Raw genomic sequence first — 72,089 nt, forward strand, 5'->3', positions numbered from 1 at the left:
AGAACTAATACTTTACTTACTCAATTCTATAATTAATTTTCCACTTATATGCCAAACAATAATAGAATATTGAGTCTTTACTGGGCGGGCTATTACAATTCTCCCCCACTTAGAAAATTTTGCTTCAAAAGTCATACTTGTGAAAAGCTGAGGATATTGCACTTTCATTATACTTTCTCTTTCCCAAGTAACTTCTTCTATATTATGATTCCTCCATAACACTTGCACCAGTGGAATTCTTTTATTACTTAGCTATTTCACTTCTCTTGCCAAGATACAAATAGGCTATTCTTCATAAGACAAATTTGGTTTTACTTCTAAGTCTTCGATCTGCACAACATGGTCTACATTTGATCAATACCTTCTCAATATAGACACATGGAACAGATTATGAATCTTCGATAACTCTGGTGGTAATGCCAATTTATAAGCCACTGGTCCAACTTTCTCTAAAATCTCATACGAACCTACAAAATGTGGGCTTAACTTTCCTTTCTAACCAAACCTTATAATTTTCTTCCAAGGAAAAAATTTTAAAAACACTGTCACCAACTTCAAACGAGAGCTCTTTCCTTTTTAGATCAACATAAGCTTTCTAGAGATCTTGAGTAGCTTTCAGATGATTACAAATGATATAAACTTTTTCTTCTATTTCTCAAACTAACTTAGGACCTACCAATTTCCTTTCACTTAGCTCCATCCAACATGTGGGCATTCTACACCTTCCCTATAGAGCTTCAAATGGTGACATACCCAAACTGACATGATAAATATTATTATATGCAAATTCAACCAAAGGAATATATTTTCCCAATTTAGCCCAAAGTTAATCACACAACTTCTTAACATGTCTTCCAAGACTTGAATCACTCTTTCAGACTGTCTATCTATTTGAGGATGAAAGGCAGTACTGAATTGTAGCTTAGTTTCCAAAAATTGTTGTAGTTTCTTCTAGAACCTCGATGTAAACCTCGAATCTCAGTTTCAAGCTATAGAAGATGGAATTCCATAAAGGTGTACTATTCCAAAGGCATGGAGCTCAACTAACATTTCCAGTGAATAAGTGGTGTGTACTGGCAGGAAAAGAGTTGATTTAGTGAATGGATCCACTATTACCCAAACTAAATTCTTCCTTGAAGGACTGAGGGAAGGCCTACTAACAAATTCATAGTAATCTTATCCCATTTCCACTTAGGAATTTCCAAAGGATACAACTTACCCGAAGGAACTTGATGCTTTACTTTAACTCATTAGCAAGTCAAACAAGTGGAAACATATTCTGTGATTTCTTTCTTCATTCTAGGCCACTAGTAAGGACTGCTCAAATCTTGATACATCTTGACACTTCCTAGATGAAGTGAGAAAAGTCCTTGATGATCTTTTTTTTTAACAATTCTTTCCTTAAAGCATTCCTAGAGCCACATACGTTCTTCCCATAAACCACAATTCACCATCTTTTCCCAATTTAAAGTTTTTTTACATTACCAGACATCATACGCTGCTTATACATATCACATTGCACATCTTTCTTCTGTTCTTCCAAAATTTGAAAGAGAAAGGTTGGTGTAATAGTTAACTCAACCAATTATGATCCATCATCAAGCAATCTTACTTTTGCTCAAAAGGATGCTAACGCTGTTACTGTTTTTCTACTTAAAGCAGCAACCACAACATTAGCTTTTCCAGGGTTATACTCTATGGCCAGATCATAATCTTTCAGAAGCTCTAACTAGCGTCTTTGGAATAGATTCAAATATTTTTGCATTTTTAATTACTTGAAACTCTTATGACCTGAGAATACACAACACTTTTCTCCATACAGATAGTGTCTCCAAATCTTCAATGCCAAAACCACTATTGCCAACTCTAAATCTTGAGTTGGATAATTCTTCTCATGTGGCTTGAGTTGACGCGATGCATTTGCCACAACTTTAGCTCTCTACATAAGTACACACCCAAGCCCATTCAATGATGCATTAATATAAACCGTATACTCTACCCTGAATTTTGGTTGAGCTAATACAGAAGCTTCTGTTAAAACTATTTTCAACTTTTCAAAACTTTGTTGAAAATCATCAGTCCATTCAAACTTCTCTTTCCTTTTTAACAAACGTGTAAAGGGATTTGCCAACATTGTGAAGCCTTTCATAAAACTTCTATTGTAGCCTGCTAGACCTAAGAATCTGAGAACTTAAGTGACATTGTTGGGTGGGTTCCATTCAAGCACTAGGCCTCGGGGTGATATAAATGAGGAAAAGAAAGATAGGAAGAAGGGAAGCAAAAAGCAATGAGAGGATTGGTCAAGCCAAAGACTTGTAAGCTTGTGAATTTTCCCTTAGTGTTCTATGTTATTTATAATCAAAGTAAGCTTGGGGAGAGTTATGGAAAATTTAAGTAACAGTAAGAAACTGTTCAAGTCTACCAATGCACAGTGTGAAATAGAGAGCGAGAATCCTTTAAGATCTCCATAGTGGGAATACTTGTTGACTGTTACCCATTATGATGTAGCCTTCATGAAAGTAGAACTAGTCATAAGATTGTTCAGTGACAGCTTTATTCGAGTAGGATTGATAAACCATGGTTACAGTATGAGTACAACTCTATAATCAAAGTAGTAGCTCTGGTATTTCGCGAACATAGAAATGAAAATGTTTCATAGGTGAGTTTAGCTACCCTATGTTAGGAAAGAAATTGACCCATCAGATGGGTAGGGTTAGTGTATAAATGAACCTAGAAATCGTAAGATTATTTTTCAGAATTAAAGATAAGAAGATGTTAGTTAAATGGTGTTCGCTTTAGAGTATGTCTAGCATCAGAGTAGTCAGACATTTTCCAATGAGCCAGTCTTTATGAATCGTTAAGTGTTGAGGAAATCTGGGGCGGAGAAAGAATAGCACGAATGTACAAAAGGTGTAAAAGTCCATTTTTATTAAAATTGGAATAGTGGTTTCGGGACTACTAATTCAAAGAGTAAATTATTATTTTATTTTTTATTTTAATGTCTATTGGATGTTAGTATGGTCATATAAAATTTTCACTAAGAAATTTTGATGTTTGCATGCTTAATTTAATGAAAAGGACTAAATCGTAAAAAGTACAAAAGTAGAGTTTCATTAGTTAAAGGTGTCAAATAGCTATGAAACTTTAAAATGAGAGGACTTATATTGTAATTAGACCATTAATATAATTAGTGGACAAAGATGGGCAAGAATTTGGTGTTTTAAGTAGTTAAAAAAAGGTTAATATGATAATTAAGAAATTAAACTAAAAACAAATAAAAGAAAAAAAATGCATTCATCTTCCCCAAATTTTGTTTCCATCAAAATTAGAATAAGAAAAATCCATAGCTAGGGTTCATCCATTTTGCTACAACAAGTGCTTGCATGATTTTGAGCTCGTTTTTAATGATTTTTATGTTTTCGGGATCGTTTAGGCTTAACCTAGCTAGCTCGAGGATCAATTTGTAAAATTGTCAAAGGTTTAGGGTTATGGCATGAATGATTTTTGAATGGATGTTTAATGATAGATTTGATTCATTGTTGATAAATAAATAAGTTTTGTAAATTGATTTTTGATGAAAATTGTATTTAAGGACTTCTTTGTAAAAAAGGTAGAAGTTTGTGAAACGATGATTTGTATGGATTGATTTAGGTCCCTAGAGAATTCGACTAGCATGATAAGAGGATTAAAATGTTTAAATTTCAATTTATGAGCTTAAGGATTAAAATGTAAAAAGTTAAAATGTTAAGGGCAAAATAATAATTTTAAAAAATATGAAATATGGGCTGAATTGAATAACAGAAGTATTAAATAGATTGAAGTTGTCTATTTAGGTCAAGATAAACCATGTATGGATTTAGATCGAGGAAAAGTTAAAGCCTCACATTAGTCGATCTCGTTTCTACGCGTTAATCGTCGAGGTAAGTTCGTATGTACGAATTACTATGTTTATGTTATTTAATTGTGTGTTATTATGTATTTACAATGCTCATAATCAATGTATATCCAGAGAAATGCCATGATGGCTATCGAGTCCTGGCTGGACCTTAGGAATTTGTTGGATACAAATGACATGTCATTAGGGATTTCATGTTTTGGCTGCTGGCCTTGAATGTACTATTGATGGTTGAGGTCCTACATTTGTTATGGATACTCCATAGCTCGTGTGAGCAGCATCGTGTAGCTTACATTCTGACCCATAGCTCGTGTGAGCAGGCCCATTTCACATCTCGTGTGAGCAATGATGTAAAGGAAAGGTTACGATTATATGTTTAAGCATCATTCGTATGATCTTTCCTGAGTATCTGATGATATTTTAGATGGTTAAACGGGACATGAAACAGATTGAAAAGGTAAGTTTTCATATGATAATATGTATAGGTTAATGGAAAGGTTAAATGATTCAAATGATATATGTTCACATGGAAATGAATTATCATATGTTTAATTCAAGTGAATTATGTTTGAATGCACTAACTTGTGTATTTGATGATGGTGCTTAGGCTTGTGCCAAGCTTGTGGTTGGAATACATTATGCTTATACTTAATGTTATTTAGATGAAATGACAAGTTATGTTTCATGTTCTACGAACTTAGTAAGCATTATGTGCTTACGTAGTTTTCTTTCCTCTGTTTTATAGATTATCGGAAGCTCGATCGATTTGGAAGCTCGTCGGAGAGCTATCACACTATCCAGCTTAAATTTTGGTCGTATTTGATGTTATGGCCAAGGTTATAATGTCATGTATAGGTGGACTTGTATTGGTATTTAGTTGAATGTTAGTTGGTGATTTTGACATGTATAACTTGTTTGGTTTTGGTATCTTTTGGTGCTTGCCAAATTATGTCATTTTGGGTACTTATGATGAATGAATGGTATGGATCAATTGGTATGTTTATGATGAAGCACTAATGGTTTGTGGCATAATTTGTTAGAATTTGAATTATGTTTGATAATGAAAAATGTGAACAAATATGCATGTGGCAAGCTTTGATGTTTGCTTGTGAGGTGCCTTGAAATGGCTTATTTGTTGATTGATTTAAGGCAAGTAAATTGGTCATGAAATATATGTTTTAGTAAGCTTTTGATACCTTGATTAGGTGCACAAGAAGCCTATAGTTGTATGGATGTTATGGTGTTAGAAATGGCTTGATTTTGGGAAATTTTAGGTCCACACGGCCTGAGACACGGAAGTGTGACTCAGTTGTATGTGACACATAGCCTAGCAACACGACCGTGTGTTCCCTATAGGTTTTATTACATAGAAGTCAGAAAGTTACATGGCCTAGCACACGGCTTGGCATACAGGCATGTGAGGGTATTTCGAGAGTTACACGACCTGGCACACAGGCATGTGACACGACCATGTGACCCTACTCTAGGAGTTACACAGGTGAAGACATGGGCTAGGACACTGCCATGTGTCCCTAATTTGATTGTTACACAGCCTGAGACACGGGCGTGTGTCTCAGCCGTGTGAGGCAAACGACCTGACCACAGGGCCGTGTGACCGCTGCAGTCAAAATTTTCTAACTTTTTCTTGAACTTTCAAAATGTTTCCAATTTAGTTCTGAATTGTTTCTAATGTATTTTAAGGGCCTCGAGGGCTCGATATAGGGACGATATGTATTTGGATGATTGTTATATGATATGTTTATGTTCATGTATGAGATGTATGTTTTGTTTGTTCAGTAATGTTTCGTAACCCTAATCCGATGACAGATATAGGTTAAGGGTGTTACATTTAGTGGTATCAGTGTTGAGATTTAGTTGGTTCTCAAATTGAACGTTGCATGTGTGAGTCTAGAAATACATGCCACTATATAACCTGCGATAGTGTGATAACTCCTAACTCTAATTGAATTATGTTTTCATATAGATAAGTTGTCATCCAACCGAGCCGATTCCGACGAAGTAGAAAGTAATGCACAAACCTCCGTACACGGGGTAGCTTCTAGTGGTAGTAGGCCTGTATCTGAGGGCCGAGGAGGAGAGGCTAAGGAAGCCTTCTTCCAGATGATGTTTGAATGGTTTTATGTGTTCGTGCGAAAGAAGCCAATGGCTTAACGACCTCTACCCCTACCTATACCCCAACTGATTCTCGTAGTTCCTCAGAGTTTGGAACCAGTGCGAATGAGCAAGCATCTAGTTGATAAAATACTAAAGTATGAGGTTGAAGAGTTTCGAGGTACAGCTGAAGATGACCCAGAGAAAGCCGAGTTCTGGTTAGAAAACACGGTGAGAGTTTTCAATGAATTATCATGAACTCTTGTGGAATGCTGAAAATGTGCTGTTTCATTGTTGAAAGATTCAACTTATCAATGGTGGAACACCTTAGTTGCTGTTGTATCGAGAGATCGAGTAAACTGAGAGTTTTTTTAGATTGAATTCCGAAAGAAATATGTAACAGCCTTTTTTCAGTTAAATCAGAACAGTGGTTTCGGGACCACAAATCTAAAGTCAAAATATTTATTTTATTATTATTTTAATGTCTACAACATGTTAATAGAGTCATATGAAAATTTTGTTAAGAAAGTTTATCGTTTTCATGCTTAATTTGATAAAAAGTACTAAATCGCGTAAAGTGTAAAAGTTGGGTTCTAATAGCTAAAGGTGTCTAATAGCTATAGAACTTTAAAATAAAGGTTCTTATATGGTAATTAGCCCATAAATGAGTTAGTGGAAGATGTTGGCTTTGTATAAGTGAAATTTGTAATGTTTTTAAAGGATATAAAGGTAATTGAGTAATTAATGTTAAAATAAATAAAACCAAATCATCTTTTAGTTTCTTCTTCAACCGATTGTAACTTGGAGAAACCATAGCTAGGTTCGGCCGAGCTTGCAAGCTCAATTGGTGAGTGATTTCTAATCCATTTTTAATGATTTCTATGTTTTTAGAATCGTTGTAGCTTAATCTAGAGAGCCCATGGACTAATTTGCAAAACTATTTAGTTGTTTGAATTTTTCCATTGATGTATATGTTAGGGTTTTGAAGTTTAATGGTAGAAAATGAATGGTTGTTGTTAGGTAAACAAGTTTTGTAAAGATTTTTGTTGAAAATGTCAAATAGGGATTTATTTGTAAAATGTGAAAATTATGTGGTGAAATGTGTGAATTAACGATATGTATGGGCTGCTTTAAGCTTAGATGACATTCGACTATCATGGGTGTAGACTAAATTGCATGAATTTGCATTTTTATGATAGTAGGAGTAAATTGTAAATAAGTTAAAAGTATAGAGTGGTGTTTTGGCTAATGTAGCCTATATGTTTGGTCTTGTAATTAGCCATTTGATTTGACTTATTTTGGTCTACTTGATTATGTAAATATGTGTAATTGGCCTTATGTTATGTGTTGATACATTGCTATGTGAATGCCTTGTTGTGAATTGGTATTGTGAGGACCAAATGGTTGAAATTGAGATATGATATGCATGCTATGTTATAGGCAAGATAATGCATATATGTACTCCATTTAGGTAGCTTTTGGGGGTGATATTGGCATGTTTTTAAATGGTTAATTATGATGCATATTAGCATTATGGTTGTGGGTAATGATATTGCATGATTTAGGCTTGATTTTGGTTTGTTTGAATGCCTGTTGATGATATGGTCATATGCCATTTGATGTGAGTAGGTTAAGGAAAATTTTTGGTGAGAAATATGGTTTGGAACATATCCTATTTTTGTCTATGCGGGCAGAGACATGGGCGCGTGTCTCAGCCATGTGTGACACACGGCCAGGAGATATGGTCGTGTATCCCCTGTAACTTCTAAAGAAAGCATGTAGGTAAACTCACACAGCCTAGCACACGGGCGTGTGGTTGGCCATGTGACCCAAGTTATTGAGTTACATGGGGTCAAACACAGACTGGGACACGACCATGTGATCCCATTTTGAATACCCACATGGCCTGAGACATGGGCGTGTCACTTGGCATGTGAGACACATGTTTGTCCCTTGTACTTTGAAAATTTTCAATGTTTTCCAAAAATTCCTTGAGTTCACGATTTAGTCCCGATTTATTTCAATGTATATTTTGGGCCTTTAGGGTTCGTCTTAGGGACAATGTGATTGAATTTGAATGACTTTTGTTTGGGAATGAGAAATGAACATGAAATGTATGATTGTTTAAGTGATAAGTCCAGTAATGATCCGTAACCCTATTTCGATGATAGATACGGGTTAGGGGTGTTACAAAATATGTGATTCAAAGGTTTCTAGATAAGAAACGTAAAGAGTTTCTTGAATTGAAGTAAGGTCGTATGTCAGTTGTTGAATACGAGAGGAAATTTAAACAACTTAGAAAGTATGCGCGGGAGTGTGTGCCTACAGAGGTTTCTATGTGTACTCGATTTGAAGACGGACTAAACGAAGACATTAAGTTTGTAGTCGGGATTCTTGAGTTGAAAGAATTTGCAATTTTGGTTGATAGAGCACACAAAGCCGAGGAACTTAGAAAAGAAAAGAGAAAAGCATATTCTCAGGCTCGTGATACATGAGAGTGACTTTTGGGAAAATCATACTTATCGCCATCGAAGAAATCAAAATAATATCATAGTCGTTCATCAGCTTCAGTGGGTTATTCTAGGAAAGATAAAGGAAAACAACATTCAAGCTCGAAACCTCAGGCTAGGTCTGTAACGAGTGTGAGCAGTTTCAGAAATAAGCCCGAATGTCAACAATGTAATAGACGCCACTTCGATGAATGTGGATTGAAAGATGGGTCATGTTTTAAATGTTGTTCATATGAACATTATCTTAGAGATTTCTCGGAAAGGTCAGATAAAGAAAAGGCTCAAACTACTCGACCGAGTAATACACCTGTGAGAGGGAGACCACCCCGGAACACTGGAAATATGAGTAATAGCCGTAGTGGGATGAAAGAATCTACTGTGAGATCTGAGGCATGAGCACCAGCAAGAGCTTACGTGATCTGTGCTCGAGAGGAAGCTTCAATGCCTAATGTGATCACCAGTACATTTTCTATCTTTAATACTAATGTTAATGCTTTGATTGTCCTAGGGTCAACGTATTCATATGTATGCACGACTTTAGTGTCACATAAGAAAATAACATTTGATTCTACTGAATTTGTGGTTAAAGTAATGAACCCTTTAAGTCAGTATGTGTTAGGTGATAAAGCCCGTAAAAAATTTCCTTTGATGATTCAGTGTTGTAACTTTCTGACTGATTTGATGTTACTACCATTTGATGAGTTTGATGTAATTCTAGGTATGGACTAGTTAACTCTGCATGATGCTGTTCTGAACTATAGAAGAAAGAATATTGTGTTGAAATGCCAGAACGGTGAAAAGCTTCAAATTGAATCAGATAGAATAGATAGTACATCAAATGTATGATGGCATAAAAATATGTTAGAAAAGTCTGTAAAGCGTATCTCACTTATATATTTGATTCTAGAGTTTCAGAATTGAAGTTAGAATTGGTTCTAATCGTATGTGAGTTTACAGATGTGTTTCCAGAAAAGTTACTAGGGTTACCACCAATCAGAGTGGTTGAGTTTGCTATTGAATTTACATCGGGAACATCTATGATATCGATAGCTCCATATAGAATGGCACCTATAGAATTGACAGATTTGAAAGAAAAATTGCAAAAGTTAATTGATAGGGGCTTTACTCGGCCCAGCTTTTCTCCTTGGGGTGCTCCTATTTTAATTTTCAAGAAAAAGGACGAATCTATGCGGTTATGTATAGACTATCGACAACTCAACAAAGTCATGATCAAGAATAAGTATCCTTTGCCACAAATTGATGATTTGTTTGATTAGTAGAAAAGAGTGACGGTATTTTCAAAGATTGATATTCGTTCGCGTTATTATCAATTACGGTTAAAGACTCAGATGTGCCAAAAACTGCATTCAAAACCAGATACGAACATTACGAGTTCCTTATGATGCTATTTGGTTTGACTAATGCACCTGCTTTGTTTATAGACTTGATTAATAGAATATTCAGACCGTATTTAGAAAAATTTGTTGTTGTGTTCATTGATGACATTCTGATCTATTCATGAGATGAGACAAGGCATGCTCAACATTTGAGAATTGTTTTGTAAACTTTACGGGAAAAACAACTGTTCGCTAAGTTTAGAAAATGTGATTCTGGCTCCGAGAAGTCAGACTTTTGGGACATGTGGTATCGACAGAAATTATTAGAGTTAATACGAGTAAAATATCAGTTGTAGTAGACTGGAAGCCTTTGAGTATCTGAAATAAGAAGTTTCCTCGGTTTAGCCAAATATTATCGACGATTTGTCAAGGGATTCTCGATGATTACTACACCATTGACGAGACTGTTACAAAAGGATGTTAAGTTTGAGTGGTCAGAGAAATGTCAGCAAAGTTATAATCAGTTGAAAGCTTTATTAACAGAGGCACCTGAGTTGGTTTAGCCAGAGTTTGGTAAAGAATTCATGATTTACAGCGATGCTTCATTGAATGGTTTGGGCTATATTTTGATGCAAGAGAGGAAAGTGGTAGCATATTCTTCTCGACAGTTGAAAATGCACAAAAAGAATTATTTGACTTACAATTTAGAGCTTATATCTATTGTATTTGCTTTAAAGATTTGGCGACACCATTTGTACGGAGAAAAATGTCACATCTTCAAAGATCATAAAAGCCTGAAGTATTTGATGTCACAGAAAGATTTGAATTTGAGATAGCAGAAATGGCTCGAGTTATTGAAAGACTATGACTTGATCATTGATTATCATTCGAGAAAGGTTAATGTTCTTGCTGATGCTATGAGTAGAAAATCTCTATTTGTTTTATGATCTTTGAACACGGAATTGATGTTAATTGATGATGGTTCAATTTTAGTTAAGTTAAAAGCTAGACTGACGTATTTGCAATAGATTTGTGAAGCTAAAAAATGTGGTTATGCTTTGATCACTAAACGAAAATAGATAGAATTTGTACTTCAAAGATAGAATTTTTGTTCTGAAAAGTTTCGATCTTATTCAGAAGAGTTTTTGGGAAGCTCACAGTAGTACATTGTCGATCCATCTTAGGAGTAACAAAATGTACGGTGATTTGAAATAGATGTACTGGTGGCAAGGTATGAAATGTGAGATTTCACAGTTCGTATCGAAATGTTTAGTTTGTCGGCAGGTTAAAGCCCAACATCAGTTACCTTCTGGTTTGTTATAACCTGTGATGATTCCAGAGTGGAAATGGGAATATGTTATGATGGATTTCGTATTGGGATCGCCTCTAGATGGATTTCGTATTGGGATCGCCTCTATCTCTGAGAAAGAAAGATGTTTTGTGGGTCATTGTAGATCGTTTGACGAAATCCGCGCATTTCATTCTGGTGCATACGAATTTTTCTCTCGAGAGATTGGAAGAATTGTATGTTGTTGATATTGTTAGATTGCACGATGTGCCAGTTTCTATTATTTCTGACAGAGATCCACGGTTTACGTCTTGATTCTAGAGTAAGTTACACAAAGCTTTAGGTACTCGACTACTTTTTAGTACAACATTTCATCCTTAGACTAATGGTTAGTCCGAGTGAGTAATTAAAATACTTGAAGATATGCTTTGATGTTGTGTTTTAGAGTTTGAAGGTAGTTGGGAGAGATTTTTGTTGGTTGAATTTGCATATAACAATAGTTATCAAGTGAGCATTAAAATAGCACCACACAAAGCTTTGTATGGTCGACAATGACGAACTTCGTTATACTGGACTGAGCTTAGTGAGAATAACTTCTTCGGTGTTGATTTGATTTGAGAAATCGAAGAAAAAGTTAAAGTGATATGTGATAGTTTGAAAGCAGCTTCAGATCGACAAAAATCTGACGTAGATTTCAAAAGAAAATACATTAAATTTCAAGTAGGCGACAAGGTGTTTTTGAAAGTGTCACCTTGGAAGAAAATCCTTCGATTTGGCCGGAAGGGAAAGCTTAGTCCACAATTTATCAGGCCGTATGAGATCATTGAGAGAATTGAACCAGTAGCTTACAAATTGGCTTTATCGTCAGAGTGAGAAAATATTCATAATGTCTTCCATGTATTGATGTTACGACAATATCGAGAAGATCCTTCACACGTAATTTCACCTATTGATGTTGAGATACAACCAAATATGACGTACAATGAAGAACCGATCAGAATTCTAGCTTAGGAAGTTATAGAATTGAGAAATAAAAGCATAAGAAATGTCATTGTATAGAAGAGGCCACCTAGGAATTGGAAGAAGCTATGAAAGTGCAATACCCGAACTTATTTTTTGGTAAGATTTTCAGGGATGAAAATCCTTTTAGGGGGAGAGTTGTAACAACCTGTTTTTATTAAAATCAGAATAGTAGTTTTGGGACCACAAATTTGACGAGTAAATTATTATTTTATTTTTATTTTAATGTCTATGGGATGTTAGTATGGTTATATAAAAATTTCATTAAGAAATTTTGATGTTTGCATGCTTAATTTAATGAAAAGGACTAAATTGAATAAAGTACAAAAATAAAGTTTCATTAGTTAAAGGTGTCAAATAGCTATGAAACTTTAAGATGAGAAGACTTAGATGGTAATTAACCATTTCTATAGTTAGTGGACAAAGATGGGCAAGAATTTGGTGTTTTAAGCAGTTAAAAACAAAGGTTAATATGGTAATTAAGAATTAAACTAAAAACAAATAAAAGAAAAAAAATGCATTCATTTTCCCCAAATTTTGTTTCCACCAAAATTAGAAGAAGAAAAAGCCATAGCTAGGGTTCTTTCATTCGGCTACAACAACTGCTTGCATGTAAGTAATTTTGAGCTCGTTTTCCACGATTTTTATGTTTTCGGGATCATTGTAGCTTAACCTAGCTATCCTGGGAATTAATTTGTAAAACTGTCAGAGGTTGAGGGTTATGCCACGAATGATTTTTGAATGGTTTTGATGTTTAATGATAGATTATGAGTCCTTGTTGATAAATAAACAAGTTTTGTAAAGTGATTTTTGATGAAAATTGTATTTAAGGACTTATTTGTAAAAATGATAAAATTTCATGGTAAATTTATGAAATGATGATTTTTATGGATTGATTTAGGTCCCTAGATAATTAAACTAGCATGAGAAGAGGATTAAAATGTTTAAATTTCAATTTATGAGCTTAAGGACTAAAATGTACAAAGTTAAAATGTTAGGGGTAAAATAGTAATTTTTTAAAAATATGAAATATGGACTGAATTGAAGAGCAGAAGTATTAAATAGATTGAATTTGTCTATTTAGGTCAAGATAAACCACATATGGATTTAGATCGAGGAAAAGTTAAAGCCTAGAATTAGTCGATCTCGTTTCTACTCGTTAATCATCGAGGCAGGTTCGTATGTGCAAATTACTATGTTTATGTTATTTAATTGTATGTTATTATGTATTTAAAGTGTTAATAATCAATGTATATCCAAAGGAATTCCATGACAGCTACCGAGTCCGGTTTGAACCTTAGGAATTCGTAGGATACAAATGACATGTAATTAGGGATTTCATGTTTCGGGTGTTGGTTTTGAATGCCCTACGGATGGCTGAGGTCCTACATTTGTTGCGGATACTCCAAAGTTCGTGTGACCAACATTGTGTAGCTTACATTTTGACCCACAGCTCGTGTGACCAGGCCTATTTCACAGCTCGTGTGAGCAACGATGTAAAGGAAATGTTACAATTATATGTTTAAGCACACTTTGTGTGAGCTTTCCCGAGTATCCGATGATATTCTAGATGGTTTAACAAGAAATGAAAGGGATTGAAAAGGTAAGTTTTCTATGATAATATACATAGGTTCTTGGAAAGGTTAAACGATTCAAATGATATATGTTCACATGGAAATGAATCGTCATATGTTTAATTCAAGTGAATTGTGTTTGAATGCACTAACTTGTGTATTTGATGATGGTACTTAGGCTTGTGCCAAGCTTGTGGTTGGAATACATTATGCTTATACTTAATGTTATTTAGATGAAATGACAAGTTATGTTTCATGTTCTACGAACTTAGTAAGCATTATGTGCTTACGTAGTTTTCTTTCCTCTGTTTTATAGATTATCGGAAGCTCGATCGATTTGGAAGCTCGTCGGAGAGCTATCACACTATCCAGCTTAAATTTTGGTCGTATTTGATGTTATGGCCAAGGTTAGAATGGCATGCATAGGTGGACTTGTATTGGTATTTAGTTCAATATTAGTTGATGATTTTGGCATGTATAAGTTGTTTGATTTTGGTAACTTTTGGTGCTTGCTAAATTATGTCATTTTGGGTACTTATGATGCATGAATGGTATGGCTCAATTGGTATGTTTATGATGAAGCATTAATGGCATATTTGTGGCATAATTTGTTAGAAGTTGAATTATTTTTTATGATAGAAATGTGAACAAATATGCATGTGTAAGTAAGTTTTGATGTTTGCTTGTGAGGTGCCTTGTAATGGCATATTGGTTGATTGATTTAAGGCTAGTAAAATGGTCATAAAATGTATGTTTTTGTAAGGTTTTGATGCCTTGATTAGGTGCACAAGAGGCCTATAGGTGTATGCATGTTATGGTGTTGGAAATGGCTTGGTTTTTGGCAATTTTATGTCCACACAGCCTGAGACACGGGCATGTGACTCAGCCGTGTGTGACACACGGGCTGGCGACACGGTTTTGTGTCCCTTGTAAGTTTGATTGCATAGAAGTAAAGTAGTTGCACATCCTAGCACAAGGCCTAGCACACGGGCTTGTGGGGGCTATTTCGAGAGTTACACGGCCTGGCACATGGGTGTGTGACACTACTGTGTGACCCTACTCAGTGAGTTACACAAGTGTGGACATGGGCTAGGACATAGCCTAGCCACAGGGCCATGTGACCACTGCAGTTCAAGCTTTCTAACTTTTTCTTAAAATTTCCAAATGTTCCCAATTTAGTCCCAAATTGTTTCTAATGTATATTTAGGGTCTTGAGGGCTCAATTTAGGGACGATATGTAATTGTATGATTGTATTATGATATGTTTATGTTCATGTATGAGATGTATGTTTAAATGTTCTATTTGTTTGGTAATACTCCGTAACCCTAATCTGACGACGAACACAGGTTAGGGGTGTTACAAAAAGGGCACTGAGTTTAAAAGTTCTGATAAGAATGAAGGGTGATCACTTCTGCAAGGCATAAGAAGGTAGGGATAGGGAAGAGTTTCTCTAAGTCCGCCTCTAAGGATTGTTGTGATAGAAAATTTTGAAGGACAAAAATTTTTTTAGGGTGGGAGAGTTGTCACACCTAGTTTCCTTTAAACCCAAAAATTTGAACAATTAGGGGTTAAATTGAAAGAGACCGTAAGTTGGCGGCCTTTACTAAAAAATTGAGACATATAAAGGCTAGTTTGAACATAGTTGAGCTCCAAATCTGGTTCGGTTAGGTTAGAACCAGTGGGCCTTAGTGAGGGACAAAATGATTGTCAATGGATGGTTTCTGTAAGATTGAAGACCGTGCTTGGGGGGCTTGAAATAGCTAAGAAGTGAATTCTTAGGTGGATTTCTCTCAATTTTGTTCCATTCTCTCATCTTCTTCATTTTCCTTGGTTGACCTGAAGAAGAGGTAGCTATGGAAGCTTTGTGTGGGCCGATGATCACAAAGTTTGAGTGGGATATGTAGATAATCCAGTAAGCTGGTAAGATTCTAAGTCCGTCGGAGTACGTAAGATTTAAAAAATAAAGGTAAGGGTTTTTAGAACCATTTTAGGGGTTTTGTATATTTCTGAAAAACTGAGTTTCAAGCTAGACGTACTTAGTCTAATTCCTTATTTTGGTTGCCATGCTTAGCTACTAGGAGAAGGAAAACTCTGGCATCTAGAAAAGCTAAGCTGATAAGGCGAAAAGGCATCAGATGAGTTTCTACTTACCGTATCTGAAATGTTGAATGGCTGTCATCACTCTTTGTTAAGTTCTGGGATAATGAATGATCTCTGCTAATTGTGATGCTATGCATGGGTAGGATTGTATTGTAACACTTCGAACCCGACCCCTCCGTCGACTTCGAGTATGGACCGTCACAATGGACCAGGTTAACTTATCGTAAATTCTACCGGCTAACTGTTGTAAAATAGATTATATTGAAACAATAATACATCTTATAGCAAAAGCCTCAAGAGGTTGGTCTCACAAGGTTTCTATCCCTATACATGCTATTTTTTTATATAATAACTCTTAAAATTTTGCTAAGACTAACTATCCTGGAAATCCAAATCCAGGGATGATTTTTGGTTCCACTGGTATTGTTCTTGAGGCAAAGCCTCCAATAGTACCCCATTCCTGTGACAGCCCAAAACTGACCCTAGTCGGGAAGTGGTTTCGGGACTGCTAAACCGAGTCACCGAAATGTTTGAATGTGATATTATTGTCTAAAATATGTGATTATGAATGTGTGGAAAATTTCAAGCTTCGATTTAGTCAATTGCATGTGAATTTAGTCCATAGGACTTATGTGAGAAAGTTTTAAAAAAATGTGATAGGGTAATTTATAAGGACCAATTTAAGCAAGGAGTGAAAATATTGGCTTTGCATGTCAAATACCCCTTTTTTATACATAGTGGCCGGCCATGATGGAGCATATATTAGACTATGTGGTAAATTTCCATGAAGTGGACATTAGTTTAAGTAAAAGAAAAGAAATGATAAAAGAAATATTAAGGATACTAAAAGAAAAAAAAAGAAGGAGAGAGGTTATCACCTTGTTCATCTTGGCCGGTTGTAGAGAGGAAGAGAGGAGGATAGCATTCGGTCATTTGAAACCTAAGGAAGGTTAGTCTTTTGTTTGGTTTTTGATAATTTTCACATTTTTGATATCATTGCTTTGTGTTCTTTAAACCCCATGGTTCAATTTTGTGAATTGATGATGATTTTGTGTTTTGCCATTGATGAGTGCTTGAGCTTTTTGATAGTTGTTGATGAAAAATGAAAGATATGTTAAAGATTAATATGTTTTGTGTTGAAGTTTTTGGTGATTTTGAGTAGTTAGGGCTAAATTACAAAAATAAATTTTTGAAGGACTCAAAGGTGAAATAAATGAAATGTATGGACTTATATGGGTACTAGGAAGATTCGGCCCTTAAGGAGTGTGACCAAATTTTGTGTATTTTGTGTTTTGTGGAATAAAGACTAAATTGTGAAAGTGCGAAATATTAGGGGTAAAAATGTAATTTACCCATTTATGCGTTATTAGACTAAATTGAATGAAAATATGTTAAAACGAGATTTATTTGAATATGTTAAGATCAAGAAACCAAGAAATTGGATTTAGATCGGGGAAAATCGAAAGTAGTTGAGTAGCCGATCAATTAGTCGACGACATCCGAAGAAAGTTATAAGCAATTAGATATTAAAATTTCGGAATATATGTTAGTTATATATGCTGAAATGGAAATATGATAAATGTATATATAGCTGAATATGATATGTGTGAATTATATGTTAAATTAAGGCTTGGTAAGCTAGCTATTAAGGTGAAATGCTAATGTTAGTATTTGATTTGGTAATAATCTGTTTGGGGACAGCAGCAGTAAGGTGATTTTGGAAAATCGCCATAATTTGTAGGAGTTGAATTAGAAGCTGAGTGAATTATGTCATTAAAGCTTGAAGAGTCTATTTTCTTACAAAAGAAACTATAAAAACAAAAGAGTTACAGATCTTGAGATATTTGAAGTATTGTGGGGCTGAGTCAAAATGACTGCTGGATTCCCTGTTCTGTTTTTAGAAAATCATTATAAATTGTACAAAAATGATTATAAGATAAAATTTATATGCTTAGACTCCTTAATGAGTCTAGTTTCAAATGAGATCAAATACAACACATTTTGAATTCTGTAAAATGAGAAATTGGATTCGTAGTGAAGAGTGGTCAGAATAGTCAAACAGTGAAACAGGGGAAACTTTAAGAAAAATCTGGTATTGATTGGCCAAGCCTAAAATTCTGAAAATTTTATGGATGGAAGATATACGAGTCTATATTCAGGGAAAATTAACGGAAAGTGATTTGGAGTTTAGTAGCTCCAGTTATAAATAATTTAGTAACTACTGCTCAGGTAAACAGCTCGTAGTGAATATGTGATTTTGTTGTAAACATTAATGAAAGTTTGCCAATGAATTATTTATTGATTATTATAAAGCTTACTATAATCTATGTGTGTGAAAGTCGGATCAATATATATATTATTCTGAAAGTAATACTTGAATAGTCGATTAATGACTATTTTAAATTTTGTTGAACTTAAGCTCAAGAGCAAAGGGGAACTAGATCCGATAAAGGGAAGGAAAAAGTAATTGAATAGCCATTGAAGTCGTTCGACGAAATTTGAGGTAAGTCTTCGAGTAATGACCCTACTTGAATTATATTGAAATGAATAGTCATACTATGACGGATAGTCGAATGTGCTTAGAGACTATGTTATAAAGCCAATTGAAATCATGCTCTTTGTGTGTGGCTATTGAGCCGAAATTTGAAAGGTTTAATAAATGTTTTGTGTTTGAGCCTTAGTAACGAAGAAATGATATGGATGTGTTATGATTATTGATATATGTGTGCATGAGCATTGGAATATATCCGGGCTAAGACCCGAAGGCAATTACGCGAGTTGATATATCCGGGCTAAGACCCGAAGGCAATTACGCGAGTTGATATTCCGGGCTATGACCCGAAGGCAATTATGCGAGTTGATATATCCGGGCTAAGACCCGAAGGCAATTATGCAAGTTGATATATCCGGGCTAAGACCCGAAGGCAATTATGCAAGTTGATATGTCCGGGTTAAGACCCGAAGGCAAATGTGTTTGCGGCTATATCCGGTTAAATACCGAAGAGACTTGGGTTTGAATGTGAGCGTTTTGTGCTGTAACTAATTCAATAAATACGCTCGACTAACCCGAACGATAAGGTATGTTTGCATGTGCTTTGGAAAAGTCGATTCGTTTTAAATAGTATTCGTGCAATCGGCTAACGAACTTTCGGCTTTTAGAAAGGTTGATACCTTGTGTATATATGTTGATGAAGTGTGAAGTAAGTATGATTATGAGAATGTGTGTTAATAAAGTGACTTAGTTAGCTATGTGAATGTAATACTGTAGTCAAAGCCGATTTCATTACTTGAAACTTACTAAGCTTAAAATGCTTACCCGGTTGCTTTGGCTCTCTGTTTTATAGATTTTGTTCGTTAGCTATCGGATTCGGGATCAGCGAAGTCGAAGTCATCCACACTATCAAAGCTCTTTTGGTACTCTTTTAGTTGAACTCTGGATATGGCATGTATAGGACTACCCCCTGTTGTTTAAGTACTTTTTGTGATGTATGTGTGTAAAGCCATGCGAAAATGGCTCGTAGAAGTGGAGTATGGCATTAGACCATTTGTGTTTATGTATGTATATATGGTTTCACGATGTGACTATGGTTTGGAATGGAAGTGTTGGGCAAATGATCAGCCATTGGAATGGCTAAATATGATCATATGTGGACCTATGTATGACAAAACCCTAGTTGGTCCATGGTAACCACGAAATAGGTAAAGTTTACCTTGAAAACAGATGCTGACAGCAGCAGTGGTGTAGATTTGAAAAATCACAAAAATTTGTAGGAATGGAATTAAATAGTGAATAAATTATGTAATCGAACCTTGATGAATCTATTTTCATATGAAAGTAACGAAACAATAATATGAACAGTATATTAAGAGATATTAAAGTTCTCGTGAAACAGGACCAGAACGGTTTCTGGATCTCCTGTTTCGACTTTGAAAATTTACCATAAATTAACCAGAGATAATTAGGAGTCATACCATATATGTGTAGATTCCTCTCTGAGTCTAGTTTCTATAGAAACAAACGGCATCAGTATTGGAGCCCTGTACAAGGAGATATCCAAGTCGTAATGTGCAAAGGTCAGGGTAGTCGATCCCTGTAACATGGGAGACTTTGACTAATAAACTGTACTAATTGGCCCGACCAAAAATTCTAGAAAAAATTATGTAGATGGGCATGTGAGTCTAGTTTCAGGGAAAAATCACGAAACTGATTTTTGAGTTGTGAAACTCAAGATATGATTTTTCAAGCGACTATTACGCAGATTGGCAGTGTCTGGAAAATTTTTAAAAGTCTGTTAACACCTCGTGTTCGACTCCGGTGACGGTCTCGGGTTCGGGGTGTTACAATTGATTGGTATCAGAGCTACGGTTTAGTCGATTCTAGGACTACCGTAATGTGTTGGGGTCTAGCTATACATGCCATTTTATGTGATTAATTGATAGTGTGGTGATTTCTGACATTTGCAAATGTGTTTATTTATAGTAATGGATCCCGATCCCGACCGAGCGGTAGCTGATGATCTTGAGAGTGTAGCGCCTGCTCCCGCACAAGGGACAGCGCCGGTGGACTCTCAACCTAATGCTAGTAACCGGAATGATGAAGCTAGACAAGCTTTCTATAGCGTGATGAATGATTGGTTCAACCAATACATTCGAACTAATACGGCTGTTCCACAACCTCCATTCCCGACAAACACCACCCCCGCACCTACAATACCTCCGGTAACTGACCAAATAAGGTCAAATAAGCCCCCAGTTGACAGAATCCGAAAACATGGGGCTACTGAATTTAAAGCTACGGATAGCGACGATGCCGAGCAAGCTGAATTTTGGTTGGACAACACTATCCGGGTACTCGATGAGCTATCTTGTACACCCGATGAATGCCTAAAGTGTGCTATCTCCTTGCTACGTGATTCTGCCTACTATTGGTGGAGTACTCTGACTTCTGTTGTGCCCCGGGAGCAAGTAACTTGGGAGTTTTTCCAAACTGAGTTTCGGAAAAAGTATATCAGTCAGAGATTTGTTGATAAAAAACGGAAGGAATTTCTTGAGCTTAAGCAAGGTTCTATGTCAGTTACTGATTACGAGCGAAAATTTGTTAGACTTAGTAGATACGCTCGGGAATGTGTTTCGTCCGAGGCTGTCATGTGTAAACGCTTCGAAGATGGGCTGAATGAAGATATAAAAATGTTCGTTGGCATTCTTGAAATACGAGAGTTCGTAGTACTTGTCGAGCGAGCTTGTAAAGCCGAAGAGCTTAGAAAGGAAAAACAAAAAGTTGATGTGGGAACTGGGGAGTTTCGTAAAAGATCCTCGGGAAAGTCTCTTCAACAGGCATCGAAGAAATTTCGAGATGATATGGGCCGGTCTAGAGGCACTTCGGGCCTTTTTAGACGAGATCGTGATCGACCCCCTGTGGGTACACGAGGCACTTCGGTCGCCAGTGTTGGGAATGAACGTCGAGACAGAACGGAATGTCGAAATTGCGGTAAATGGCATTCGGGGAGTTGTAGATTCCATGACCGCTCCTGTTACAAGTGCGGATCAGTGGACCACTTCATTAAAGATTGCCCGAGGCTGTCTGAACAGAATGTAAATCAGAGTGGGAAACCGGGTGCTACCACTGCTCGAGGTAGACCATCTAGAAATACGGGCAATGCTAGTGGTGGTCAGAGAGGATCTAGAGATGCTACGACCAGATCCGAGGCTCGTGCACCTGCTAGAGCATATGCTATACGTGCCCGCGAGGATGCTTCTTCGGCTGATGTTATTACCGGTACTTTTACTCTCTTTGATACTAATGTAATTGCTTTGATTGACCCCGGTTCTACTCATTCTTACATATGTGAAACCTTAGCATCCAGTAAGACTTTACCTATTGAGTCTACTGAGTTTGTAATTCGGGTGTCAAATCCCTTGGGTCGTTACGTGCTTGTCGACAAAGTGTGTAAGAAATGTCCCCTAGCAATTCGAGGTTCCTGTTTTCCGGCGGACTTGATGCTTTTGCCGTTTGATGAATTTGATGTTATCCTTGGGTTGGATTGGTTGACCGTGCATGATGCGGTTGTGAATTGCAAAAGCAAGACTATTGATTTGAGGTGCGCAAATAACGAAGTAATCCGAGTTGAGTCTACGGACTTGGTTGGGTTGCCAGCTGTAATATCCTCAATGTTGGCCCAGAAATATGTAAGAAAAGGGTGCGAAGCATACCTTGCGTATGTACTGGATGACCAAGAATTAGAAAGGAAACCTGAATCTGTGCCGGTGGTTTGTGAATACCCGGATGTTTTTCCTGAAGAATTGCGGGGTTTACCACCTGTTCGGGAGATAGAGTTTGGTATTGAGCTTGTACCTGGGACTACGCCGATTTCGATAGCTCCGTATCGTATGGCACCAACTGAGTTAAAAGAGTTGAAAGCTCAGCTACAAGAATTGACGGATAGAGGTATCGCTCGGCCAAGTTTCTCACCTTGGGGTGCACCAGTATTGTTCGTGAAAAAGAAGGACGGAACCATGAGGTTGTGCATTGACTATCGTCAACTGAATAAAGTGACGATAAAGAATAAATATCCATTACCGCGTATTGATGATTTGTTTGATAAACTAAAGGGGGCCTCAGTGTTCTCAAAATAGATTTGAGATCGGGTTATTATCAGTTGCGGATTCGAGATTCAGACGTACCCAAAACTGCTTTCAGAACGAGGTACGGTCACTACGAATTCTTAGTGATGCCGTTTGGGCTCACTAATGCCCCGGCAGTATTTATGGATTTGATGAATCGGATCTTCAGACCATATTTGGATCGGTTCGTAGTTGTGTTCATTGATGACATCTTGGTCTATTCAAGAGATGAGACCGAACATGCTGAGCACCTGAGACTAGTGTTGCAAATTTTACGGGATAAGCAGTTATATGCTAAGTTCAGTAAGTGTGAGTTCTGGTTAAGAGAGGTTAGCTTCTTGGGTCATGTGGTATCCGCATCGGGTATTCGAGTTGACCCGAACAAAATTTCAGCCATACTTAACTGGAAACCTCCGAGAAATATTACTGAGGTTCGGAGCTTTTTGGGGCTCGCCGGTTATTACCGACGATTTGTCAAAGGTTTCTCGATGATAGCCAGACCAATGACGAAGCTACTTCAAAAGGATGTTAAGTTCGAATGGACGGAGAAGTGTCAGAAAAGTTTCGATCAACTGAAAACTCATTTGACTGAAGCTCCAATTCTAGTGCAACCCGAATCAGGCAAGGAGTTTGTCATTTATAGTGACGCATCCCTACTTGGGTTGGGTTGCGTGTTGATGCAAGAAGGTCGAGTGGTGGCCTATGCGTCGAGACAATTAAAGCCACATGAGAAAAATTATCCGACCCATGATCTCGAACTAGCTGCCATCGTATTTGCTTTGAAAATATGGCGACATTACTTATTTGGTGAAAAGTGCCATGTATTTTCGGATCACAAAAGTCTCAAATATTTGATGACTCAGCGAGACTTGAATCTGCGACAAAGACGTTGGCTTGAGTTGTTGAAAGATTACGAGCTTGTCATTGATTACCACCCGGGAAAGGCTAATGTGGTTGCGGATGCCTTAAGCCGGAAGTCATTGTTTGCTTTACGAGCGATGAATGTGCATTTGTCTGTTCTACCCGGCAATGTGTTAGTAGTTGAATTAAAAGCCAAACCATTATTGACTCATCAAATTCGTGAAGCTCAGAAAGTCGATGATGAATTGGTTGCAAAACGGGCTGAGTGTGTTCCGAACAAGGAATCAGAGTTTCAAATTGATGGTGATGATTGTTTGAGGTTCAGAAGTCGTTTATGTGTTCCAAGGAATTCGGAACTCATTTCGATGATTCTGAACGAAGCCCATTGTAGCCGAATGTCAATTCACCCAGGGAGTACAAAAATGTACAACGATTTGAAACGTCAGTTTTGGTGGCATGGTATGAAACGAGACATCTCCGACTTTGTTTCGAGATGTTTAATATGTCAACAAGTGAAAGCGGAACATCAAGTGCCTTCAGGACTACTTCAGCCGATCATGATACCCGAGTGGAAATGGGATCGAGTCACAATGGACCTTGTGTCCGGACTGCCATTGTCAGCGAGTAAGAAAGATGCGATTTGGGTTGTTGTCGATAGACTAACTAAGTCGGCTCACTTTATCCCCGTGCGTACGGATTTTTCATTGGATAAACTAGCTGAATTGTATGTTTCTCAGATTGTGAGATTACACGGGGTACCGATTTCTATTGTGTCGGATAGAGATCCGAGATTCACCTCGCGATTTTGGAAGAAATTGCAAGAAGCTTTGGGTACCAAGCTGCATTTTAGCACCGCTTTTCATCCACAAACCGATGGTCAATCCGAGCGGATAATTCAGATACTTGAGGATATGTTGAGATGTTGCATCCTCGAGTTCAGTAGTTCATGGGAACAGTATTTACCTTTGATTGAATTCGCTTACAACAATAGTTTTCAATCAAGTATTAAGATGGCACCTTACGAGGCTTTGTACGGTCGTAAATGCCGTACACCATTGTTTTGGACCGAGCTCGGTGAAAGTAAAATTTTCGGAGTTGATTTGATTAAAGATGGCGAGCAGAAAGTAAAGGTAATCCGTGAAAGTCTGAAGGTAGCCACAGATCGTCAAAAGTCGTATGCGGATTTGAAAAGAAAAGACATTGAATATCAGGTTGGAGATAAAGTGTTTCTTAAAGTTTCGCCTTGGAAAAAGGTACTCAGATTCGGCCGTAAGGGCAAATTGAGTCCGAGGTTCATTGGGCCGTATGAAATATCCGAAAGAATTGGTCCAGTGGCATATAGATTGATTTTACCCCCTGAACTTGAAAGGATTCACAACGTTTTTCATGTTTCGATGCTTCGACGTTATAGATCTGATCCGTCACATGTGATTAATCCCTCGGAAGTTGAAATTCAATCTGACTTGAGTTATGAAGAAGAACCGATTCGTATCCTAGCTCGTGAAGTGAAAGAGTTGCGAAACAGAAGGGTTCCGTTAGTTAAGGTGTTATGGCTCAAACACGGGATCGAGGAAGCTACTTGGGAAACTGAGAGCTCGATGAAAGAACGATACCCAAACCTATTCACCGGTAAGATTTTCGGGGACGAAAATTTCTTAAGTGGGGGAGAGTTGTGACAGCCCAAAACTGACCCTAGTCGGGAAGTGGTTTCGGGACTGCTAAACCGAGTCACCGAAATGTTTGAATGTGATATTATTGTCTAAAATATGTGATTATGAATGTGTGGAAAATTTCAAGCTTCGATTTAGTCAATTGCATGTGAATTTAGTCCATAGGACTTATGTGAGAAAGTTTTAAAAAAATGTGATAGGGTAATTTATAAGGACCAATTTAAGCAAGGAGTGAAAATATTGGCTTTGCATGTCAAATACCCCTTTTTTATACATAGTGGCCGGCCATGATGGAGCATATATTAGACTATGTGGTAAATTTCCATGAAGTGGACATTAGTTTAAGTAAAAGAAAAGAAATGATAAAAGAAATATTAAGGATACTAAAAGAAAAAAAAAGAAGGAGAGAGGTTATCACCTTGTTCATCTTGGCCGGTTGTAGAGAGGAAGAGAGGAGGATAGCATTCGGTCATTTGAAACCTAAGGAAGGTTAGTCTTTTGTTTGGTTTTGATAATTTTCACATTTTTGATATCATTGCTTTGTGTTCTTTAAACCCCATGGTTCAATTTTGTGAATTGATGATGATTTTGTGTTTTGCCATTGATGAGTGCTTGAGCTTTTTGATAGTTGTTGATGAAAAATGAAAGATATGTTAAAGATTAATATGTTTTGTGTTGAAGTTTTTGGTGATTTTGAGTAGTTAGGGCTAAATTACAAAAATAAATTTTGAAGGACTCAAAGGTGAAATAAATGAAATGTATGGACTTATATGGGTACTAGGAAGATTCGGCCCTTAAGGAGTGTGACCAAATTTTGTGTATTTTGTGTTTTGTGGAATAAAGACTAAATTGTGAAAGTGCGAAATATTAGGGGTAAAAATGTAATTTACCCATTTATGCGTTATTAGACTAAATTGAATGAAAATATGTTAAAACGAGATTTATTTGAATATGTTAAGATCAAGAAACCAAGAAATTGGATTTAGATCGGGGAAAATCGAAAGTAGTTGAGTAGCCGATCAATTAGTCGACGACATCCGAAGAAAGTTATAAGCAATTAGATATTAAAATTTCGGAATAAATGTTAGTTATATATGCTGAAATGGAAATATGATAAATGTATATATAGCTGAATATGATATGTGTGAATTATATGTTAAATTAAGGCTTGGTAAGCTAGCTATTAAGGTGAAATGCTAATGTTAGTATTTGATTTGGTAATAATCTGTTTGGGGACAGCAGCAGTAAGGTGATTTTGGAAAATCGCCATAATTTGTTGGAGTTGAATTAGAAGCTGAGTGAATTATGTCATTAAAGCTTGAAGAGTCTATTTTCTTACAAAAGAAACTATAAAAACAAAAGAGTTACAGATCTTGAGATATTTGAAGTATTGTGGGGCTGAGTCAAAATGACTGCTGGATTCCCTGTTCTGTTTTTAGAAAATCATTATAAATTGTACAAAAATGATTATAAGATAAAATTTATATGCTTAGACTCCTTAATGAGTCTAGTTTCAAATGAGATCAAATACAACACATTTTGAATTCTGTAAAATGAGAAATTGGATTCGTAGTGAAGAGTGGTCAGAATAGTCAAACAGTGAAACAGGGGAAACTTTAAGAAAAATATGGTATTGATTGGCCAAGCCTAAAATTCTGAAATTTTATGGATGGAAGATATACGAGTATATATTCAGGGAAAATTAACGGCAAGTGATTTGGAGTTTAGTAGCTCCAGTTATAAATAATTTAGTAACTACTGCTCAGGAAAACAGCTCGTAGTGAATATGTGATTTTGTTGTAAACATTAATGAAAGTTTGCCAATGAATTATTTATTGATTATTATAAAGCTTACTATAATCTATGTGTGTGAAAGTCGGATCAATATATATATTATTCTGAAAGTAATACTTGAATAGTCGATTAATGACTATTTTAAATTTTGTTGAACTTAAGCTCAAGAGCAAAGGGGAACTAGATCCGATAAAGGGAAGGAAAAAGTAATTGAATAGCCATTGAAGTCGTTCGACGACATTTGAGGTAAGTCTTCGAGTAATGACCCTACTTGAATTATATTGAAATGAATAGTCATACTATGACGGATAGTCGAATGTGCTTAGAGACTATGTTATAAAGCCAATTGAAATCATGCTCTTTGTGTGTGGCTATTGAGCCGAAATTTGAAAGGTTTAATAAATGTTTTGTGTTTGAGCCTTAGTAACGAAGAAATGATATGGATGTGTTATGATTATTGATATATGTGTGCATGAGCATTGGAATATATCCGGGCTAAGACCCGAAGGCAATTACGCGAGTTGATATATCCGGGCTAAGACCCGAAGGCAATTACGCGAGTTGATATTCCGGGCTATGACCCGAAGGCAATTATGCGAGTTGATATATCCGGGCTAAGACCCGAAGGCAATTATGCAAGTTGATATATCCGGGCTAAGACCCGAAGGCAATTATGCAAGTTGATATGTCCGGGTTAAGACCCGAAGGCAAATGTGTTTGCGGCTATATCCAGTTAAATACCGAAGAGACTTGGGTTTGAATGTGAGCGTTTTGTGCTGTAACTAATTCAATAAATACGCTCGACTAACCCGAACGATAAGGTATGTTTGCATGTGCTTTGGAAAAGTCGATTCGTTTTAAATAGTATTCGTGCAATCGGCTAACGAACTTTCGGCTTTTAGAAAGGTTGATACCTTGTGTATATATGTTGATGAAGTGTGAAGTAAGTATGATTATGAGAATGTGTGTTAATAAAGTGACTTAGTTAGCTATGTGAATGTAATACTGTAGTCAAAGCCGATTTCATTACTTGAAACTTACTAAGCTTAAAATGCTTACCCGGTTGCTTTGGCTCTCTGTTTTATAGATTTTGTTCGTTAGCTATCGGATTCGGGATCAGCGAAGTCGAAGTCATCCACACTATCAAAGCTCTTTTGGTACTCTTTTAGTTGAACTCTGGATATGGCATGTATAGGACTACCCCCTGTTGTTTAAGTACTTTTTGTGATGTATGTGTGTAAAGCCATGCGAAAATGGCTCATAGAAGTGGAGTATGGCATTAGACCATTTGTGTTTATGTATGTATATATGGTTTCACGATGTGACTATGGTTTGGAATGGAAGTGTTGGGCAAATGATCAGCCATTGGAATGGCTAAATATGATCATATGTGGACCTATGTATGACAAAACCCTAGTTGGTCCATGTAACCACGAAATAGGTAAAGTTTACCTTGAAAACAGATGCTGACAGCAGCAGTGGTGTAGATTTGAAAAATCACAAAAATTTGTAGAAATGGAATTAAATAGTGAATAAATTATGTAATCTAACCTTGATGAATCTATTTTCATATGAAAGTAACGAAACAATCATATGAACAGTATATTAAGAGATATTAAAGTTCTCGTGAAACAGGGCCAGAACGGTTTCTGGATCTCCTGTTTCGACTTTGAAAATTTACCATAAATTAACCAGAGATAATTAGGAGTCATACCATATATGTGTAGATTCCTCTCTGAGTCTAGTTTCTATAGAAACAAACGGGATCAGTATTGGAGCCATGTACAAGGAGATATCCAAGTCGTAATGTGCAAAGCTCAGGGTAGTCGATCCCTGTAACATGGGAGACTTTGACTAATAAACTGTATTAATTGGCCCGACCAAAAATTCTAGAAAAAATTATGTAGATGGGCATGTGAGTGTAGTTTCAGGGAAAAATCACGAAACTGATTTTCGAGTTGTGAAACTCAAGATATGATTTTTAAAGCGACTATTACGCAGATTGGCAGTGTCTGGAAAATTTTTAAAAGTCTGTTAACACCTCGTGTTCGACTTCGGTGACGGTCTCGGGTTCGGGGTGTTACAATTCCTATGTGCATTACTCAAATTGTCTATGATTCAAAACTTATCACTATCTGGCTTGGTCCCTTCTTGAAGTCCTCGATCATCATCGCAAGTCCTGTGAACATCGAACAAACTCCCATAAGCTTAAATGAACTTAGTGAGTTCCTTCACTGTACCATAATTAAACCCTATCACACGAGGGTAAAAAATGTAAAATATACTAAACATAAATTTACTCTTTGCTCGCTTAAGGCGAATATTCTTTATTAGGGTGGTGGACTGCACTCGATCCTCCGAGCTACTAGGCTTACTATAAGACCTTTCTCTGGTCGAACTCTATTCTTGATAGTGATCTAGACACCTCGTCATAAGACCTTTCATTCACCCCACATACAAGGTGTTTGAAGATTTCTATGGAAACTTTCCTGATTCCCCACCTAAGGATCTTTAGGTCATACATTCCTTGGTGGCTTTTAGTGGTTGGACCAATCCTTGGTGGACTCATTCTTCACATGCACTAGTCCCAAAAGACTTATTGACGTTTTCGTATTATTCCGACCATCAGCAGGCCTCACCACTTTGGCCGATCCATTCTTGTTCCACCTTATTTTTCGTAGTGGTGGATTAATTTTAGCAACCCACCCATAACCTAGACCTTTCCTGGGGACTCACCCATCCCATAAATAATAGTCATTTTGACTCGCTAGGCAATAGGTTATTTTCCATGCGGTTAAACAAGCCTGCCATCTTACTTGCTCATTTTCTCCCTATAGAACTATCAATGTGGTAGTTTACCTGCAATAGACTTTCCTCAAAGAGGAATAGTATTGACATTCATTCTGTCCCCTGGACAGAATGCTTATCCTGGGATTGGAATCCCCATCTCCCTTACGTGGTTTGCTTCTTGTGTACAACCTCATTGAGCACTTCTTGGTGACTCTTGATTATGGATCCTTTCTTGTGATCCTTGAAGGCTTCTCATCCACACTACCCACGTACAGGTCATTCACATGTCCCTGATTCTTTCTATGATTCTTACTGGGTCCTCACCCACCTCCCTTATCGACATTCATGTCTATCCTTCTGATAAACCATTCCTTTTCTTACTTCGCTTACCCCTTTTTGACAGACTCGTCAAGTTTTGTTTTCCACTCCAGGTATCGTCCGTCGCACTTACCGTATTGGTAGTTTGTATCATTGAAACATCCTGGTGAAGTACTCCACACATACTACTTTGGCGGACTCCCTGTTGGTTACCACAGCCAAGCTATGGTCTTACACCCTTTTTACCTCATTTCTCTTGTCCTGTCAACTTACCCCATGTTTACTATTGCGACAGACTATATCTTTGTTTACTGTCCTGAAAAACTATTTTTGTTCTATGTTTACTATCCTAGTGGACTATCTTTGTTCTATGTTTATTATCCTAGTGGACTATCTTTATTATGTGTTTACTGTCCCAGCACACTATCTTTGTGGATGCCATAGTCTTTAATCTATGGTCTTAAACCGATCCGCCATCCTGGCATACTATCATATGATGCCGTGGAGTCTTTCATCCATGGTCTTAGTCATTATACTTGGTTGCCATAGAATCTTTTATTTATGGTCTTACACCATATACTTTATACCCCGTACCATGTTGTCATGGCGTATTTCATCCATGGTCTTATGCTATGTACCTCATACCAGACTATCATAGTGTCTTTCATCTATGCTCTTACACCATGCTAAATAATTGGCAAAATCAGCAAACCAAGGTGTTTCATGGATTTGAATTACCTTGAAGATATGCTCATTAGGAAAATTCTCATTACTTGGAATAAGTGAAGAAGTTACCTTATTTTGTTCCAACCTTGACAGATGATCAGCTACTTGATTTTCAACGCCTTTTCTGTCTTGAATCTCAAGGTCAAATTCTTGGAGCAAAAGTATCCATCGAATTAGCCTTGGTTTAGCATATTTCTCCGTGAGTAAGTACTTAATAGTCTCATGATCGATAAACACTGTAACTTTGGTACGTATAAGATATGAACGAAACTTGTCAAAAGCAAAAACTATAGCAAATAGTTCTTTTTCAGTTTCTGTATAATTGATCTGGGCTTCTGTCAAAGTTCTGCTTGCATAATAGATAAGGTGAAACATTGTTTTCCTTCTTTGTCCCATCATAGCTCCAACAGTGAAATTGCTTGCGTTAAACATCAACTTAAAAGGTGAGTTCCAATCAGGTGTAATAATTATTAGGGCTAAAATTAATCGATTTTTTGAAAAATCCTTAATAAATCTACGATAAAATCTGGCATGACCTAAGAAACTTCTAACTCTTTTCACACTAATTGGAGGTTGCAATCTTTCAATTACATCCACCTTTGCTTTATCTGCTTCAATCCCATTTTTGGAAATTTTATGTCCTAAGACAATTCCCTCATTAACTGTAAAGTGGCATTTCTCCCAGTTAAGAACAAGATTCGTCTCCTCGCATCTTTTTAGTACCTTTTCCAAATTACTCAAACAAACATCATAAGTGCTACCAAAAATAGAAAAAAATCATACATGAAAACCTCAACAAAATTTTCAACCATATCAATGAAAATTGTCATCATACATCACTGAAATGTGGCAGGTGCATTACATAAGTCGAAATGCATTCGCCTAAAAGTAAATGTACCATATGGGCAAGTAAAAGTAGTTTTATGTTGGTATTCCATGACTACAACAATTTGGTTGTACCTGGAAGATCCATCTAAAAAGTAATAAAATTTGTTGCCTGCTAGTTGATCTAACATTTGATCCATAAAAGGCAATGGAAAATTGTCCTTATGAATGGCATTGTTCAACTTTTTGTATGCAATACAAATTATCCAACTCATGACAGTTCTCATCAGGATTAACTTGTTTCGTTCATTCTCAACAATCGTGATCACACCTTTCTTTGGTACACATTGTACTGGACTTACCTAAGAACTATTTGAGATGGGGTAGATAATTCCTGCATCTAACCATTTGATTACCTCCTTTCGTACTACCTCTTTCATGATAGGATTAAGTCTCCTTTCCCTATCAATTTTACCTTTTACACCTTCCTCCAAAATAATTTTATGCATGCAGAAGGAAGGACTTATACCTCGTATGTCAATTATGGTCCAACAATTACTTTTTTAAATTTCTGTAAACCATCAATCAATTACTCCTCTGGATGTTTTGTTAAGTCTGCTAAAACAATCACAGGTAAAGTAGGACTATTACAAAGATAAACATATTTTAAATGGGACGAAAGTAATTTTAGTTCGAGTTTAGGTGTTTCCTCAATTGACAACTTGGGTTGTGTAAATTCCCAACGTTCTAACTCTAGCAGTTCGAACCACAGTGGTTGAACATAACTCCTCGGATTGGCTTCCATCAAAGCCATGTTTTGATTACCTTTTTCATCTTCTAAGGGTTTAGACTCTAAAGTGTTCTCCTTCAGAATTACATTCCATAGAAACTAAGGTTTCTAATTCTTCCATTACTGAACACTCTTCCATCAAATCATGAAATTTCATCACCTTCAGGATGTTAAATGTTACCTTATCATCTTGAACTCGCATGGTGAGTTTGCCTTTTTGCACATCTATCAAAGTTCTTTTCGTGGCTAGGAAATGTCTCCCTAGGATGATTAGAACTTCCTTGTCTGCTTCGAAGTCCAACACAATAAAATCAGGAGGAAAACTAAATTTATCAACTCTTACCAAAACATCCTCAATCTTTCCTTCAGGATATGCTAACGATCGATTCGCTAGTTGAAGTGTCATAGTAGTAGGTCTTACTTTACCTATTCCAAACAGCTTCAAAATAGATTTTGGTATCAAGTTGATGCTTGCTCCTAAGTCGCATAAAGCTTTATCGCAATATGATTCACCAATGTTAGAAGGTATCGTAAAGCTTCCAGGGTCCTTTAGTTTCGGAGGTAGTTTGTTCTATAAGAACGCATTGCACTGATTCAAAAAAGGAACAATCTCATACTCACTATGTAATTTCTTCTTGGACAGAATATCCTTAATAAACATCACGTAATTGGGAATCTATTCTAAAGTCTCTACCAACAGGATGTTGATATGTTGTTGCTTTAGAACATCCAAGAACTTCTTGAATTGTACCTCTTATTTCTGCTTATTATGCTGAAGTCTTTGAGGATATAGAACTCTAGGTTGATATGGACAAATTTTCTAAGGAGTTAAATCTGCAAAAGTAGGTGTTAGCTTTTCAGAATTCACTAGTTTAGGGTTCATTGTAACTGCCCGTTTTTTATGAAATAAGAATAATGGTTTTGAGACCATAAATCTAAAGTCAAAATATTTATTTTATTATTATTTTAACTTTTGCAGCATGTTAGTAGAGTCATATGAAAATTTCATTTAGAAATTTTATCGTTTGCATACTTAATTCAATAAAAAAGGACTAAACCGCGTAAGGTGCAAAACTTGAGTTCTATAAGTTAAAAGTACCTTATGGCTATGAAATTAATTTGCTAAGGGATTTAAATGGTAATTTTACCATTTATATAGTTAGTGGATATTTTTGGACATGAATCAAGTATTTTACAAGTTAATTTATAAAGTTATTTAAGTAAAATGATAATAAGTTAAGTAATAATAATAAAACTTCATCTTCTAAATTGTCTTCATCCACCAAAATTGAAGATGAGAAACTCCATTAATGAAGCTCAAAGTTTCGGCCAAACTCTATCCTTGCATGTAACTGTAACTTTGTCCCGTTTTTAATGATTTTTATGTTTTTGGAGTTGTTGTAGGTTAATCTAGCTAGCCTAGGGACTAATTTTCAAAACTGTTAAAAGTATAGAGTTTTACGATGAATGCATGTTGGTCGTTTTTTATGCTTGATGGATGAAAATGAAAGTTTAGTGATAGCTGAACAAGTTTTGTAAAGTGATTTTTGTTGAAAATGTCAAATAGGGATTTATTTGCAAAATGTAAAAATTAAGTGGTAAATGTGTGAAATAATAAAATATATGAGCTGCTATGGGTTTAGATAAAATTCGGCTAGCATGGGTATGTGCTAAATTGGATGAATTTGCATTGTTATGAGATAGGGACTAAATTGTAAAGAAGTCAAAAGTTTAGGGGCAAAATGGTAATTTTGTCATAATATGAATTTGGGTTGAATTGAGTAAAATATGAATTAAAGTGGTTAAATTTGATTATATAGATCAAGAAAAGCCACATTCGGAATTAGATCGGGGGAACACAAAGTAATGGACTGATCGGTCGATTTTATCCATACTAATTCGAGGTAAGTTCGTATATTAATAACCTTTAAATTATATATATGTTTACATGCTTAATTGAAATATTGGTTGATACGATAGTACAAAATTTTTTGACAAGATATCGGTAAGTGTATGGATCCCGGTTGAACCTTAGGAATAGATAGGATACAAATGACATGTCATTAGGGATTATCGTGTTTTGGGTGCTGGTCCCATACGTTCTACTGGTGCCTGAGTTTTTTGGCATGTGTTGCGATTACTCGATAGCTTGTGTGAGCAGCACTGTGTAGCTACGTCTTGACCGTCAGCTTGTGTGAGTAGACCTAGTGATGGCTCGTGAAGGAGCATCTGTATGAGATAAGAGATAGAGATGGTTTCAACCATGTTTTGGCACTTAGTGTGCGAGATACCCGAGTATCCGGTTTTATTACAAATGGTTCAATGGGCACAGTGTTATTATGAGAGTGTATGAGTTCGATATGACTAGTACAAGTATGTATGTGAATCATGTGAGAATTGAATTGTTATTTCATGTCTAACCTTATGGATGAACATGTGTTAGGCTGGTGGATCAAATTGAGTTGCATTATGCTATGTTTAATTACTTAAATTGTGATTAAATGATAAGCTGAGTTTTATGTTATACGAACTTACTGAGCTTAATTGCATACTCTATTTAATTTTTTGTGATTTATAATGAATCGGAAGCTCATTCGGATTGAAAGTTGTAAGAGATTGTGTCGCACTATCAAACTCTCATTTTGGTACTTTAGACTATCTATATTTTGGTTAAATGGCATGTATAGGTATTTTGGCTAATGTAGCCTATATGTCGTGATGAGTTTTGGCCATTTGAATTGGCTTGTAAAGTGGTCATATATTTTGATATGTATATATATGTATAAATGGCCTTGTGATATGTAGTGTATAGTTGCTATATGAATGCCTTGCTTGTGAAATTGTGTTTTGCCACCAAATGGTTGGAATTGAGATGAGTTTGCATGCTAAGTTTTAGGTACAATGTCTCATATAAGTAATTGACAATTTAGGTAGACTTCAGAAGTATATTTGGTATGCTTTAAAGTGGCCAAATGAATGTGCTTATGGATATCATGTTGTATGTGTGGATATTGCATGTTATAGACTTAATATTGGTTGGTTTTGAATACTTATTTTGCCATGGTTGTATGTGCATTATTAAGCTTAGGTTGGTACCTATTTGGGTGAGAAATGTGGCTTAGAAAATAGCCTATTTTCGTCCACATGGACAGAGACACGGGTGTGTGTCTTAGCTGTGTGTGACACACGATTAGGAGACACGATAGTGTGTCCACTGAAATTTCTAATGAAAGCAAGACAGTGAGTTACACGGGCGTGTGGTTGGCCGTGTGACCCATGTCAGTGAGTTACAAGGGGCTGGACACGGGCTGGGACACGACCATATGATCCCATTTCGAATGCTCACACGGCCTGAGACATAAGCGTTTGTCTTGATTGTGTGAGACACACGACCTGGCAACACAGGCATGTGTTCCCTATACTTTGAAAGTTTTCAATGTTTTCCCAAATGTTTCTTATGTTCATATTTGAGTCCCGAATTATTTTTAATGTTCATTTTTTGACTCGAAGGCTCGTATTAGGGACTATACGATTGAAATTGAATGATTTTTGTTTGGAATGAGAAATGAACATGAATTGTATGATTGTTTGATCTGCAAGTCTGGTAATGCTCTATAACCCTATTCTGCCATTGGATACGGGTTAGGAGTGTTACATTTTGTTGGTATCAGGGCTATGGTTTAGTCGATTCTTGGACTAACATAGTGTATGTGAGTCTAGCTATACATGCCATATTTAACCTATGATAGTGTGATCTCTCTTGATAGTTTTTAAATCATGTTTTCATATAGTAATGGATTCCAATCAAGCAGATTTCGATGATGTAGAAACTAATGCGCCAGCCTCTGTTCATGGAGCAGCGCCGTCTCGTTTGAGACCCGTATCTGAAGGTCATAGAGGAGAGGCCAAAAAGCTTTCTTCCAATGATGAATTAGTGGTTCTTTTAGTTTTTCCGAACTAATCCGGTTGCTCAGCAACCTCCACCCCTAACTTTTCCCCAATCAGTTCCTGTAGCACCTCAAGTTCTGGAACCCGTACGTTTAAGCAAACCACTTGTGGATAAATTTTGAAAGTATGGGGCTGGAGAGTTTAGAGCGACAATTGATGATGACCCTGAGAGAGCCATGTTTTGGCTTGAGAATACGATTCGGGTGTTTGTTGAATTGTCCTGTACGGCAACAGAATGTGTTAAATATGCCGTATCTCTTCTGAAAGATGATGCATGCTAGTGGTGGAGCACTTTAATTTTTGTGGTATCGAGGGAACGTGTTACATGAGAATTCTTTTAGACAGAATTTAGGAAGAAATATATAAGTCAGCGGTTTCTTGATAAAAAACACAAAGAAATTGTATAGCTGAAACAGGGTCGTATGACCATATTTGAATATGAAAGAGAATTCGTGAGACTGAGTAAGTATGCTCGTGAGTGTATTCCAACCAAAGCAATTATGTGTAAATGGTTTGAAGATAGATTGAATGAAGACATCAACTTTTAGTCAGGATACTTGAACTGAAGGAATTTGTTATCTTAGGGTGAGTTTGGGTGGACGGTGTGCTTACCTGTGGTTAGTGTAAAAATAGCGGTGGCAGTGAGATTAGATACTGTAGCGATACTGTAGCGTGAGACAAAAAGTAAGCTAAACGCACCGCACCTAATCGCCCATCCAAACCCACCCTTAGTCGATAGAGCACACAAAGCCGAGGAGATTAGTAAAGAAAAGAGAAAAGCTGATTCAGAGGCTAGAGATATAAGAAAGAAGTCAATGGGTAAATCATATCATTACTCGTCAAAGAAATTGAAGGATTTTCATAACCGTTCCACTGCTTCAGTGGGTTATTCTAACATAGATCGTGGAAAGCAACATGCAAGTACTAAAACTCAAGCCACTTTAGTAGCGGGTGTAGGTAGTGTCAGGGCAAACAACCAGACTGTCAACAATATGGAAGACGACATTTTGGGGATTGTTGGATGATTAATAAAACCTGTTTCAGATGTGGCTCAGAAGAGCATTTTATTCGTGATTGTCCTGAGTTATTCATGAAAGATAAACTTCCGACTACAAGGCCGAGTAATACAGCTGCTAGAGGGAGACAACCTCGAAATAATAGATATGTGAATAGTAGCAAAGGTGCAACAAAATATTCTACTATGAGATCCGAGGTAGGAGCGCCAGCTTGAGCTTATGCTATTCGAGCTCGCGAGGATGCATCGGCACTAGATGTTATCACCGGTACTTTTCTCTTTATGACACTAATGTAACTACTTTAATTGATCTTGGATCAACCCATTCATATTTTTGTACAAATTTAGTGTCTAATAAGATTTTGACAGTTGAGTCCACTGAATTCGTGATTAAAGTATCGAACCCCTTAGGTTAATACGTCCTAGTTGATAAGGTTTGCAAGAATTGTCCTTTGATGATTAGGGGTTACTGTTTTCTTGTCAATTTGATGCTTTTACCGTTTGATGAATTCAATCTGATATTGGGTATGGATTGGTTGACTCTACATGATGCTATTGTAAACTGTGGACAAAAGACTATTGAGTTGAAATGTTAGAATAGTGAAATTCTTCGTATTGAATCCGATGATTTGAGTGGATTGCCTATTGTGATATCAGCTATGCTAGCTCAAAAATATGTAAGAAAAGATTATAGTGCTTACCTTGCATATGTACTGGATACAAAAATGTCTGAGTCGAAGATTGAATCAATGTTAGTGGTTTGTGAATATCCAGATGTGTTTACTTCTGAGTTACCTGGGTTGCCACCAGTCAAAGAGGTTGAGTTGCTATTGAGTTAGTACCGGGAACATCACTAATATCCATAGCTTCGTATAGAATGGCTCCTCAGAGTTAAAAGAGTTGAAATCCCAATTGCCAGAGTTAATGGATAGAGGTTTTGCATGATCGAGTTTCTCTCCCTAGGGTGCACCAGTTCTGTTCATAAAGAAGAAAGATGGATCAATGAGATTGTGTATTGACTATCGACAACTCAATAAAGTTACAATCAACAACAAGTATCCATTGTCGCGAATCAATGATTTGTTTGATCAGTTGAAAGCAGCAACAATAATTTCTAAGATTGATTTATAATCTGGTTATTATCAATTACTGGTTAAAGATTCGGATGTGAAAACTACATTCAGAACCAGGTACAGACACTGTGAATTTTTTGTTATGCCATTTGGGTTAGCTAACGCTCCTGCAGTATTTATGGACTTGATGAAAAGAATTTTTAGACCGTATTTAGACAGATTCGTTGTTGTATTCATTGATGATATTCTGATCTATTCCCAGAATGAGTCTGAACACGTTGAGCATTTGAGGATTGTGTGACAAATGTTGAGAGATAAACAATTGTTTGCTAAATTCAGAAAATACGAGTTTTGGCTCTAACAAGTTGGATTTCTAGGACACAATGTTTCAGCGGAGGGCATCCGAGTTGATCCAAGTAAGATTTTAGCAATTATTGACTGGAAACCGCCAAGAAACATATTTGAAGTCAGAAGTTTTCTATGATTAGCTGGCTAGTACCGAAGATTTGTAAAAGGGTTCTCGATGATAGCTACACCAATGACGCGGTTGTTGCAAAAAGATGTGAAGTTTGAATTTTCCGATAAATGCCAACAGAGTTTTGATCAGTTGAAAGCAATGTTAACTGAAGCATCAGTTCTAGTTCAGCCTGAGCTGGGTAAAGAGTTTGTAATTTTCAGTGATGCGTCATTGAACGGCTTGGGATGTGTTTGAATGCAAGAAGGCAAAGTGATAGCTTATGCTTCCAGACAATTAAAGCCATATGAAAAGAATTATCCGACATACGACTTAGAGTTGGCCACTACTGTATTCGCATTGAAAATTTGGAGACACTATTTGTTCGGTGAAAAATGCCACATATTTACTGATCACAAGAGTTTAAAGTATTTGATGTCACAGAAAGATCTAAATTTAAGGCAACTTCGATGCCTTGAATTGATAAAAGATTAAGAGTTAGTCATTGACTATTAGTCGAGGAAAGCAAATCTAGTCACGGATGTTTTGAGTAGAAAATATTTTTTTGCTTTGAGAGTGATGAATACACGATTTACCTTATCTGATGATGGCTCGATTTTAGTTGAATTAAAAGCTAAACCATTGTTTCTTTAGCAAATTTGTGAAGCTCAGAAATGTGACAGTGAATTGAAAGCAAAACGAGTACAATGTGACTCGACTCCTGATTTAGAATTTCATATTAGAATCGATGATTGTTTGATGTTTAGAGGTAGAGTTTGTGTACCGAAGAATTCAGAGCTTATACAAAAAATTTTTCATTAAGCTCACAGTGGTAGCTTGTCTGTTCATCCGAGGAGTAACAAGATTTACAATGATTTGAGACAATTGTACTGGTGGTCAGGCATGAAATGGGATATTTCTGACTTTGTGTCCAAATCTTTGATTTGTCAACAAGTTAAAGTTGAACATCAAGTACCTTTGGGATTGTTATAGCAAGTGGTGATACCTGAGTGGAAGTGGGATAGAGCTACGATGGATTTCGTATCTGGATTACCCCTATCTCTGAAAAAGAAAGATGCTATATGGGTTATTGTTGATCGTTTGATGAAATCTACACGCTCTGTTCCAGTACGTATAGACTTTTCACTTGACCGATTAGCTAAGTTGTATATGTCTGAGATTATCAGGTTACACAGAGTGCCAGTCTCTATTATTTTGGATAGAGATCCGCAGTTTACATCACGGTTTTGGAAGAAATTGCAAGAAGCTTTCAGTTTGTGGTTGCATTTTAGCACTACATTTCATCCTCAAACCGATGGTCAGTCTGAGAGACTGATTCAAATTCTTGAAGATATGTTTTGTTGTTGTCTTTTAGAGTTTGAAGACAACTGGGAAAAATATTTACCGTTGGTTGAGTTCGCGAATAATAATAGTTTTTAGTCGAGCATAAAAATGGCACCGTATGAAGCTTTATATGGTCGTAAATATTGAACTCCGTTGTACTGGACCAAGCTTAGTGAGAAAAAGATTCACGGGGTTGATTTGATCTGAGAAACTGAAGAGAAAGTGAAAGTAATTAATGATAGTTTGAAAGCAACTTCAGATTGACAGAAATTGTATGCATATTTGAAACATAAAGATATCGAATTTCAAATCAGCGGTAGAGTGTTCCTGAAAGTATCGCCTTGGAAAAAGATTATTTGGTTTGGTCGCAAAGAGAAATTAAGTCCGTGATTTATTTGACCGTATGAGATTACCGAGAGAATAAGATCAGTGGAATATCGTCTAGCTTTATCGTCAGAATGAGAAAAGATTCATAATGTGTTTCATGTATCCATGTTACGATAGTATGGATCAGATCCTTCGCATATAATTTCTCTAACAAAGGTTGAGATTCAGCCTGATATGTCGTACAGTGAAGAACCGATTAGAATTATAGCACGAGAGATTAAAAAGTTAAAAAACAAAAACATAGCTTCAGTGAAGGTACTTTGGCAACGTCATGGTATCAAAGAGGCCACGTGGGAACTCGAAGAAGCTATGAGAAAGCAATACCCTAACCTATTCTTTGGTAAGATTTTTGGGGACGAAAATTCCTATTGGGGGAGAGTTGTAACAACCCATTTTCGGTGAATCAGAATGGTGGTTTAAAGACCACAAATACAAAGTCAAAATATTTATTTTATTATTATTTTAACTTTTACATCATGTTAGTAGAGTCATATTAAAATTTCGTTAAGAAATTTTATCGTTTGCATGCTTAATTCGATAAAAATGACTAAATCGCGTAAGGTGCAAAACTTGAGTTCTATAAGTTAAAAGTACCCTATGGCTATGAAATTAATTGGTTAAGGGATTTAAATGGTAATTTTACCAATTAAATAGTTAGTGGATATTTTTGGACATGAATTAAGTATTTTACAAGTTAATTTATAAGGTTATTTAAGTAAATGATAATAAGTTAAGTAATAATAATAATAAAACATCATCTTCTAAATTGTCTTCATCCACTAAAATTGAAGATGAGAAGCTCCATTAAAGAAGCTTGAAGTTTCGGCCAAAGTCTATCCTTGCATGTAACGGCAACTTTGTCCTGTTTTTAATGATTTTTATGTTTTTAAAGTTGTAGCTTAATCTAGCTAGCCCAGGACTAATTTGCAAAATTTTTAAATGTATAGAGTTTTAATATGAATGTATGTTGGTTGTTTTTGATGCTTGATGGATGAAAATGAAAGTTTAGTGATAGTTGAACAAGTTCTGTAAAGTGATTTTTGTTGAAAATGTCAAATAGGGATTTATTTGTAAAATGTGAAAATGAAGTGGTAAATGTGTGAAATAATGAAATATATGAGTTGTTATGGGTTTAGATGAAATTCGGCTAGCATGGGTATGTACTAAATTGCATGAATTTGCATTGTTATTAGCTAGAGACTAAATTGTAAAGAAGTCAAAAGTTTAGGGGCAAATGGTAATTTTTCCATAATATGAATTTGGGTTGACCTGAGTAAAATATGAATTAAAGTGGTTAAATTTGAAAATATAGATCAAGAAAAGCCACGTTCGGAATTAGATCTGGGGAAAAACAAAGTAGTGGATTGATCGGTCGATTTTCTCGATACTAATTCAAGGTAAGTTTGTATATTAATAACATTTAAATTATATATGTTTACATGCTTAATTGATATATTGGTTGATATAATAGTACGAAAATTCTCGACAAGATATCGACAAGTGTATGGATCCTGGTTGTACCTTAGGAATATATAGGATACAAATGATGTGTCATTAGGGATTACCATATTTTGGATGCTGGTCCCGTACGTTCTAGTGGAGGCTGAGTTTTCCGGCATGTGTTGCGGCTACTCGACAGCTTGTATGAGCAGCACCGCGTAGCCACGTCTTGACCGTTAGCTTGTGTGAGCAGACCCAGTGATGGATCGAGAGGGAGGATCTATATGAGATAAGAGATAGAGATGGTTTCGACCATGTCTTGGCACTTAGTGTGCGAGATACCTAAGTATCTGATATTATTCCAATTTTTTCAACAGGCACAGTGTTATTATGAGAGTGCATGAGTTTGATAGAACTAGTACAGGTATGTATCTGAATCATGTCAGAATTGAATCTATGAGGTTTGTGATTTCATGTCTAACCTTGTGGATGAACATGTGTTAGGCTTGTGGATCAAATTAAATTGCATTATGCTATGTTTAATTACTTAAATTGTGATTAAATGGTAAGCTGAGTTTTATTTTATATGAACTTACTAAGCTTAATTGCATACTCTGTTTAATTTTCTGTGTTTTATAGTGAATTAGAAGCTCTTTTAGATTGAAAGTTGTCGAAGATCGTGTCGCACTATCAAACTCTCATTTTGGTACTTTAGACTATCTATATTTTGGTTAAATGGCATGTATAGGTATTTTGGCTAATGTAGCCTATATGCCGTGATGAGTTTTGGCCATTTGAATTGTCTTGTAATGTGGTCATATATTTTGATATGTATATATGTATAAATGGCCTTGTGATATGTGGTGTATAGTTGCTATATGAATGTCTTGCTTGTGAAATTGTGTTTTGGCACCAAATAGTTTGAATTAAGATGAGTTTACATGCTAAGTTTTAGGTACAATGTCTCATATATGTAATTGACCATTTAGGTAGACTTCAGAAGTATCTTTGGTATGCTTTAAAGTGGTCAAATGAATGTGCTTATGGATATCATGTTGTATGTGTGGATATTGCATGTTATAGACTTAGTATTGGTCGGTTTTGAATGCTTATTTATGCCATGGTTGTATATGCATTATTGAGCTTAAGTTGGTACCTAATTGGGTGAGAAATGTGGCTTAGAATATATCCTATTTTCATCCACATAGGCAGAGACACGGGCGTGTATCTCAGCCGTGTGTGACACACGGTTAGGAGACACGGCCGTTGGTCCCCTGAACTTTATAATGAAAGCAAGTCAATGAGTTACAAGGGCTAGTCACACGGGCGTGTGGTTGCCCGTGTGACCCAAGTCAGTGAGTTACATGAGGTTGGACACGGGCTGGGACATGGTCATCTGATCCCATTTCGAATGCCCACACAGCCTGAGACATGGGCGTGTCTCTTAACCATGTGAGACACATGGCTTGGCCATACGGGCATGTGTCCCTTGTACTTTGAAAATTTTCAATGTTTTCCCAAAAGTTTCTTAAGTTCATATTTAAGTCTTGAATTGTTCTTAATGTTCATTCTGGGCCTTAAGGGCTCGTATTAGGGACTATATGTTTAAAATAGAATGATTTTTGTTTGGAATGAAAAATGAACATGAATTGTATGATTGTTTGATCTATAAGTCTGATAATGCTCTATAACCCTATTCCGACGTCGGATATGGGTTAGGAGTGTTACATTCACCTTATCAGATTTTTCAGCATCTGATTTTCCTATTGTATGATTGTATGATTGTTTGAATGCTTATTTATGCCATGGTTGTATGTGCATTATTGAGCTTAGGTTGGTACCTATTTGGGTGAGAAATGTGGCTTAGAAAATAGTCTATTTTCATCAACATGGGCAGAGACACGGGCGTGTATCTCAGCCGTGTGTGACACACGATTAGGAGACACGGCCGTGTGTCCCCTGAACTTTATAATGAAAGCAAGTCAATGAGTTACACGGGCTGGTCACACGAGCGTGTGGTTGGCCGTGTGACCCAAGTCAACGAGTTACATGAGGTTGGACAAGGGCTGGGACACGGTCATTTGATCCCATTTCGAATGCCCACACGGCTTAGCCACACGGGCATGTGTCCCTTGTACTTTTAAAATTTTCAATGTTTTTCAAAAGTTTCTTGAATTCATATTTGAGTCATGAATTTTCTTAATGTTCATTCCGGCGTCAGATACGGGTTAGGAGTGTTACATTCACCTTATCAGATATTTCAGCATCAGATTTTTTTGTTGTAAGGACTTCAACTGTTGGCTGACTTTCCTCTTTTTCAGTAGGCTCATTTTCAACCGCAACCTCCTTTGGTTCCAAAATCTTATCACTTCGAAACTATACCACTTTGCAATACTCCATACCAGCATTCCTCATATTTTCTGTATTACTCGGCAAGGCTCGTTGTGGTCTACTATGAAGCTCAGTAGCTAACTGACCCATCTGGTTTGCTAGATTTTTCAACGTTGTTGTTTGGCTTTGGATGATTACTGCTTGACTTTGGATCAAGGTGTCATTTTTTGCCATGTATGCTTTCAACAAGTCATCGTAACTATTTGATGACTCATCTTGAGTTCGTTTTTAGGCTTGTTTGTTAAACGCTTGGGTTTGGTTGGGTCTACGCTGCATATGATTGTTGTTCCGTCCATTTCCTTGGTTGCTCCAGGAAAAGTTCAGATGATTCTTCCCCGAAGGATTATAGAAGTTGGACCGTGATCCTTGTCCACTTCTATTTTGATACTGGTTCCTTACATAATACACAGATTCTGGGTTTGAAGGGGAATTCTCAAAAGAATGACCATCCCCGCGATACACAGGAAAAAACATCATACTAACTTGGTGATTGAGCTATAATATTATTCAAACAATTAGTGGTAAACTATTTAACATAGAGGAAATAAAAGTTACTTGAGTAGAGAGTGAAGTCAATGCGTCCACTTCATGCACTCTAGCTACTCGTCTTCCAAAAATTGCTCAATTTGTCAGCCATTGGTAATTGTTGCTAGCGATCCTCTTGATGATCTCGTAAGCCTCATTATAAGACTTAGAAAAAATCGCACCATTCGCAGAAACATCTACCATTAATCTTGTGTGTGCTTTGAGACCGTTATAAACCGTCTCCAACTAGATACAATGAGGAATCATATGATGAGGACAGTTACGAAGTAATTCCTTCAATCTTTCCCACGCCTCATATAAAGACTCATCATCCAATTGTTGAAAAGTAGTTATCTCATTTCACAACTTTGCATTCTTGCTCAATGGAAAATACTTAACCAAAAACCATTATGCTAATTCTTGCCAAGTAGTTATTGAAATTGATGGCAATGAATTCATCCATGCTTATGCTTGATCTCGTAACGAGTATGAAATAGTTTTGACCTCAGTGCTTATTTAGTCACACCAGCTATCTTAAAGGAATCAATCACCTCCATGAATAATCGAAGGTGTAAGTGTGGATCTTTTGTGGTTATATCGCTGAACTGGCCCATCGTTTGGAGCATTTGAAACATCACTAGTTTCAATTCAATTTGGGGTGCCTCGATATCTGGTCTCCTAATTCCTAGATTTAACTATTGAAGAGTGGCACAACGCATTGTTTGATGGCATGACCCCTATAATCAACAATAAGGATTGGGTTGTACACTTATTTGACTCCATTACCTTGTCCATATTTTTGATTTCCAAGGTCCATCTCGGTTTGTCTTTGAGCAGATCTCTCACATTTTCTAGCCCGTTGAATCACTTAGATTACTAAGGATACTCGAGTCTCTTGTCTGAGTATAACATGCCAAAGCTATGTCCCAGACATAGTCATACATGGAATGTTTCCTATACTACAAATGCCATATCCTAGATATGGTCTTGCATGGGAGTTCTCATATCGATTCCCATGCCAAGTCCCAGTCATGGTCTTACGGGGGACCTCTCATCTCGGTGCCAACGCCATGTCCCAGATATGGTCTTACATGGGACCTCTCATCTTGGTGCCAATTCCATGTCCCAGACATGGTCTTACATGGGACCTCTCATAATCTCAATGATGCCAATGCCAAGTCCCAGACATGGTCTTACATGAGATCTCTTTACCCAAATGTCATGACATTTGTATCTGATACATTCCAAAAGTTTCAACGGAGCTTTTTAATACTAATTCTCTATCGTATCATACTTGAGTCAACATTAAATAAATCCATGAAATAAATATATAATTGCTTGAAAATAACAGCATTAATAATAATTATTGAAATATTGCAGTTATTTGCTGTAAACTTACCTCGGTACCAAATTTGACCAAATCTAGCAATTTAGTCTTTAATCTTTTTATTTCCCCGATCTAACTCCTGATTTCGTTCTTCTTAATCTACAATAGCAAATTTAGCTTATTTAATATTCACATTTATCAAAACAGTCCTTGACTCAAACTTCAGAAAAATTACAATTTTGCCCCTAAACTTTTGCATATTTACACTTTTTCCCCAAAGCTCGGATATTAAACTTCATCTCTTATTCTTAGGTTTTATGACATCCTAAACATCTTTCCCTTCTATGGAAACACCAAATTCCCATAATTTCACTTAAAATCGGCTAGCAAAAGTTGTTTAACATAATTTCAAGCCTCATATTCTACCATAAAACATCAAAATAAAAACATTTCACCTATGGGTATTTTTCGAAATATAAACCCTAGGTTAAATTATAGCTAGAATAAGCTAAACCAAGTTATCGTTACTAAAAACGTAAAGAACATTAACAACAGGGATTAGGATCACTTACCATGGAGCTTGGAAGCTTGAAAACCCTAACTATGGCTTCCCCCTTGCTAATTTCGGCCAAATGAAGAAGATGAACAAAAAATGGCTTTTAATTTTGTTTTTAATTCATTTTAATAACTAAATGACCAAAATTCCCTTAATGAAAATCTTTGGAAACAAGTCTAACAATGTCCATTTTTGTCCACCAACTTAACCAATGGTCTAATTATTATATAAGGACCTCAAATTTAAAATTTCATAACATTTGGACACCTCTAACACATAGAACTCAACTTTTGCACTTTTTACAATTAATTCCTTTTGACTAAATTGAGTGCCCAAACATCGAAATTTTTGAACGAAATTCTCACGAAATCATTCTGTGAAATTGTAGGCCATAAAAATATAGTAAAAATAATTTTTTTCTCATCAGATTTGTGGTCCCGAAACCACTGTTCTGACTAGGCCCAAAATCGGGATGTTACATTTCTCCCCCCTTTTAGGGATTTTCGCCCCCAAAAATCTTACCTATGAAGAGATTTGTGTACTGTTTTCGTATAGCCTCTTCGGGTTCCCATGTAGTCTGACTATCTCTGAAACATATAATTCAGCCAACTTGTCAAGTGACTAATCCATACGAATCGGGATAAATTGAACTGACTTCGTTAACTTATCAATCACAACCCATACTGCATCTTTCTTTTTCAGTGTCAACGGCAACCCCGCTACAAAATCCATGGTAACTCGGTCTCATTTCCACTCAGGAACTAACACAGGCTACAATAAACTTGAAGGTACCTGATGTTCGGCCTTTACCTGTTGACAGATCAAGCATCTAGAAACAAATTCTGAAATATCTCTTTTCATTCCTGCCCACTAGTACATTTTCTTTAAATCGTTATACATCTTTGTACTACCTGGCTGAATAGACAAAGAACTGCTATGTTGTTCCTGTATGATCTTTTGAATAAGCTCATCATTCTTCGGTACACATATCCGATTTCTGAACATCAAACAACCATCAGAACCAATCTAAAAATCAGAATCTACACCTGATTCGCATTGAGCTCTTTTAGTTTGCAACTCGTTGTCATCTTTATGAGCTTTACAGATTTCTTTGAGAAACATCAATTTAGCTATCAACTCAGCAAAAATGGAATCATCATCAGATAAAGCCAAACTGGTATTCAAAGCTCTCAATGCAAATAATGATTTTTTACTCAAGGCATCAGCAACAACATTTGCCTTACCCGAGAGGTAATCAATCACTAACTCTTAATCTTTAATCAACTCTAGCTATCTTCTTTCCCTCAAGTTCAAATCTTTCGGATTCATCAAGTCCTTCAAGCTTTTATGGTTAGTAAATATTCGGCACTTTTCACCATACAAGTAATGTCTCCAGATCTTCAACGCAAATACAATGGCAGCCAGCTCTAAGTCGTGCGTCGGATAATTTTTCTCATGTGGCTTTAACTGTCTGGAAGCATATGCGATGACTTTATCTTCTTTCATAAGCACACAAACCAATCCGTTCAAGGATGCATCACTGTAAATCACAAATTCTTTACCCGGTTCTGGTTGTACTAAAACTGAAGCTTCAGTCAACAATGCCTTTAACTTGTCAAAACTCTGCTAACACTTTTTAGTCAATTCAAACTTGACATCTTTCTGCAACAACCTTGTCAACGGGGTAGCTATCATGGAAAAGCCCTTTACAAATCGGCTGTAATAACCAGTTAATCCAAGAAAGCTTCTAACCTCTGATACATTTCTAGGAGGCTTCCAATTAACAATTGCAAAAATTTTACTCGGATCAACTTTAATACCATCACCTGAGACAATGTGTCCAAGGAATCCAACTTCCCGAAGCCAGAACTCACTTTTACTAAACTTGGCATAAAGCTTATTATCTAACAAACTTGATAAAATGGTTCTCAAATGCTTGGCATGTTCAATCTCATCACAAGAATAAATCAGAATATCATCAATGAACACATCTACAAATTTATCCAAGTAAGGTCTGAAAATTCGGTTCATTAAGTCCATGAAAACAGTAGGAGCATTAGTCAAGCCAAATGGCATCACAAGAAACTCATAGTGACCATACGTAGTCTGCAAAGCAGTCTTCGGAACATCTGACTCTTTAACCCTCAACTGATAATAACTGGATCTCAAATCTATCTTGGAAAACACAGTAGCTCCTTTCCATTGGTCAAACAAATCATCAATCTAGGTTGTGGATATTTGTTCTTTATAGTTACTTTGTTAAGCTGCCAATAATCTATGCATAATCTCATCGAACCGTCTTTCCTTTTCACAAAAAGCACTGGTGCACCCCACGTAGAACAACTAGGCCTTGCAAAACCTTTATCAATTAATTCCTGCAACTGAGCTTTCAATTCTTTCAATTCCAACGGGGCCATTCTATAAGGAGTAATAGAAATAGGAGTTATACCTGAATCAACTCAATACCAAATTCAACTTCTCTAATAGGAGGCAAACCTGGCAATTCTTCCGGAAACACATTTAAATACTCACGTACCACTGGCATTGATTCAATTTTCAACTCTGGATCTCTACTGTTCAATACAAAAGCAAGATAAGCGTCACGCCCTTTTCTCAAATATTTCTAAGTAGACATAATAGAAATCATGGCAAGAGAACTATCTGGCTCTTCTGAATTAACCCAAATAATATTACCGTTTTTACATTTCAACTCAATGTATTTCTTTCCGCAATTCACTATCACATCATGGTCAGTCAACCAATCCATACCAAGAATCACATCAAACTCATCAAATGGCAATAGGATTAGATCGGCCAGAAAACAGTAACCTCTAATCATCAAAGGGCAACCCTTACATACTTTGTCTACTAACACACACTGGCTTAATGGATTTGATACTTTAATTACATATTCAGTAGATTCTATAGGCATGTTCACAATAGGGATCAATCTCATACAAACATAGTAATGGCTCAAACCGAGATCAATCAAAGCAATAACATTAGTATTATAGAGAGAAAATGTACCCGTAATCACATCAGGGGAGGATGCCTGTTCACAAGCACAGATAGCGTATGTCCTTGCGGATGCTCTAACATCTGGTCTAGCAGCTGAGTCTCTAGGCGTACCCCTGTTACTTGCCCCAACTCCTAGATTCCTCTGTGGTCTGCCTCTGGTAGGAGCATTTCCCGATCTCGCAGTCAGTATTAATTTTTTTTAAATTGTTTCGGAATAATCCCGAATATAGTGATCTGGTGCACCACATCTAAAGCAAGCATTTTCATTTGGTCTACACACTCCAGGATGACGTTTACTGCATTGGGCACATTCTGGCCTAGGTGTTCGAGTACCACCCGTACTTGCGATTGTAGTAGTCTGAGCTCTTCGACCCTCAAATCTTCTGCCTCTGTTTCGGCTAGAATACCTAGCTGAAAAATTTGATCCATTAGAGAACTCTCTAGGCCTCTTGGATGTAGACTGAAATGATTTGCTCATTTGCCTTTTCTTCGTGTCTGCACTGCAATTTCAACTTTTTCCTTCTCTTTTTCTTTTAACAAATCTTTTGCTCATTTTATAATCGTCATGAGTCGTCACACTATCAAAATATAAGTATGGCATGTATAGCTAGACTCTTATTTACACTGAATGTTCCGAGAACCGACTAACCCTGCCTAATACCAACAAATGTAGCACCCCTTATCCAAGACCGTTTTTAGAGTTGAGCATGAGGCGTTACTTGACTTAAGTTATTAGTTCGGGGCATAAAAATTTACTTTTAAAATTTATTTCACTGTTCACTATAATGTTGTGCACCTGCGCAGCAGTCACTAATTTAATTATAACTCGTGTTACGAAAATCAAAATTTAGATCCATAAATTTTCACTGAAACTAGACTCATATATTTTCTTTCCATAAAATTTTTAGATTTTTTGGTTCAACCAAATAGTACAGTTTATTAGTTAAATTCTCCCCTATTTCACTATTCGACTGTCCTGACCTCTCATCACTAAAAATTATTTACCTTATTGTACAGACTTCATATGGTGCTTCCACTTGTTTCTACTGAAAATATACTAAGGATTCTAGACATATAAATTATAACTCATAATTCTTTCCATACAACTTTTAATGATTTTCTAAAGTCAGAACAGGGGACTTCAGAAACCATTCTGACCCTGTCTCACTAAAATTCAAATATCTCATAATATAAAATTCTTTTCCTGCAATGTTTCTTTCATATGAAAATAGAATCAATAAGATTTAATTATATATCCATTCACTCTCTAATTCCATTTCTACTAATTTTCGTGATTTTTGAAATTCACGTCACTACTGCTGTCCAAAAACTATACCATTACAAATTTTTACTCTTTTTATAATTTCTTTGTATTAATCAACATTTAAACATCCATAATGCCAAATATGTTCTTAGCTAACCATTTTAATAGCAAATCATTAGCCATATCATATGAACACACTCAAAATGACTAAGTTCCTATACATGCCATAGCTTTACACGTTCAAAATTTCATAATACCGAGATGTCTGTGGATAGTGTGAGACGAGCTCCGACGTCATAGTGATCCCAGAACTGACTTGGCGATACTATAAAAATAAGGAAAATAAAGAAAGTAAGCATAAAGCTTAGTAAGCTTACAAGTAAATAAATAACAACATTTATCATAAACCACCATACTCATAAATTTTCACCAAACACTAGGATCTTTACTTTCTTCTTTACTTACTAACTTACTTGTTTACTTACTTGTTTGCCTTAATAACTCACGATTATAACTTACTCTTCACTTACTGAAATTCTTTTTCTCAACTGATAACTGAGATATTTTCAATCCTTTATAACTCACCTGAATCTAGTTATCATGCTTTTTCTTGAACTTTCATGTAACTTAATTCATTTTCTAGCCCGTTGAATCACTTGGAATACTAAGGATACTCGAGTCTCTTGTCTGAATATAACATGCCAAAGCTATGTCCTAGACATAGTCTTACATGGGATGTTTCCTGTACTGCCAATGCCATATCCCAAATATGGTCTTACATGGGAGTTCTCATATCGGTGCCCATGGCATGTCCTAGACATGGTCTTACGGGGGACCTCTCATCTCGGTGCCAACGCCATGTCCCAGACATGGTCTTACATGGGACCTCTCATGTCGGTGCCAACGCCATGTCCCAGACATGGTATTACATAGGACCTCTCATAATCTCAATGATGCCAATGCCATGTCCCGAACATGGTTTTATATGGGATCTCTTTACCCAAATGTCATGACATTTTTATCCGATACATTCCAAAAGTTTCAACGGAGCTTTTTAATACTAATTCTCTATCATATCATACTTGAGTCAACATTAAATAAATCCATGAAATAAATATATAATTTCTGGAAAATAACAACATTTATAACTGTAACACCCCGAACCCGAGACCGTTGCCGGAGTCGGACACGAGGGGTTCACAGACTTTAAACCCCTTATAAAAAAATAATTTTCCAGACACTGCCCAATCTGCATACTAGTCGTTTTAAAAATCATATTTTTCCCTAAAACTAGACTCATATGCCCATCTACGTATTTTTTTCTAGAATTTTTGGTCGGGCCAATTAGTACAGTTTATTAGTCAAAGTCTCCCATGTTACAGGGATCGACTACACTGACCCTTGCGCATTACGACTTGGATATCTCCCTGCACAGAGCTTCAATACTGATGCCGTTTGTTTCTATGGAAACTAGACTCAGAGAGGAATCTATAAATATATGGCGTGACTCCTAATTATATCTAGTTAATTTGTAATGAATTTTCAAAGTCGGAACAGGGAGTCCAGAAACCGTTCTGGCCCCATCTCACAAGAACCTAAATAACTCTTAACATACTGTCCATATGATCGTTTTGTTACTTTCCTATGAAAATAGATTCATTAAGGTTCGTTTACATAATTTATTAATTATTTAATTCCAATCCTACTATTTTTAGTGATTTTCCAAATCTACTTCACTGCTGCTGCCAGCATCTGCCTTTAAGGTAGACTTTACCTACTTCATAGTTTCCATGATTCAACTAGCCCTTTCAGCATAAATAGCACAAATTATGATGGTGATTAACCATTCCATACCAAATGATTATAACATTATGCTCAAACATATGTAAGCCATTTTCGCATGGCTATATCATTAACCAAAATATTTCTCCGCCACTAGTCTATTTTATACATGCCATAAGATAATCCAAAACATAGCAGTACCAACAGTGGATAGTGATAGTGTGACTAGTTGCTGACGATCCCCGAGCCTGTAGCTTCGCAATGAGATCTATAAAACAGAGGAAATAGAGTAAACGGAGTAAGCATTACAATGCTTAGTAAGTTTTAAGCAGTGGCAATAGATAACAATCAAATTATAACATAGTTGTTCGTATTTTTATTTCACTCTTCCTTCGGGCATACCATCCCTTTTCCGGATACACACATCTCATCATATACAATAGGCAGATAAACTTTCACATAAAAGTGAGCTCATGTGACATAGATATATCGTATGATTTCACATCACCCCTCACACTGATCCGATGTCACATAATCATAAGAATAGTCTCAGAGATTGCTCTCGTATGCATCACATAACTACCTTATGATTTAGTGCAAATCAAGCACACATATAAACTTGGAGTACATACCTGTTTAACCTTTCGCATTGAATATATTTATAAGCAATTCTTATTACGAAATCTTACCCGGACATAATCTCCACACGAAGTTATCGGGTCTTACCCGGACAAAATCCCCACACGTAGTCATCGGGTCCTTAGAACTCGGATATAGTACGAGCACGAAGCTTAGGGACATTAATCAGTGATAATATTCTGGCATAAAGCCTGCGGGGTTTTAACCCGGATATAGTCCTAACACAAATGCCCTTCGGGACTTATCACATTTATGCACTTTCACATCCATCACATTGGCCACTCGGCCCTGTCACATATATACACTTTCACATTCATCACATCGGCCATTAAGCCTTATCACGCATATACACTTTCACATTCATCACATCGGCCATTAAGCCTTATCACATATATATACACTTTCACATTCATCACATCGGCCATTAGGCCTTATCACATATATACACTTTCACATTCATCACATCGGCCATTAGGCCTTATCACATATATACACTTTCACATTCATCACATCGGCCATTAGGCCTTATCACACATATACACTTTCACATTCATCACATCGGCCATTAGGCCTTATCACATATATACACTTTCACATTCATCACATCGGCCATTAGGCCTTATCACATATATACACTTTCACATTCATCACATCGGCCATTAGGCCTTATCACATATATACACTTTCACATTCATCACATCGGCCATTAGGCCTTATCACATATATACACTTTCACATTCATCACATCGGCCATTAGGCCTTATCACGCATATACACTTTCACATTCATCACATCGGCCATTAAGCCTTATCACATATATATACACTTTCACATATGGGTTTAATCAATAGCTTATAAGCAACTAAAACAAGTTTATCAAGGTTTACAACACAATCTCAAATTCAGCACAAGCTGTTTTTCCTGAGCAATAGTCACTAAATTATTTATAACTGGAGCTACAAAACTCCAAATCACTTTCCGTAAATTTTTCCTGAATTTAAACTCGTATGTCTTCCATCCATAAAATTTCCAGAATTTTAGGTTTGGCCAATCAATACCAGATTTTTCTTAAAGTTTCCCCTGTTTCACTGCTTGACTAATCTGACCACTCTTCACTACGAATCAAATTTCTCATTATCAGAAATTCCTTTGCTTACACGGTTTCTTTTATAAGAAACTAGACTCATTAAGCTTTAATTTCATGTCTCATTCAGCCTCTAATTCAAATCCATGAATTTATGGTGATTTTCTAAATTCATGTTACTGCTGCTGTCCTGAGCAGGTTTATCACAATTTTACTCTTCTGACATATCCTTTCAGCACTTCATAATATCATATCCATTTGGCAACATATCATATCAATAACTTACCTATACTTCATAATAACCATTAGGCTATATGCATAAAGATTTACAATAGAGTTATGATTCTTTTAATATGTGCTTAACATATCATACTCAATCACATTATAGGCTTTAATACTTAAAACTTACCTCGAATACTTTGAATAGTTGTGGATAGACTACTCGATCACTTTTTCCTTTCCTTTATCAGATTTTGACCCTCTTGGCTCTTGAGCTTGATTCAACAAGTAGATTTTATTAAATAACTTATCAATTTAGCGATTCGATTTAATACATGTATACCATACAACTAAGTACAAAAGATGTTATTAACTAGATATTAAACATCAAACATATGCTCTACTCATGTACCAACGAACATGATACTAGCTCAATACCATGCATAATCGAATTTATTTAGCATCATTTAGTTTTATATAAATACACATATCATCCCAACTCGACACAAGAGTCAAATTCATCACTCAAACATTCACACCAATCTATTTGAATATCTTGGCCGAAACCCTCAATTGGCTAACATAGCCTTAATATTTCAATATAAGCATGTATACATCCAAGGCAATTTAAAACACTTAGCCCTTATACTCAATAATGAAACCAACCCGTATACCTAATTATTTAACACATCACCTCCAAATGCATGTATTAACTAACATATATCCAATCCACATGCCAAGTTACCATGAATAAATTAAACTTATATATATATAGATAACCTTTCATACCCTTGTATCTAGTATCATGAGAATAGCCGAATGTCCAAATTAACCAAGCTTAAAGATTTAAACTTCAACACTTTAATGATCCACAACCTATTCTTCAAGGCTTCAATTTTAAAGTAATTAACATTTATACTCTTGTGCCGAATTAGCTAACACTTATAGTCCATAGCCGAACCTCTTGATGGTTAAGCCTCCAATTATTCATTTCAATTACCCTTACATTTTTACTTATCAAAGCCGAAACCCATACATGACATTACTCATATCATTCAAACTCACCTTCTAAAAAAATCATGAACAATGCCGAATCCTTAAGTGTTCAAACCCCTAATTTACTCAACACATTCTTCATCAAAACTTAAAGGAAATAATCAAATTCCTTCTTTAATAACCATAGCCGAATGCTCCATCCATCCATCAAAAATTCCAAGTTTTCAAATGGGCTAATATGGAGCTAGCTAAATGACTTAAACTAAGCTTAAAATTTCAAAACTAACAAAATTTTACTAACCTTCTCAAGCTTCAAGTGACCGAATGCTACCCTCCTATCTTCCTCTCTACAATCGGCCAAGAAGAACAAGGTGATAACCTCCCTCTTTCTTTCTTTTTTTTTCTTTTAGTATCCTTAGTATTTCTTTTATTATTTCTTTTCTTTTACTTAAAATAATGACCACTTCATGGAAATTTACCACATAGTCTAATATATGCTCCATCATGGCCGGCCACTATGCACACAAAAGGAGTATTTGACATGCAAAGCCAATATTTTCACTACATGCTTAAATAGGTCCTTATAAATTAACCTATCGCATTTCAAAAGTGTCACACATAAGTCCTATTAACTAGGTTCACATGCAATCGACTAAATCGAAGTTTAAAACTTTCACACATTCATATTCACATATTCTAGACAATAATTATCACATCCAAATACTTCGGTGACTCGGCTTAGCGGTCCCAAAACCACTTTCCGACTAGGGTCACTTTAGGGGTGTCACAACTCTCCCCCCCTTTAGGGATTTTCGTCCTCGAAAATTGGATAACGTCCTCTTATTGAATTATATTCATATAAACATTAACTCATTGATAGCTATTGTAATTCATTATTGATTTCGCATCGATCTATAAAATCATTTTCTTATCTTAAAACAAATACATAAACATTTCTGCAAGTATGCACATATATCTCATGTTCTTGATTTCATAAGCAATAATCACTTAATTTAATTCATAAATGCATTTCAAACACACATTAAGCACATATTAACATGTATAATTCACATCATCAACCCACATATTTGTAACCCACATTTTCATTCATGTATAAGCTGTAACCCAACCGAAAGTACACATATACTCAATATTCGACTTAACTCATTTCCAAAAGAAAAGTCAACTTCCACGTACCTGAACATTTAGTTCATTTAGCACATTCAATCATAGTTAACGTTACCCGTATACAGTCGAATAGGCATAAAGCCTAATGTAATACACTAGCTTGAGATTTATTCTAGCGCATAACTCGTATATCCAAAATTATCATCATTCATCAAAAATTCTTTCAAACTTTCGAATGTCGAAACTTAATCAAAATAATTTCTTGAACAAGATTAACAAAATAGTGTCCATTTAGCAATAGCACATATAACTCTTACAATGCCATATCCTAGATATGGTCTTACATATTCTCACATATCGAGTCAATGCCATGTCCCAGACATGGTCTTACACACTATCTCAAATCAATGCCTTCGTCCCAAACGAGGTCTTACATGAATTCCACTTCACACACTTAGTGCCCACTGACCGATCTCGCACTCATAGTGCTCGGTTAAAGGAAATTCGCACACACACAGTGCCTCTAATTATTCACATACATAGTGCTCTTATGCATTCGTTAATACACATTGATATGACTTAACCAAGTCTATAAACATCATGTATGTGCACTTTTAAACATATCATCTCATTTAAATTTGAATTCGTATAGTAATGAATACTTAAACTTTGCTCAAATTACCGGCACGAAGCCTACTAGACACGAAGGCCCGAATACATGTCACTAGCATGATTGCTCTTCGGGACCTAGCCCGGATATAACACCAGCACGAATGCTCTTCGGAACTTAGTCCGGATACCTCACTAGCACGAATGCTCTTCGGAATTTAGCCCGGATTTAGTAACTCGCACCAATGCCTTCGGGTCTTAGCCCGGATATATCAACTTGCACAATTGCCTTCGGGTCTTAGCCCGGATATATCAATTCGCACAAATGCCTTCGGGTCTTAGCCCAGATATAATCACTAGCTCAATTGCCTTCGGGTCTTAACCCGGATATAGCAACTCGTTCAAATACTCATGCACACATATATCAACAATCATGACACATCCATATTTCACTTTCGTTACTAAGGCTCAAACACAAAGCATTTATTAAACCTTTCCAATTTCGGCTCAATAGCCACACACAAAGAGCATGATTTCAATTGGCTTTATAACATAGTCTCTATGCACATTCGACTATCCATCATAGTATGACTAATCATTTCAATATAATTCAAGTAGGGTCATTACTCGAAGACTTACCCCTTTCCACTGTCCGAAATCGACTCGGTAAGGTCGCACCCTTAATATAAATAATTGATAGAGAATATATATATAGTGGGTTCGCACACATAGTGCTTAATAATCAACCACGCACACTTAGTGCCATGTACTTTAAACTCGCACACTTAGTGCCATGCATTTCAAGCCCGCACACTTAGTGCCAATCTCACAACCGTGAACACTTATTGCCCGCACACTTAGTGCCAATCTCACAACCGTGAACACTTATTGCCCGCACACTTAGTGCCAATCTCACAACCGTGAACACTTATTGCTCGCACACTTAGTGCCATGTACTTTAAACTTGCACACTTAGTGCCATGCATTTCAAGCCCGCACACTTAGTGCCAATCTCACAACCGTGAACACTTATTGCCCGCACACTTAGTGCCAATCTCACAACCGTGAACACTTATTGCTCGCACACTTAGTGCCATGTACTTTAAACTCGCACACTTAGTGCCATGCATTTCAAGCCCGCACACTTAGTGCCAATCTCACAACCGTGAACACTTATTGCCCGCACACTTAGTGCCAATCTCACAACCGTGAACACTTATTGCCCGCACACTTAGTGCTGAAAACCAACCACTCTATACGCTTCACTGCCTTTTTACATTCGACAATTTCGTCTCTACATACATATACACATATAGCAATACACCTTAGTATATCATTTACATTACTCGAATACAAACAAAACACGCTTATCGACCATTCAACTTCCAGTTCCATAGCCACATACAAAAATCACATTTATAGTCATAACACTCTTTCAAAATTGCATCACTTATACCCTTATAATTCAATCCAAATCGAAATTCAAATACGAGTACATGATACGTACCTGATCAACTTAATAATTTAGGCATATCTAAGTCAAGTTATATCACAAATTCTCATAGTAAGAAGCTTGCTACAGCTCGATCGGGATCAAGATTCATTACAATACAGCAAACACATTTTAATAGCCAAAAATCATCACACTATCATTTTATCACTTTATGGCATGTATAAATAGACTCACGCGTGCTACGTTAGTCCTAGAATCGACTAAACCGTAGCTCTGATACCAATCAAATGTAACACCCCGAACCCGAGACCGTTGCCGGAGTCGGACACGAGGGGTTCACAGACTTTAAACCCCTTATAAAAAAATAATTTTCCAGACACTGCCCAATCTGCGTACTAGTCACTTTAAAAATCATATCTTGAGTTTCACAACTCAAAAATCAGTTTCGTGATTTTTCCCTGAAACTAGACTCATATGCCCATCTATGTATTTTTTTCTAGAATTTTTGGTCGGGCCAATTAGTACAGTTTATTAGTCAAAGTCTCCCATGTTACAGGGATCGACTACACTGACCCTTGCGCATTACGACTTGGATATATCCCTGCACAGAGCTTCAATACTGATGCCGTTTGTTTCTATGGGAACTAGACTCAGAGAGGAATCTATACATATATGGCGTGACTCCTAATTATATCTAGTTAATTTGTAATGAATTTTCAAAGTCGGAACAGGGAGTCCAGAAACCGTTCTGGCCCCGTCTCACGAGAACCTAAATAACTCTTAACATACTGTCCATATGATCATTTTGTTACTTTCCTATGAAAATAGATTCATTAAGGTTCGTTTACATAATTTATTAATTATTTAATTCCAATCCTACTATTTTTAGTGATTTTCCAAATCTACTTCACTGCTGCTGCCAGCATCTGCCTTTAAGGTAGACTTTACCTACTTCATAGTTTCCATGATTCAACTAGCCCTTTCAGCATAAATAGCACAAATTATGATGGTGATTAACCATTCCATACCAAATGATTATAACATTATGCTCAAACATATGTAAGCCATTTTCGCATGGCTATATACATTAACCAAAATATTCCTCCGCCACTAGTCTATTTTATACATGCCATAAGATAATCCAAAACATAGCAGTACCAACAGTGGATAGTGATAGTGTGACTAGTTGCTGACGATCCCCGAGCCTGTAGCTTCGCAATGAGATCTATAAAACAGAGGAAACAGAGTAAACGGAGTAAGCATTACAATGCTTAGTAAGTTTTAAGCAGTGGCAATAGATAACAATCAAATTATAACATAGTTGTTCGTATTTTTATTTCACTCTTCCTTCGGGCATACCATCCCTTTTCCGAATACGCACATCTCATCATATACAATAGGCAGATAAACTTTCACATAAAAGTGAGCTCATGTGACATAGATATATCGTATGATTTCACATCACCCCTCACACTGATCCGATGTCACATAATCATAAGAATAGTCTCATAGATTGCTCTCGTATGCATCACATAACTACCTTATGATTTAGTGCAAATCAAGCTCACATATAAACTTGGAGTACATACCTGTTTAACCTTTCGCATTGAATATATTTATAAGCAATTCTTATTACGAAATCTTACCCGGACATAATCTCCACACGAAGTTATCGGGTCTTACCCGGACAAAATCCCCACACGTAGTCATCGGGTCCTTAGAACTCGGATATAGTATGAGCACGAAGCTTAGGGACATTAATCAGTGATAATATTCTCGCATAAAGCCTGCAGGGTTTTAACCCGGATATAGTACTGACACAAATGCCCTTCGGGACTTATCACATTTATGCACTTTCACATCCATCACATTGGCCACTCGGCCCTGTCACATATATACACTTTCACATTCATCACATCGGCCATTAAGCCTTATCACGCATATACACTTTCACATTCATCACATCGGCCATTAAGCATTATCACATATATATACACTTTCACATTCATCACATCGGCTATTAGGCCTTATCACACATATACACTTTCACATTCATCACATCGGCCATTAGGCCTTATCACATATATACACTTTCACATTCATCACATCGGCCATTAGGCCTTATCACACATATACACTTTCACATTCATCACATCGGCCATTAGGCCTTATCACATATATACACTTTCACATTCATCACATCGGCCATTAGGCCTTATCACATATATCACTTTCACATTCATCACATCGGCCATTAGGCCTTATCACATATATACACTTTCACATTCATCACATCGGCCATTAGGCCTTATCACGCATATACACTTTCACATTCATCACATCGGCCATTAAGCCTTATCACATATATATACGCTTTCACATATGGGTTTAATCAATAGCTTATAAGCAACTAAAACAAGTTTATCAAGGTTTACAACACAATCTCAAATTCAGCACAAGCTGTTTTTCCTGAGCAATAGTCACTAAATTATTTATAACTGGAACTACAAAACTCCAAATCACTTTCTGTAAATTTTTCCTGAATATAGACTCGTATGTCTTCCATCCATAAAATTTCCAGAATTTTAGGTTTGGCCAATCAATACCAGATTTTTCTTAAAGTTTCCCCTGTTTCACTGCTTGACTAATCTGACCACTCTTCACTACGAATCAAATTTCTCATTATCAGAAATTCCTTTGCTTACACGGTTTCTTTTATAAGAAACTAGACTCATTAAGCTTTAATTTCATGTCTCATTCAGCCTCTAATTCAAATCCATGAATTTATGGTGATTTTCTAAATTCATGTTACTGCTGCTGTCCTGAGCAGGTTTATCACAATTTTACTCTTCTGACATATCCTTTCAGCACTTCATAATATCATATCCATTTGGCAACATATCATATCAATAACTTACCTATACTTCATAATAACCATTAGGCTATATGCATAAAGATTTACAATAGAGTTATGAGTCTTTTAATATGTGCTTAACATATCATACTCAATCACATTATAGGCTTTAATACTTAAAACTTACCTCGAATACTTTGAATAGTTGTGGATAGACTACTCGATCACTTTTTCCTTTCCTTTATCAGATTTTGACCCTCTTGGCTCTTGAGCTTGATTCAACAAGTAGATTTTATTAAATAACTTATCAATTTAGCGATTCGATTTAATACATGTATACCATACAACTAAGTACAAAAGATGTTATTAACTAGATATTAAACATCAAACATATGCTCTACTCATGTACCAACGAACATGATACTAGCTCAATACCATGCATAATCGAATTTATTTAGCATCATTTAGTTTTATATAAATACACATATCATCCCAACTCGACACAAGAGTCAAATTCATCACTCAAACATTCACACCAATCTATTTGAATATCTTGGCCGAAACCCTCAATTGGCTAACATAGCCTTAATATTTCAATATAAGCATGTATACATCAAAGGCAATTTAAAACACTTAGCCCTTATACTCAATAATGAAACCAACCTGTATACCTAATTATTTAACACATCACCTCCAAATGCATGTATTAACTAACATATATCCAATCCACATGCCAAGTTACCATGAATAAATTAAACTTATATATATATAGATAACCTTTCATACCCTTGTATCTAGTGTCATGAGAATAGCCGAATGTCCAAATTAACCAAGCTTAAAGATTTAACCTTCAACACTTTAATGATCCACAACCTATTCTTCAAGGCTTCAATTTTAAAGTAATTAACATTTATACTCTTGTGCCGAATTAGCTAACACTTATAGTCCATAGCCGAACCTCTTGATGGTTAAGCCTCCAATTATTCATTTCAATTACCCTTACATTTTTACTTATCAAAGCCGAAACCCATACTTGACATTACTCATATCATTCAAACTCACCTTCTAAAAAAAAATCATGAACAATGCCGAATCCTTAAGTGTTCAAACCCCTAATTTACTCAACACATTCTTCATCAAAACTTAAAGGAAATAATCAAATTCCTTCTTTAATAACCATAGCCGAATGCTCCATCCATCCATCAAAAATTCCAAGTTTTCAAATGGGCTAATATGGAGCTAGCTAAATGACTTAAACTAAGCTTAAAATTTCAAAACTAACAAAATTTTACTAACCTTCTCAAGCTTCAAGTGACCGAATGCTACCCTCCTATCTTCCTCTCTACAATCGGCCAAGAAGAACAAGGTGATAACCTCCCTCTTTTTTTTTTTTCTTTTAGTATCCTTAGTATTTCTTTTATTATTTCTTTTCTTTTACTTAAAATAATGACCACTTCATGGAAATTTACCACATAGTCTAATATATGCTCCATCATGGCCGGCCACTATGCACACAAAAGGAGTATTTGACATGCAAAGCCAATATTTTCACTACATGCTTAAATAGGTCCTTATAAATTAACCTATCGCATTTCAAAAGTGTCACACATAAGTCCTATTAACTAGGTTCACATGCAATCGACTAAATCGAAGTTTAAAACTTTCACACATTCATATTCACATATTCTAGACAATAATTATCACATCCAAATACTTCGGTGACTCGGCTTAGCGGTCCCGAAACTACTTTCCAACTAGGGTCACTTTAGGGGTGTCACAATAACAATTTTTTGAAATATTGCATTTATTTACCGTAAACTTACCTCGGTACCGAATTTGACCAAATCTAGCAATTTAGTCTTCAATCTTTTTATTTCCCTAGTCTAACTCCAAATTTCATTCTTCTTGATCTATAATAGCAAATTTAGCTTATTTAATATTCACATTTATCAAAACAGTCCTTGACTCAAACTTTGGCAAAATAAAAATTTGGCCCTAAACTTTTGCATATTTACACTTTTTCCCCAAAGCTCGGATATTAAAATTCATCTCTTATTCTTATGTTTTATGACATGCTGAACATTTTTTCCTTCTATGGCAACATCAAATTTCCACTCTAACACTTACTTATGAACATTAGGTATTTTTACCGATTATGTCGTTTTACTCGTTTTCACTTAAAATCAGCTAGCAAAAGTTGTTTAACATAATTTCAAGCTTCATAGTCGACCCTAAAACATCAAAATAAACACATTTCTCCTATGGGTATTTTTCCAAATATAAACCCCAAGTTCAATTATTGCTAGAATAAGCTAAATCAAGTTACCGGGACTCTAAAAAACGTAAAGAACATGAAAAATGGGGCTTGGGATCACTTACTATGGAGCTTGGAAACTTTAAAACCCTAACTATGGGTTGCCCCCTTGCTAATTTCGGCCAAATGAAGAAGATGAACAAAAATTGGATTTTAATTTTGTTTTTAATTCATTTTACTAACTAAATAACCAAAATGCCCTTAATGAAAATCTTTGGAAACTAGCCTAACCATGTCCATTTTTTTCCACCAACTTAGCCAATGGTCTAATTACCATATAAGAACCTAAAATTTAAAATTTCATAACATTTGGACACCTTTAACATGTAGAACTCAACTTTTGCACTTTTTACAATTTAGTCTTTTTGACTAAAATGAGTGCCCAAACGTCGAAATTTTTGAACGAAAATTTTCACGAAATCATTCCGTGAAATTGTAGGCCATAAAAATATAGTAAAAATAATTTTTTTCTCATCAGATTTGTGGTCCCAAAACCACTGTTCCGACTAGGCCCAAAATCGAGATGTCACATTTCTCCCCCCTTTTAGAGATTTTCGTCCCCGAAAATCTTACCTGTGAAGAGATTTGGGTACTGTTTTCGCATAGCCTCTTCGGGCTCCCATGTAGTCTGACTATCTTTGAAACATACAATTCAGCCAACTTGTCAACTGAATAATCCATACGAACCGGGATAAAATGAGCTGAGTTCGTTAACTTATCAATCACAACCCATACTGCATCTTTCTTTTTCAGTGTCAACGGCAACCCTGCTACAAAATCCATGGTAACTCGGTCCCATTTCCACTCAGGAACTAACATAGACTGCAATAAACCTAAAGGTACCTGATGTTCGGCCTTTACCTGTTGACACATCAAGCATCTAGAAACAAATTCTAAAATATCTCTTTTCATTCCTGCCCACCAGTACATTTTCTTTAAATCGTTATACATCTTTGTATTACCTAGGTGAATAGACAAAGAACTGCTATGTGCTTCCTGTAAGAACTCGGTATTACTTTTCTTTTAACTATTTTGGGACAATCCTGAATATAGTGATCTGGTGCACCACATCTAAAGCAAGCATTTTCATTTGCTCTACACTCTCCAGGATGACATCTACCGCATTGGGCACATTCTAGCCTAGGTGGTCGAGTACTACCCATACTTGCAACTGTAGTAGTCTGAGCTCTTAGACCCTTAAATCTTCTGCCTCTGTTTCGGCTATAATACCTGGCTGAAAAATTTGATCACTAGAGAACTCTCTAGGCCACTTGGATGTAGACTGAAATGATCTACTCATTTGCCTTTTCTTCGTGTCTTGCACTTCAATTTCAACTTTTCCCTTCTCTTTTTCTTTTAACAAATCTTCTGCCTTACCGGCTCTTTCAACTAGAACAACAAACTCTCTGATTTCTAAAATACCAACTGACAGTCAGATATCATTATTGAGCCCATCTTCAAATCTCTTGCACATATTAGCTTCGGTGGACACAAACTCCCGAGCATATTTACTAAGTCTGACAAATTCACATTAATACTCAATCACAGTCACCTTACTTATTTTAACTCAAGAAACTCTTTTCTTTTTTGATCTATAAACCTCTAACTAATATACTTTCTACGAAACTCCTCCTGAAAGAAATCCCAAGTAATTCTCTCATTCGGTACCACTGACACAAGAGTTTTCCACCAATGATAGGCTGAATCTCTGAGAAGTGAGACAACACACTTCATGCATTCTTCAGGTGTACAGGATAATTCATCAAAAACTCTGATAGCATTCTCGAGCCAAAATTCAGCTTTCTCTGCATCATCATCTTTAGAAGCCTGAAACTCTTCAGCCCCTTGTTTTCTGATCTTATCAACTGGTGGTCTTTCTCTTATAACTATACCTACGGCTGGAGAAGCTACATGGGGAACCTGAGAATCATGAGGGGGTGGAGGTCTAACAGCCAGATTCGTACGAACGAACTCGGCAAACCAATCATTCATAGCTTGGAATAAGGTTTCTCGAGCCCCTCCTCCTCGACTAACTGATACGGGCCTTTCACTACTATCGGATGGCACCGTCCCTTCTACGGGAGTGGGCGTATTACTCTCTACATCATCTGTACCAACTTGTTCGGGATCCATAACTATAAAAGAAAACATTTTATAATCGTCATGAATCGTCACACTATCAAAATATAACTATGGCATATATAGCTAGACTCTTATTTACACTGAATGTTCCGAGAACCGACTAAACCTATCTGATACCAACAAATGTAACACCCCTTACCCAAGACCGTTTTTAGAGTTGAGCATGAGGCGTTACTTGACTTAAGTTATTAGTTCGGGGCATAAAAATTTACTTTTAAAATTTATTTCACTGTTCACTATAATGTTGTGCACCTGCGCAGCAGTCACTAATTTAATTATAACTCATGCTACGAAAATCAAAATTTAGATTCGTAAATTTTCACTGAAACTAGACTCATATATTCTCTTTCCATAAATTTTTTAGATTTTTTGGTTCAACCAATTAGTACAGTTTATTAGTTAAATTCTCCCCTATTTCACTATTCGACTGTCCTGACCTCTCATCACTAAAAATTATTTACCTTATTGTACAGACTTCATATGGTGCTTCCACTTGTTTCTACTGAAAATATACTAACTAAGGATTCTAAAAATATAAATTATAATTCATAATTCTTTCCATACAATTTTTAATGATTTTCTAAAGTCAAAATAGGGGACTTCAGAAACCATTCTGACTCTGTCTCACTAAAATTCAAATATCTCATAATATAAAATTCTTTTCCTTCAATGTTTCTTTCATATGAAAATAGAATCAATAAGATTTAATTATATATCCATTCACTCTCTAATTCCATTTCTACTAATTTTCGTGATTTTTGAAATTCACGTCACTACTGCTGTCCAAAAACTATACCATTACAAATTTTTACTCTTTTTATAATTTCTTTGTATTAATCAACATTTAAACATCCATAATGCCAAATATGTTCTTAGCTAACCATTTTAATAGCAAATCATTAGCCATATCATATGAACACACTCAAAATGACTAAGTTCCTATACATGCCATAGCGTTACACGTTCGAAATTTCATAATACCGAGATGTCTGTGGATACTGACTTGGCAATACTATAAAAATAAGGAAAATAAAGAAAGTAAGCATAAAGCTTAGTAAGTTTACAAGTAAATAAATAACAACATTTATCATAAACCACCATACTCATAAATTTTCATCAAACACTAGGATCTTTACTTTCTTCTTTACTTACTGACTTACTTGTTTACTTACTTGTTTGCTTAAATAACTCACGATTATAACTTACTGTTCACTTACTGAAATTCTTTTTCTCAACTGATGACTGCGATATTTTCAATCCTTTATAACTCACCTGAATCTAGTTATCATGCTTTTGCTTGAACTTTCATGTAACTTAATTCATTTTCTAGCCCGTTGAACCACTTGGAATACTAAGGATACTCGAGTCTCTTGTTCGAATATAACATGCCAAAGCTATGTCCCAGGCATAGTCTTACATGGGATGTTTCCTGTACTGCCAATGCCATATCCCAGATATGGTCTTACATGGGAGTTCTCATATCGGTGCCCATGCCATGTCCCATACATGATCTTACGGGGGACCTCTCGTCTCGGTGCCAACGCCATGTCCCAGACATGGTCTTACATGGGACCTCTCATCTCGGTGCCAATGCCATGTCCCAGACATGGTCTTACATGGGATCTCTTTACCCAAATGTCATGACATTTGTATGCGATACATTCCAAAAGTTTCAACGGAGCTTTTTAATACTGATTCTCTATCGTATCATACTTGAGTCAACATTAAATAAATCCATGAAATAAATATATAATTGCTGGAAAATAACAGCATTAATAATAATTATTGAAATATTGCATTTATTTACCGTAAACTTACCTCAGTACCAAATTTGACCAAATCTAGCAATTTAGTCTTCAATCTTTTTATTTCCCCGGTCTAACTCTGAATTTCATTCTTCTTGATCTATAATAGGTAATTTAGATATTTAATATTCACATTTATCAAAACAGTCATTGAGTCAAAATTTGGCAAAATTTCAATTTTGCCCCTAAGCTTTTGTATATTTACACTTTTGCCCCAATGCTCGGATATTAAACTTTATCTCTTATTCTTATGTTTTATGACATGCTGAAAATTTTTCCCTTCTATGGTAACATCAATTTCCCACTCTAACACTTACTTATGAACATTAGGTATTTTTATCGATTATGTCGTTTTACTCGTTTTCACTTAAAGTCGACTAGCAAAACTTGTTTAACATAATTTCAAGCTTCATATTCTACCGTAAAAAATCAAAATAAGAACATTTCACCTATGGGTATTTTTCCAAATATAAACCTTAGGTTAAATGTTTGCTAGAATAAGCTAAATCAAGTTATCGGGACTAAAAAGCGTAAAGAACATTAACAACAGGGATTGGGATCACTTATCATGGAGCTTGGAATCTTAAAAACCCTAACTATGGCTTCCCCCTTGCTAATTTCAGCCAAATGAAGAAGATGAACAACAATTGGCTTTTAATTTTGTTTTTAATTCATTTTAATAACTAAATAACCAAAATGCCCTTAATGAAAATCTTTGGAAAAAGTCTAACCATGTCCATTTTTATCCACCAACTTCACCAATGGTCTAATTACCATATAAGGACCTCCAATTTAAAATTTCATAACATTTGGACACCTCTAACATGTAGAACACAACTTTTGTACTTTTTACAATTCAGTCTTTTTGACTAAATTGAGTGCCCCAACGTCGAAATTTTTGAACGAAATTTTCATGAAATCATTCCGTGAAATTGTAGGCCATAAAAATATAGTAAAAATAATTTTTTCCTCATCAGATTTCTGGTCACGAAACCACTATTTCGACTAGGCCCAAAATCGGGAGGTTATAGGGACTTCGTCTTTCTTAAAGTCTCACTATGGAAGAAGGTACTAAGAGTTGGACGAAAGGGCAAGTGGAGTCCTAGGTTTATTAGGCCTTATCATGACTAAAACGTGTGGGACCAGTTTCCTAGCAACTTAAGTTACCTCCAGAGTTGGACCAGATTCACGATGTGTTCCACATCTCCACGCTTAGGCGTGATCGCTCTGATCCCACACATATAGTACCAGTCAATGAGATTGAGGTTAGGCCAGATCTGACCTTCGAGGAGGAGCCAGTACAGATATTGGACTGTAAGGTTAAAGCCGAAATAGGCCGTGTGGGCTCAAAGGGCTTGTAGGCCCCACACTAATGAAATCCATAAATTGTGGCAAATACTGGACTAGGCGATATAGATCCCATAGCCGTGGCAAATTTTGGGCTGAACAGGCCGCACGAACGTGTGGGCCCACTTGGGCTGAGTAATGGGCCTTGAGCCTGTTTACACTATTTGACCATTTTGGTTACCTAAGTCGCTCGAGGCGACTACAGACCTTTTGAGAGGTCATTAAATGACCGAAATACCCTCATAAGGTTAAATGATCGAAATACCCTCATAGGGTAAAATGATCGAAATTACCCCATAGGGTAAAATGATCGAAATACCCCTATAAAGTAAAATGACCGAAATACCCTGATATGGTAAAATGACCAAAACACCCCCATAGGGTAAAATGACTGTTATACCCCTAGGAGATGAAATGACTGATATGGCCTTATATTATGTATAATTGATTTACTCTATAATATGTATGACTATGATTGAGTATGATATTATGCATCATGTACGATTTATGACATGACATACCGCATGGGATTGGGATACTGTTAAGGAGGAAGTATATTGTTACTGGCAGGTTTGCTGCGATACTGTTACTGGCAGCTTTGTTGCGGTACTATTACTGGCAGCTTTGCTGCGACATTGGTGTGTTGGCTGGGCAGGTCGATTTTACCCCCACATGGTGTGTTGGTGGTACGGAGAGGTGTATTGGTTGGATTAGGATGGGTTGCATTATTGCACTGTACTGATATTGTACTGGGCTAAGGCTCACACCGTTACTGTATTGGGCAAAGACCCATATTGTACTGTTACTGAATAGGGCTCAGGCCCAAACTATCACTGCTTGTTGTATACTGATTGACTGATAGGGGATTACACACTGAGTTTCACAAACTCACTCTTTCCTTTTAACCGTGCCAGTAATCCTCAGTCTTGGGCGATTTGGTGCTGAGAGGGACTCGGAGGTGGCCACCCAACTACAGCTGTTCTATACATTCTTTTATTTAAATTTAATGTTTATGTTGGGTTTTGTTTTTGTAATAAGGCCTTTAAGTTTGTTTAAATTTTTAATTGGGCTTTTTCTTACTTATTTTAAACTACTAGTTTAGGAGAAGATAAATTTTCAAAATAATTACTATTTTCAAAGACACGAGACGTAAACAACAGAGTTTCAAAAGCTTTCGCAATTTTAGATCAACTTACTATAAAAAAAGCAAGACAGCAAGGTAAACAATTTGGCTAGATGATTTGTTAAATAATAGTTAAGAGGTTTTTAAACTTAGAAATGAATTTTTACCAACAAGACCAATTTTCGAAAGACACTTCAATGTGAAACATCAGATTCGACCATAACGTTTAGGTCGGGTTTGGAGTTTTACAGTGTTGCAGTTAATGAAAATGCTATGTCAGATGTCTATGTTAATTTGAATAAGGTAGTGACCAAGTGGAAGGTTATTGAGAGTGTGAGTTCACATTAGAAGAATAAGGTGCTTTATTCGTGGTACTGTGCAAGTGTAAACTCTAATTTATATAGAGTTTTTATAGTTGTTTTTTACACCTTTTAACTTAAAAAATAATGTTAATCCCAAGTATTTGATAGTTTATTGCGTGAGTTTTGCTCATATTATGATATTGGGCTTTAATTAAATATGCAAATTTTTGCTTTATTGTATTAATTTTGTGCATAAATTAATTATTTCATGTTACATATTAATGTGCTATATTTAATTACGCAGTGGGACCATGTAGTTGGATGACAAAAGCTTGCAATTTGGGTCATGAAGATTTTACCTTGACCCAATTATAAATGGTATCACATGATGGAAATGTCGGACAACTTAATGGGTCACAAAACCGTCTAAACAAGGGGAAGAGAAGCCCAATCCAGTAAGCGTACTTGAGCAATAAAAAAATAGCTTTTAGGATAATTAATTGAAGGTCCTTACACTTGAAAAATAATTGAAAATCAGCACACCAACTTTGCCCAAGAAACCATCCACCCCTTGCTTCATTCATGCATACAATCAAGCAACCAACAACGCCCCCTCTCCACAAATTATGGCCGGCCCTAGGGTGAGAGAAAACTAAGGGATCCGTGAGCTATTTTTAGTAAACTTATGAGCCATCCTTGAAGTATAAAGAGCCCTTTCATTTGACTCATCAAATCATCCCTCACTTAACAATCCTTCATTTCCTCTCATCATTCACTAACCTATCATTCATAAACCCTCCATTTTCCCCTTCATTTAGTTACCAATTCCTTGATAAAATTCTCTTTTGGCTGGCCACCTTGAGGAGCATCTTGCAAAGAGGCAACTACGAGGATTAGAGGAAGCCACCACGATCAATTTCGAAGGATTGCTAAAATTATTCTAAGCGTTTTCTTCCTTAATCTTTATTGTTGTTCTTGTTATTCAACATGTTTGTAAATTTCTTTAATGTTTTTTCATTTAAAATTTAATTTTGTTTAGCTAGGATGATTGCATCAATTCAAAAAAGTTATTTAAATTATGTTACGATGTTCTGTGCCTCAGTCGATCATATTTTCAATTAAACTCAAGCATGTATTTCATTCATATGTGATTGAATGCATTAGAATTAGTTGAACGATCCTAACCAGATGATGGCTAATGGATTGTAACACCCCTTACCCGAGACCGTAGCCAGAGTCGAGCTCGAGGCATTACTTTACTTAACTTATTAGTTCGGGGCATAAAAATTTGCTTTTAAAATTTATCTCACTATTTATG

At 36.2% G+C, this 72,089-nt stretch overlaps 1 non-coding gene across 1 annotated transcript; it reads left to right on the plus strand.

Annotated features, from left to right (window-relative positions):
- The first annotated feature begins 45,074 nt into the window (after window positions 1-45,074).
- Window positions 45,075-45,178, plus strand: LOC121222705 (small nucleolar RNA R71). The gene has a single exon (XR_005920069.1). It is a non-coding gene; the product is annotated as a small nucleolar RNA R71 (small nucleolar RNA).
- Window positions 45,179-72,089: the final 26,911 nt, after the last annotated feature.

This window comes from Gossypium hirsutum, chromosome D10 (assembly GCF_007990345.1).
Source record: "Gossypium hirsutum isolate 1008001.06 chromosome D10, Gossypium_hirsutum_v2.1, whole genome shotgun sequence".
Taxonomy (NCBI): Eukaryota; Viridiplantae; Streptophyta; class Magnoliopsida; order Malvales; family Malvaceae; genus Gossypium; species Gossypium hirsutum.